Source organism: Patella vulgata, chromosome 9 (assembly GCF_932274485.2).
Source record: "Patella vulgata chromosome 9, xgPatVulg1.2, whole genome shotgun sequence".
Classification (NCBI taxonomy): domain Eukaryota; kingdom Metazoa; phylum Mollusca; class Gastropoda; family Patellidae; genus Patella; species Patella vulgata.
Genome location: NC_065887.2, coordinates 6,568,803 through 6,629,750, shown reverse-complemented (window position 1 = coordinate 6,629,750; position 60,948 = coordinate 6,568,803). Strand labels below are relative to the sequence as shown.

The 60,948-nt window shown below is 38.9% G+C and overlaps 2 protein-coding genes and 5 long non-coding RNA genes across 7 annotated transcripts; 5 read left to right on the top strand and 2 right to left on the bottom strand.

The window, feature by feature from the left end:
• The first annotated feature begins 291 nt into the window (after positions 1 to 291).
• LOC126807963 (tripartite motif-containing protein 3) lies at positions 292 to 3,113 on the top strand. Its single transcript, XM_050532966.2, has one exon. The coding sequence runs from the start codon at positions 619 to 621 to the stop codon at positions 1,876 to 1,878; it is 1,260 nt and encodes a 419-aa protein (XP_050388923.2). The 5' UTR covers positions 292 to 618; the 3' UTR covers positions 1,879 to 3,113.
• Positions 3,114 to 10,281: 7,168 nt separating this feature from the next.
• LOC126807972 (uncharacterized) lies at positions 10,282 to 19,102 on the top strand. Its single transcript, XM_050532977.2, has 6 exons — positions 10,282 to 10,554; positions 11,396 to 11,581; positions 12,551 to 12,621; positions 13,576 to 13,917; positions 16,859 to 16,966; positions 18,655 to 19,102. Exons 1-6 carry the CDS (start codon positions 10,456 to 10,458, stop codon positions 18,791 to 18,793), a joined length of 945 nt encoding a protein of 314 aa, XP_050388934.2. The 5' UTR covers positions 10,282 to 10,455; the 3' UTR covers positions 18,794 to 19,102.
• Positions 19,103 to 20,940: 1,838 nt separating this feature from the next.
• LOC126832055 (uncharacterized) lies at positions 20,941 to 24,492 on the bottom strand. The gene is made up of 3 exons (XR_007684525.2): positions 24,383 to 24,492; positions 22,585 to 22,757; positions 20,941 to 21,668 (listed from the first exon to the last, which is right to left on the bottom strand). It is a non-coding gene; the product is annotated as an uncharacterized LOC126832055 (long non-coding RNA).
• Positions 24,493 to 27,601: 3,109 nt separating this feature from the next.
• On the top strand, positions 27,602 to 30,791 carry LOC126832065 (uncharacterized). Its single transcript, XR_007684537.2, has 4 exons — positions 27,602 to 27,725; positions 28,586 to 28,740; positions 29,945 to 30,031; positions 30,552 to 30,791. It is a non-coding gene; the product is annotated as an uncharacterized LOC126832065 (long non-coding RNA).
• Positions 30,792 to 32,018: 1,227 nt separating this feature from the next.
• On the top strand, positions 32,019 to 35,656 carry LOC126832053 (uncharacterized). Its single transcript, XR_007684521.2, has 3 exons — positions 32,019 to 32,160; positions 34,332 to 34,516; positions 35,247 to 35,656. It is a non-coding gene; the product is annotated as an uncharacterized LOC126832053 (long non-coding RNA).
• A 12,066-nt stretch (positions 35,657 to 47,722) lies between these two features.
• On the top strand, positions 47,723 to 54,613 carry LOC126832070 (uncharacterized). The gene is made up of 3 exons (XR_007684542.2): positions 47,723 to 47,781; positions 52,801 to 52,985; positions 53,764 to 54,613. It is a non-coding gene; the product is annotated as an uncharacterized LOC126832070 (long non-coding RNA).
• A 2,070-nt stretch (positions 54,614 to 56,683) lies between these two features.
• LOC130014315 (uncharacterized) lies at positions 56,684 to 57,540 on the bottom strand. The gene is made up of 3 exons (XR_008789268.1): positions 57,459 to 57,540; positions 56,927 to 57,019; positions 56,684 to 56,783 (listed from the first exon to the last, which is right to left on the bottom strand). It is a non-coding gene; the product is annotated as an uncharacterized LOC130014315 (long non-coding RNA).
• Positions 57,541 to 60,948: the final 3,408 nt, after the last annotated feature.

Genomic DNA, 60,948 nt, shown 5'->3' with positions numbered 1-60,948 from the left:
AGCTGGATCCCCGTTTCATTCAAGATAACATTCAAATTGCGCAGCGACCAGTACGGTAAAAGGACAATGTTGCAGTCCACCGCAGTTGTACAAATGACAGGGGTAGCTAAACACATTACATTTCAAATGCTAATATTAGATCATATGTATACCACTTGTACAAGATCCGCCCCTAAACCCCGAACTTTTAAACAGAAAGGGATATAAAGATAGATATCTAACGGTGTATATAAAAGGATATTTGTTTAGTCGTGTGGTATAACCAGTATAAAGACAGGGGTATTACGATAGATATCTAAAGGTGTATATAAAAGATAAGTATTTAAAAAGAATACATGTGTACTAGTACGTGATATATATCCTGTACACTTCATACTGAATTATGGTGACTGTTTTACTTCTGTTATCTGAACTGTTGTATAAAACAACCATATAATTATACTCTGTGAATATTGCTGTAATTTTAACATAAACTCTGCTGTTGAAACTGGACATACAACACTGAATATAACTAATGTTAACAAAAACTCTGTTTAAACTGGACGTGCTCTGTTGAAACTGGACGTGCTCTGTTGAAACGTGACTGTAATTTTTACTGGGCTATAAATTCATCTAAATATGGCGGAGGCAGGCGATAATACACATAGCTGTAGTATCTGTTTAGATGATTTTACTAAACCTAAAATACTACCATGTGTTCACAAATTTTGTCAACATTGTTTAGACGACCATATCAAAGCACACTCACATCTCAACAAGTTTAATTGTCCCATTTGTAGAACAGAGATTCAAGTACCTGATGGTGGTGCAAGTGGATTTTCAAGATACATCCAACCGAAAAGTAAAACGGAAAAACATTATTGTCTCTGTCGGAGTCACGAGACAAAAGAAATAGAATTTTATTGTCATGAATGTTATGTTGCTGTTTGTGGTAGCTGTGTTATATTGGATCACAAAAATCATACAGTAGCTGATCTTCAAGATGTTGACCAAGAAATCAGAGGAAAGTTAAACATTATAAAGGGGGAGTTAGAAGGTAAAATTGGTGAAGTCGAGAAATACTGTGAATTATTAACCAATCGAATATCTGATATCAAGAACCAAGCTAAAATAGCCTGTGATAATGTTGATACACATGTCGAAAGAGTTTGTGAAGAAGTACAAAAACATGGCGGTGACATAAAATGTGAGGTGAATAAAATTTGTGATGAAGAAAGTAACAAGTTACATAAATTACATGGAGATATGACCAATTTAAAAAGTTACTTACAAACCAGTGTTAAACATATGAATAAAGTGCTGAATAGAAAATCTACTGTTCCAGTTGTAGATGCGTTAACCAATGTACAAACACTGACTGAAGATAGCAGATCAACCAGTTTAGATATACCCCAAGTAAGATATGTCCATTATCCTATGGTAGATATAGATGTTAAAACTTTAGAACTACTCCTAGGTGAAATAGAAATAGTGGAGTCACGTACCTGGACGTCTAGTTTTAGTTTGAATGAGATAGTGAACACAGGCGTGTATTACCCTAGTGATAATGTAATGATACAAGGAATGTCATGGTGTGTAAGTGTTAGCCATCAAACATCTACATCAGGATTGGGGTGTTACTTGTGGTTGAGGGGAGTGGAAGATAGAACAGTTAAAAATGTCACAGCTAGTTATATACTAAAACTATTAAATATAAACGATGTAAGTAAATCTTTAGTGAGGCAAGATACAGATTCATTTACACCTAATGGTGGTGGATATGGTTGGCCTAGCTTTATAGCGTGGAATAAACTACGGGGTAATAAGAGTGGATTTATCAACAATAAAACATTTACCTTACAGGTTACTGTGAAACTAGACAACATAGAAAGATACTGATATTTATATTACAGAACATAGTACGATTGATCGGTGCCATCATAATACATGGATATATCTCTATTGTAGTGATGATGTACTGATACAAGGAATGCCATGGTGCGTAATTGTTAAACATTAAAAGGATAGATCAAGATGCTGCCTGGGTGTGAGGAGAGTGGAAGATAAAACATTTAAATATGTTATAGCTAATCGTATACTAATAATATAAACAATGTAAGTGCAACAAGATACAGGTACATTTACACCTGGTGGGGATATATGGGGTAATGGTAACTTTATAGAGTTGAATAAACTACACGACGAGATTAACGGATTTTCTGATAATAAAACATTTACTATATAAACAGGCTACTGTAGAAATAAACAGTATAGAACAATACTGACATTCATATTATAGAACATTACAGGAAATTTGACGATCTGTGTCATTAACAAACAATGACATATATCTCTACATATTAGTTCGATCAGAAACATTTAAGTTACCTGTATGTGAAATAGGGTCGAGTTTGAAATGATTCGGTGACACGGCAGCAAATAACTATTAACGTGTACTATTAAAATAGCTAATAACCATAAAGTTATCATTTGTGAGATAGAGAAATGGGGTTAAACATCAACTCAGGTGTTTTGGGGACGAACACATTGTTCAACTTGATTTCAATAATTCGCCTGCGCGTAGAGATCTTTAGTAGTGGTAGGAGGACCCGGAGAAAACCCACGAGGTTGGAAAGGCGACTCTACACTTTGAAGAATGTAAACCAAGTCATTTGACTCACTGACAGACGCACATGTTAAATCATTAAACCATCCCGGAATTGGGTTGTAAGGGACTCTTACATCGAATTCAAATGTCAAAGGTCATTTTATGTACACGAGTATGGGAACATGGGGGCCCGGTTGTTCTTCCCATGCCAACGCCTATACGTTGTCCCCCACCAGGTCCTTCGTCCTGCACCACTGACAAGGGGAAACAGGTCGGAAAATGCCGACGTAATTTCTCGGTAAACACAGGGATCGAACACAGAAACTCCAGGTTAGCGAGCCAACGTCTTACTCACTGAGTGATTATTGTATTGATTTGTTAAAACTATAGCGTATTGATTAGTGTATTGATTATATGTTATAACTATTGTTTATTGATTATAGTATATTGATTTGTTACTGATTAGTGTATTGATTTGTTATTGTTATGGTATTTTTTTTATTAATGTATTGATGGACATTACAAATATTACATTAAAAAAAATATACCGGTCAACTGTTCGTTTCTTTCATTACCCGTGAATGACATCCGTCATACACAATAGTTGGTATCATAGCAACATGTTGTCGTGGGTGTCGTGCACAAGAATAAAATCACACCTTCTATATTCTACAACTTGTTGTGGAGCTTGGCGTTTCTTCAGGGCTTCTAGAAACTTATATATGTTGACATGACAACAACTGACTGAAGTCTCAAATCATCTGTGCCACCCTTCTATATTGTTTTTGATTCTTGGAAGCTGGACCACAGTTCGGTCGTATACATATCTCTACGGTTACGACTAGCAGGTCTCCAAATGTCGGTATCCTTTCAGTATTTGATGATGGTATTTACATCATTCTCTTCCATGTCGCCAAGTCTGCAATTTACGGTATATGCAGTGACATTATTTCAACGAGCAAGGGCTGGTATCATTCTGATACAAAGATTGAATTCATTGTCTGCATGGTAACGTTGATGAGATCCCTAAGTCTGCAATATATCTCAGTTTCAGGTAAAGCTTACTTGACAGCACTTATTTTAGCAATCTCAAAGTCATTAATGACAGATAAAGGACGATGATCCACTGAAATACTAGCAACTGGGAATACACCCGGAAATTGGTATCCCCAGTCTTGTTTGTAAGTAGAGCATAGACACGTGTAACTATGTGGTTGTCGATAAGAGCATGTATTGTTTAAATCTGGTAAAATATTTCAGTCACAATTTTAAATGTTCCGTCAGCAAACCGATGACCGGTTGAAGAAAGGGCCCTCAGGTAGCCAGTATAGTATAATTCTAGCTGGATTGTTTGTACCACTGCCAGGAAGAAGGAAAGGTTTCCCCATTACAATTTTCTTTGTATTGGTGTGGTATTTTCATGGCCAATTGAGTTGGTGGTAGAGGTGCCGAGTTCCAGTGGATCGTCTCTTTATGGTATTTTTCACCCCAAGAACCATTTGAACAGCATGCGTTCGTTCACTTTTACGGACTGGATGACCTCATCTTTACTGTGGCTTTGCATTTACCATGACTGCGTTTTTTGCATTCCCCGACAACAGCACCATTAGCAAGGGCTCTTTTACAGACGTAGATAAATCCCTGGTAAGACTGCTTTTGCTGATCCCGCTCTCTGATGTTATGTACTTCGTGGCACTGATATACTTTTGCAAGTTTACTGTTCATTTTATTATAAACATTGTGCTGAATTTCAATTGTGGGTATTTCTGTGATTAACTTTGAAATAAAATTAACAGCTATGTTATAATGCTTTGATAATGATTAATGAATAGATACGTCATAGTGTTCATTCAACAATTAATAAACTATATTAAAAACAAATAAAATCACTGACAATAGGATTAACATTGATGTTTTTATAATGATTACCTATAATAATTCCTTAATACCCGAAGAGTGCATATGACTGTTCGTTACACTTAAAAAAACTGATATGCTTGTGGAGACTGCAAAAGACATAGCTGTAGCAACTCCATAAAATCTGTTTTAGACATCTCTGACCATACATATTTTGTTTCCAGAAGGGGCTATATGACCCCGTAACAACAATGCTGTGGTATAAATGCAATCAGTCAAATGAGATACCTCTGAAATCGGATTAGACACCAGCACATGATGAGTTCCCACGACTGTACAGGTGTAACTGTAAGACCGATTGTTGAACTAAGTCGGTGCACTTGTAAGGAACATCGACTGGACTGCACTGATATGCTTGTGGAGACTTCAAAGGACATGGTTGTAGCAACTCCGAAACCAGTTTTAGACAAATCTGATGATAAAGTTTTGAGCATTTGCTTGTTTCCATCAGGGCTATGTGACCCCGATCCCTCTCCTCCCTGGTGACAACAGTGCTGTGGTACTAATGCAATCAGCCAAATGTTCTCCATGATGAGGTACAGTTATTTTTATTACTTTCTTTGACGAAGCTAAAATGGCTGAGAGAACTAGATTTTTCAGGTTATTGCAAATGTTTTTTGAGTTAGCACTACAAGTGTGTTTTTCGATTATGGCCGAGGCGTCTAATTTGCACACATTATGCAATACAACTGTGCTGTTCTCCTTGTCTTTTTCGGTACCCCTTACCCTTAAATTATCGGAGTAGGTACTGGTTTAGGTAAGTAAAGAGTTTCAGATTTGCTGGGGGGATAAGTTTTTTCAATGGCGGCTGTTAATTTGCATATTGTGCATGTAATAAAGTGATTTTATTCCAAATGTGTTTATTCGCTTCCCTGGTCACGAAAACGTGGGTTTATAGATACAATTTCCACCAAATTTGAACATTTGATAGCCAAGTTATAGTATTAAGTCAATTTTTGAAACATGAAATTATGCTAATTAGCATATTACGCAATTTGCCCGCTTTCCAACAAAAATATTTTTGAACATTTTTGGGATGTTGTTTTGGGGACTATACTAAAATGCATCCCAGTGAAATTAATTCTGTTGCAATTTGTTTACGGTCTAACCCCAGATTGACTGCACCACACAGGAATTGAAAAAGATGGATTTCTCCCACTTAATTCAATATAAACGCTAAAGTCCCTTACGCTAAATGGGTTTTGATAGCAATTTAATTAGAATCCCATCACAGGAAGTGAAAAACATGGAACGGGACTTGTCCCCCCCACCCCTACTCACACACACACACACACACACACGAGTTTTCACACCACTAGCTGACACCGACAGACTCTAGTGTAAGATATGTTTATACATGTGGTCTACGTGTGTTGATGCATGTGTAAAAGTGAAACGGTTTGGTCTCTATAATTGTAGTATTAGAAATAAATGAACCACGTAATAAATTGTAACTAATGAATAAAGGCAAGACGTTCTTATTATATGTTTTATTGAATTGGTATATAAACAGATTAACACCCCGTGTGGGATATTTCTTACAAATATTGTGAAAGGGTTGGCAATAAAATTGAAATTATCTTTGTGTTTTTAAACATTGAGTATTCCTATTCTATAGTTTCAACATGTTGTTGTCACGCGTTATGTCTGCTAAACAACTCAATAGAAACAAGTAATGTAATATGAAATAAAATTTGTCTATAGAGTACATGTAATTCATAATATATCTCACATGAAAGGGTTCATGGTAGTCCTACTTATCTGGTGGTTGTAAGGATCTATGACACTTGCTCGCTAGCACTTAGATCCGTGTTTGATCCCAGTGTTAGCCGTGAAAGGTCCTCTGAATTTTGTGGTTTAGTTTCCCCCTGTGTCAGTTGTGCAGGACGAGTGGGATGGGGTAGTGTCTTGTCGCTCGTATCGTACCAAAAAAGGTATCATATACACATTGGCGTAGTTGCCATTTGAAATCCTAAATAGGAGCAGGCCTTAGACCGCTGTCCGGGCAAAATTTTCTTCATAGCACACTGTATGGCGTATGAGCCATGTCCGCAATTTGAAGGCATGTTCTTATTTAGGTCCTCTTTTAGAAGGTTAATTAATAATGCTGACGCACACACACACACCCACCCACCCACACACACACACACACACACACAGGGGCGACGATATAATACGTCTACGTTATGAATGTGGACGTATAAAAATAAATATATTGAAAATTTCATTCGAATTAGCGACGATATCACTACTTAAGATTTAGGGTTAGTTTGTGGTTCGTTGTTCGTTATTCGCGAATAAGAGAGAGAGAGAAAGGGGAGGGGGGTTTCGACACAAACAAGGTCATTTCGGGACTAACATACAGTTCAATTTTATTTCATTAATTCGCTTGCGCATAGTGGTCTTTAGCTGTGCATTGAAAACCGGGTGACCCGGAGAAAACCTACGAGGATGGACGGTCGACCCGCATAACGAACAACGAGCCAGTTTGTTGTTCGGTAATCGCGAATAACGAACTACGAGCTAGTTTGATGTTCGTTATTCACCAGATATGGAATTAGTAATAAAATAAAGGCACTTTTATAGGGAAACGCTGGGTGTGGGTTTTGGGAAATGACTTCTAACAAGCTGGCGTTGTACAAGTTTTAATCATCCAAATTGGACAATTATCGAAAATTAATTCCACCCTACAATGGAAAAACAAACAAGACATGTAACACACACCATCATACAAACATGCACAAACAACAATTACCATAAAAATGTTAGCTATGTGAACTCCTCATAGTGATATCAGACATCAGAACACGACGCTAAGTTAATCTCGGTGTCCTACGTCATCAGCAGAGTTACAAAATCAGTGACGTAAGGGTAACGTGTGTAGGATATTTTCGAAAGACAAGGGATACCTTGCCTCGTGTACGACCATTGTTACGCGGATTCCAACTGCCGAAGTCTTATTTAATGGAAGTTACCCCTCAATAAAAAAATTTTCTTAATTTTATCCGTTTCCTTTCGAATGGGGATATTAAGATGACTATCGGAGACCCCACGAGAAAACCGATTTTGATCGATTTCAGTTTTTTTAGTCAGTCGACCAATTATCAAATATCACTATGACAGGGTAGCTTAACACCTTCTATTTAAATGGTTTATCATGCCATGACAGGTTAGCTAAACCCATTCTATTTAAATGGTTTATCATGCCATGACAGGCTATCTAAACACATTCTATTAAAATGGTTCATCATGCCATATGAAACGGATTGTTGCTGGAATCCCCTTTCATTCAAGATAACGTTGAAATAGCGCAGCGACCATGGTTACGGGGAAAGGACAATGTGACCGTCCACCACATTTGAACACATGACAGGGTAGGTAATCACATGACATGATGACTAAACGGCATCCTTTCAGTAGTGATGATTGTATTTGTACCATTCTCTTCCATGTCCGTAAGTCTGCAATTTACGGTATATGCAGTGATAATGTCTCAACGAGCAAGGGCTGGTATCGTTCTGATGCCAAGATTGAATTCATTGATGAGATCCTTAAGTCTGCAATTTACGGTATATCTCATATTCATGTAAAGCTCTCTGGGCAGATCGGATTCATATCCAGTAATTATCGCAAGCTAGCGATGACATCGAAAGCTGATTATGGTCTTTATATGTTAATAAATGTCGAATTAATAATTTAGATAACATTTCAGGCCGGCAATAAGCCGATTTAGCTCTTGCATAATGTATGTTTATAGAGAGAGAGAGAGAGAGAGAGAGAGAGATGGGGTTTAACGTCCACTTGACACAAACTTGGTCATTTCGGGACATGTGATTTAATTTTATTTCAATAATTCGCTTGCGCGTAGGGATCTTTACCAGTGGCAGGAAACCGGAGGACCCAGAGAAACCCACGAGGTTGGAGACAGGCGACCCTACTCCTTGTCACGTACAACGGGGAATCGAAACCACGCCAGTTGACTCAATGAAAGACCTTATGAAACAGCGCGCACGTGTCAACCATTCGGTCATCCAACACCCCACCCCCACGTATGTTTAAAGTATAAATATATCTAGATATAAACTATACATTGCGGTTGGTTGTCATAGCAACCCCATTATTTAGTTTCTGATGCATTGTAACAAGTCATTAATTACTATTTAAGACAGTACAGTTGCAATATATAAAATATATCGAAATATACCAATACTAATGTAATAAATAACAACAACACAGCTGCTACAATCATTATTACTATCTTTAAAGGGATGATCAACAAATAAAATATACAAATATGATGTTGAATGGTACATCAAACCTAATCACGGAGTATTTTGTTTGGTGTGCTGGGGTATTTACAATGCCTGGAGCATTCTTCTATTTGCAGTTCTAAAACTACTGTCTAGATAACACTTTAAAGTCCGTGTAATTCTATACCTTAAAGGGACTATCCCGATTTGAACAGAGTCTACAAAATAAAAGTCTGAGTACGTATGAAATTTAAATGCCAAAATATAGAGAAATATTATATATTCCCCTTCTCAAAATTTTAGCTCGTTTGGACGTGAACTTCAAAACTGCTTATCCGGACACGTAACCCTTTTAAGATTTCGGGTCAATTTTTCGACGGGTGACCTGATAATCGATTCCCGTTCCTTTTGAGGTTTATACAGTGAATGACCCATGAGCTATACTTGATAACGAAAGGTAAACTTCACCGACACATTATTTTTATAAAATAAAAGTCTGGTTTTATCCAGACACCACATAATACAGCTTGGGATGCTGGTTTCCATTTCTAGATGAAGATTGACGGGTTTATGTGGTTTGAAAATGTATCACATATATTGAGTTAGTTGCTCGGCCCTAAGGTAGAGGCTTTTATGGGATTTTAACCCAAAATTAAGAAATTTTATTCTCCAAAATATTATCGGGATTGGCCCTTTAAATGAGGCTAGTCTCCAACTCAATATCATCCACAGTCTCCGACATTGCAAACACGACTTACTGGTCAATTTAAATCAACATTGAAGTTCTTATCTTACCGTGAAAAGATGGGCTTCTAATATCCACTATTAAAGACAAAATGAAAATGTTGAAATTGACACACTGATGGCGTGCCAGAATGCTTTCTAGCGTCAATTGTAATGAAATGACTGGATGGACGAGGCTAAACAAATCCCAAAAGGGACGACTACCGGAGTACACTGGAATAACCAGACGTCAAAGACTGTCATTGAATCTGGACTCCTCGCGTATTTCGCTGAACATAACTGATTAGAAATTACAGAAATACCAGAAATGATTGAATGTAAATCAGTTTATATACATTCATATTACATTATTGTATGCTGTTGTCACCCATTTGTGTCCATTTCTAGGTGCCAAAGAATAGCGATTTAGCTCTTTTAAATAGAGAGAGAGAATAATCGGATTTAACGTCCACACGGCAGAAACCAGGTCATTTCGGGACTAACATATGGTTCAATTTTACTTCAATAAATCGCCTGGACGTAGGGGACTTTAGCAGTGGGAGGAAACCGGAGGACCCGGAGTAAACTCACGAGGTTAGACAGGCGACCTTACTCCTCGTCACGTACAACCGGGGAATCGAAACCAGGCCAGTTGACTCAATGACAAAACTTAAGATACAACGCGCACGTGCTAAGCATTCGGCATCCAACCCACAAGTTCCTTTAAACAACTTTAATTTATTTTGATCAGATTTCTGTCATGTTGTTTTATTCAAAGCCGATATAATTTATGTATAGCGCTGTGATGACTTTTCTTATGACCCGCAATACTTCACATTAGATGTAAGATTCATGTTCGAGCCACCTAATTCAACCACACGGTTGCTCTTCCTGTAAAAGTCAAGGCGTGTATAGGCATCAATACAGTTTTAACTAGTTCTTCGTATAAAGTTTTATTCGTTAATTAATTTATTCAAAATGGATGATGTCAATGATCAGATGTATCGAGGTAGCTTGTATCCAGTTATAGTGTCAGCTGAAACCATCACCAATGGTAATCAGAATAGAATAGTTCAGGTAACAACAATATAATTTATGTAACACTACTCGTTTGATTGCCTAAAATATGTCATTTCGGGACTAACATATGGTTCAGTTTTATTTCTATAATTCGTTGGCGTGTATTGGTCTTTAGCAGTGGGGAGAGAGTAGTATTTGACTGCTATATAGTTCTGTGACCCAGATCTGATGGGGGAATTATGTGAAAACAGTTACTTGACATATGTTGTCCAATATGATGTAGGGAGATGACGAGAGAGAGAGAGAGAGAGAGAGAGAGAAAGAGAGAGAGAGAAAGAGGAATGTCCATGCGATACAAACTAGGTCATTTCGGGACTAACATAAGGTTCAATTTTATTTCAAGCGACCCTTCGCCTTGCCACGTGGATCGAAACCACCCCAGTTTAGAAAATGAGGCAGCTTCAATCTCCAATATGTTTTATGAAATGTCTGGTTAGCTATATACTAGACATTTCTTCTTATGTTACAACGCGTACACGTTAACCATTCGGCCATCGACCCCCCGTGAAATGACAAATGAACTGAAATGGGATTTAACGCCCCATTGTTCTGCGCTGTCTGGACTAATGAAAACCAACATACGCCAGACAGTGCGCTATGAGGGACCTTTTACTCGATCAGCGGTACTACAGCCTACTCTTTATTCGAATTACAACACTGTCAAGGGCACTTTTACCACGCCGAAAATCCTGATGAACTTTCACGGCCAAGGGTAGGGATCGAATGCGGGACTTCCACGTTACTTATTGTGCCACCGGTTCCCATGTCACGCGGCAATGTAAATCAGGGTAGGGGCAGTAGACTACGATTACTTTATTTCAGGCCTCATTATTTTCAGGCTCCAGGTCCGACTCTGTTACAAACTCCAGGTCCGACTCTGTTACAAACTCCAGGTCCAACTCTGTTACAAATTCCAAGGACCAGAAAAGACCAGACAGAATTCATTGGTCTAATGGACCGTAGGACGAGACGACAAGATCAACAACAACAGAGATCAAGGAGGTGTTCATCCCCAGGACCCTGGGTAATATTTTCTATCTGTTTCGCCTATATGGCAACATACTCCTGGCTATAGGCGAGGGAAAGTTAAATTTCTAGTGTTCGGTGAATGCAGCTTCAACAGTGTGATTGATTGGAATTTAGGTCGGCAAAAACATATAAATAGGGCTATTTTGGACTACTTTAATTTTAACGAAATCGTCAGCTAGAATAGCAGGAAAACGCGTTTGCGGCCGATTTATTTTCAAAATTTTCTCGGGTAGTCAAAATATATACTCCCATGTTGCGTTTTACTTCTTCGTGGAGTATAAACGAGAATTTTCAGTCATAGTCTTTTTTTGTTTTGCCAATTTGTCGGGAAGTTAGATTTCTGTAACAGTCTGACTAATTGGCTCATTGGAATTCAGGCCAGCCACGTAAAAAATACGGTATTTTAACATTGGACGACTTTACAGTTGCGTTTACGGCCATCAATTTTCAGTCCCCGTATTTACCGACGTAGCGCTTTGTATCTTCGGCGCTCACTCTAAACCAGACTTTCTTTGGCATTTCAATCATACCCCTAGCTACGTGGCTACAAACAATGTGATATTCTGATGTGCTTGTTTTAGCTATGATTGAAAACTTAATTTCTTTATTGATACATGTAACACCTAAAACATAAGTTAATTTTATACTATTAGGATTAGTTAACATACCGGTCTAATTAAAAACACCCGGCCCAATAGTGACATTACTCTCGATTATCTGCAGATATGTCAATAAAGTTTAAATATAATTGGAACGGCCATTCATAATTACGGGGCATAAGTCATACTCACCTATATAAGCGGCCATTATGGACTCCGGAAATTCCGAACCTCCCCAGCCGGACTACAATTAGCACCTCCTGACCAATACCATTTTACACCATACCACAGACTGCCCAAATTATTTAACAAATCATGTTTTCATTTATTGTGGCTGAACAATTTTCATAATTATCTAATTTCAGATATTATTTAAAATGGTCTTCATTGCAACAACAGCTTTCTTAGCAGCTGCTTTGATATGGAGAAACTTCAAGTAAATATACAAATTGCTTCTTCATGGGGATATATCTTCCCCTCTTTCTACACAATAGTCCAATAGTATCAGGTTCTCCGGGTAGCAATACCAATGTGAACTCCCCAAATAAGAAGTGGGATGCACGATACAATGGCGGTCATAGCTGAAAGTTCTAATTGTTCGAGTACAAAAGAAGGTTCAACCCTTTATACGCATCACTCGAAGAGTGGGATTTTTTAACCTTCAATTTTGACCGAGAGAGCGAGAGAGAGAGAGAGAGAGAGAGAGAGAAATGGGTTTAACGCCCATTCGACACACACTAGGTCATTTCGGGAGTAACATATAGTTCAATTTTATTTCAATAATTCGCTTGCGCGTAGGGGTTTTTAACAGTGGGAGGAAACGCGAGAACACATAGGGAAACCCACGAGGTTGGAAGGGGACCCTACTCCTTGTCACGTACAACCGGGGAATCTAAACCACGCCAGTTGACTCAATGAAAAACCTTATGATACAACGTGAAGGTGCTAACCATTCGGACATCCCCCCCCCCCTTGACCGAAATGAAATGAAATGAAATGGGGTTTAACGTCCTACTATTCTGCTCCGACCCTGGGCTAATGAAGACGGGCATACGCCATACAGTGTGCTATGAGGGAAATTTTGCCCGGCGCTATGGCCTACTCTTATATTGAATTCCAACTGCCAAGGGATCTTTTACGTGCACGCCAATGTGTATACGGGACCTCGGTTTTTTGTCCCATCAGAACGACTCTCCTTGACCGAGTGGAGATCACAGACAAAACAAGAGGGTGGTCACTTTTTTTGGCCTTCTCGCATGAAACTATACCGAACCAATAATCACGTGCCCTAACCCTGTTTACAACTGTTCACATGGCCTTGGTAAATCGTCCTGACCTTAAAAATTCATACAGTACACATTTTTGAGCTTTACGACATTTTTCTTTTCAGTTACGATGGCGCCGATACACATGAGCAAGCTAGGGGCTTTCTATGTGTTAGACAGTTTTTCAAATATCTTAGAACTCCAGCGGAACAATTCGCCTTTGCACGTGCAACGTATCAAATCGAAGAGGAGGAATCGGTGAAAACTAACGAAACGGTCAGGGGAAACATAACTTGTCACTTTCATTGCTATGACAACCAGACGGGATTTAATACATCAGCACAGAATTTACCATTAGCTACGTCACCGATTCCGCCATGTCTAAAAGTGTTCCTTCCTACCGCAAAACGAAAATCGATGGAAGCAGCCACCGTCGGTAGTATACATTATCACGGATGCTGCCAATCGTAAGTATTGTGGTATTTATCTTTTGATATTCCACTTCAAACTATATGAGAGAGAGGGGGGGGGGGGGAGAGAAAGAGAGAGAGAGAGGGGGTCATTTCGAGACTAACATATGGTTCAATTTTATTTCAATAATTCGCTTGCGCGTAGGGGTCTTTAGCAGTGGGAGGAAACAGGAGTACCCGGGGAAAACCCACGAGGTTGGACAGGCTACCCTTCCCCTTGTCTAGTATAACTGGGGAATCGAAACCACGCCAGTTGACTCAATGACAGAGCGCACGTGCTAATCATTCAACCATCCAACCCTCCACTCACAAACATTCACGTAGTATTCACGGTTTTATCTCCTATGTTATTTTTTGTGTGTTTTGTATATACCCCGATGTAACGGGAAAGTTTTTAAAGAGTTTTGCCTCGTAAATTTGAGAGCCTTGTGTTGTTTGTGTTTTGTTTAAGAAATAAAGAGATAAACCGTTGTTAATTTTGATAAGTTCTTTGAAAAATATCTTATTTAAGATTGGTAAAATGTGTTCAAATCATTCATTATTATTTATCTCAAGTAAAAAACAAAATGACAAAATCCTATGTTAATATTTTTTCTATAATATGTACCTTTTCTATTTTATAAAATATTTGCTATTTTTTTCTTCAAATTATATTTTGATTGTATAAATTCCATTTTGTGCTGTTATGATATCGTGTGTGATGTTACTTTATTGTGTATATTATATTATCATATGTGAAGCCAGTGTCCCACATGTGAGATTGGTGTTAGTTTGTTATTTATTTTAGTAAATAACTTGTGGGTAACAAAGTACTCTTTTAACTTTTATCAAATTGAACGGTCATTTAGTTGCTTAGAACGTTATGACCTCAGCTGCTTCTTGATAATATATATGATATTGACTTTTCAACTCTGTATAAACTTCTGTTAAGGCACGAACTGGCTATGATCTAATTAAACATGTAATTAATCCCATATGTCATTTACAAACTACATAATTTTATGCTCTGTGTACAAGATCTCCATGATTTCAAAGGAATGTGCATTGACCAGTAGACATGCCGTGACGAGATAAAACGACCATGTGTTCGAAGGTATATAACCAAGCGTTGGCTGACAGTTAGACGGAGGGGAGCGGGGAGGAGAACAGAAGCTTGGACGAGTGTATGAATGGTGGAATAAACATAGTTAGATGTGTTTCTATCGTAGACTAGTTCTTATATAGTTTAAGTTCCCGTAGTGATGTTGTATGTATGTAACTGTAGCTGTTATATGTTCCGTTGTAAATAAATCCTGTATTTACTACAAATGACTAATGAGAGCAGATTCTAAGCAAGTTGACCGGCATTTTAAGCTCTAAACTTTACCAATTTCTATAAATTTGACACGTATATATTCATCTAATAAAATTGAAAAGGCAAAAAATGTCGGTCAACTTGTTTAGTGTCTGCTCTAAAGCGGAGTTAATTGTAGACAGACAGCATAAGTTTCGTGTGAAAAGACATTTATTTAAAGTTAAATCAAGTCTAATTTAAGTGAATAAGACGTTGGCTCGCTAGCCTGGAAGTCGCGAAAGTTCGTCGCGAATTCCTGAGTGCTTGCCCCTTGCAAGTGGTGCAGAAAGAAAGACTTGGCAAATGACAATGTATAGTCGATCGGGTGGTACGAAACACCGAGGTCCCGTGTACACATTGGCGTGCACGTAAATGATCCATTGACAGTTGAAATTCGAAACAAGAGTAGGCCGTAGTGCCGCTGTCCGGGCAAAATTTCCTTCATAACACACTGTATGGCGTATGCCCATCTTCATTAGCCTAGTCGGAGCAGAGGAGTAGGAAATGAAACGGGTTTAACGTCCTAGTGGCGCTACAACCTACTCTTATTTCGAATTCCAACTGTCAAGGGATCTTTTACATGCACTCCAATATGTACACGGGACCTCGGTTTTCATACTATCCGAACGACTAGACAGCTGTCATTGAGAGGCCCTCCGTCCTGCACCACTGACAAGAGGAAACCGAACAGGAAAACCTCGATGAACTTTCTCGGCCAATACCGGGAACGAAGTCACGACCTCCCGCCTAGCAAGCCAACGTCTTACCCACTTAGCCACCATGGCTCCCCAGAATAGTAGGACATTAAGTCCCATTTCATTTATTCTAGAAGGAGTCGGATATATTTTTATTGTCTGGATTATGCTATAAATAAAATGACTATTTGCTCATTTTAATAGCCATTAAACATACATTATGCAAGAGCTAAATCTCCCTACTGCAGGTCTTTCTTAAGGCCTGAAATATATAAACTATTAATTAGACTTTTATTAACAGGACAAAACCATAATCAACTCTCAAAACCATCGGATATCTCCGATATTAAGTAGATTAGAACGATTCAACCATATTTTGATTTAATCTAAGAAAGGTGAAGCGAGGCTAAACTTCGAACAACCAGTGCGGGGGTTGCAATTAATGCACACATCTTGTCAAACCTTCAAAAGCTATAATAATATCTTCGCTCGCATTGGAGCAATTTGATTGAATTTTTCAATAAATTAATTTTGCATTATCTATTGTTGAAGTATTATAGTAAGAATGGCCAGCTCTTTATCTAAATCTTACATAAAGTATCTTTAATGATTTAGATAACATTTAAGACCTAAAGAAAGGCCGTCAACATGCAGATTTAACTCTTGCATAATACAATTATAGCAAGAATGGTAAGGGCCCTGTTTCTCGAAATCTTAACTAAAGATAAAATCCAAATTTTAGTATATACTTCAAGTTTGATTGACTAAGCACTAAAATCAATCTAATATTATCCAATCAAATTACTAAAATTTGGATTTCATCTTGGTTACAATTTCGTGAAACAGACCCCAGCTCTTTATCTAAATCTTACATCATGTATCTTTAAATGTCGAAATCTATTTATTTCAGCCAGACGTATTTTCAGTCCCCTCCGACTGCGGAAGGTACTGACGGGAAAGTGAAAACGCTAGCTACATTTGGTAACAGGAGCCAGTATTTCAAAACCCAAGATTGCAAGTATGTTGGTATAACTGTAGTAATCAACATTGTGGTAGAAATGTAGTTGAAATCCCGGTGTGTAACGAGAGCGATCGTCTGCGTCTTGTGAATTGGACTTCTGTTAGAAAATGTTCCGAGTTGAAATCCCCGACGTAGAAGGGGACGTAACCCTGATTTCAATACAGTCACCCACCTCACTCATTCTAGCTGACAGAACAGAACAGAACTCGTGGTTGAAATCCCCGACGTATATGGGGACGTATCCCTGATGTCAATACAGTCGCCTGTCTCACTTGTTCAAGCAGACAGAACAGGACTCGTGGTTGAAATCCCCGACGTAGAAGGGGACGTAACCCTGATGTCAATACAGTCATTCGAGCAGACCGACCTCGTATCGACTCGTGGTTGAAATCCCTGACGTAGAAGGGGACGTAACCCTGATACCAATACATTCGACAGTGTCGTGTTATTCTAGCAGACAGAACAAGACTCTCGGAACGCAACAAACCTCATTATTTTCTTTCATTGTATTTTGTTGATGAGACAAATTGGTCTATTCCTTTGTATAACTCCTTCAAAATTTGTTTAAGGCCGTTCCCGATTTGTAATTGGTACCGAACAACTAACTTCCGGCGTGGTTCCCCCTTGTCAGTGGCGTAGGACGGAGGGGTTGACAAGGGACAGGGAATAGTCGTTCGCATGGGACGAAAAACAGAAGTCCCGTGTACACATCGTCGTGCACGTAAAAAACAACATTGACAGGCACAATTACCCTCATAGCACACTGTATGACGTATGCCTGTCTTCATTTGCCCAGTAGGAGCAGAACAGTAGGACGTTAAACGCCATTTTATTTCAGAACCCACTTCCACTTGTGCCACACTGGAAATTGGAGGAAGGATAGCCGGAAAGGTCGTTGTCTGGTCAAAAGTCTTGCGATATGGTAAAATCAATGCCGTACGTTATAACTAATAGGGAGCCACGGTGGCTCAGTGAGTAAGACATTGTTCGCTAACCTGGGATAGGGAGCCACGGTGGCTCAGTGAGTAAGACATTGTTCGCTAACCTGGGATAGGGAGCCACGGTGGCTCAGTGAGTAAGACATTGTTCGCTAACCTGGGGGTTCTGCGTTCGATACCTGCGTTGGCCGAGAAAGTTCATCGGGACTTTAGCGCGCGGTTCCACCTTGTCAGTGCGGTAGGACGATGGACCTGACACGGTGCAACGTATAGTCGTTCCGAAAGAAAGAAAGCCGAGCTCCCGTGTACATATTGGGACGGGTGCACGTAAAAGAACATTTGAAGTTGGAATTCGATATAAGAATAAGCTGTAGCGTCGATGTCCGGGCAAAATTGCCATCATATCACACTACATGGCGTATGACAGACTCCATTAGCTAAGTCGAGCCAGAACAGTACGATGTTAAACACCATTTCATTTCGTTATCGAATAGGGGAACCAGAGTGGGGAGCTGCTCGAGAATGTCCGCTTGACACTGGTGCAGGACGCAACAACGTTTCGCCGTTGAAATGGGATAAATACGTAAAAGTAGACAAAACCTTGTCAGACTTGATATTAGACTTTGAACCGTCAGTAGGTTTATCTTCATTACCAGTGTATGTGCCGTTAAATACATTTCATTTCAATACATTTTATTTATAACGAATAATGGATAGTGAAACAGTTTATTAATTCATTTATTTCAGACAGGTTTCCGGGTGTACTGGTTGTACCTGCACGACTATAATGGAAGTATTTACAGCGCTAGTAATAAACAGGTATGGCGGATTACAACTATCGGATATTAAGCTGAGAGGCTGCTGCAAATGTTTCAGGGGAAGATAATCCTAGAATATACTGGAATCAGACTAGTAATCTTTTTCGCGTTGATTTTAAAAGACAGAAGTCTATTATTCCGAAACCGACTATTCATAAATTCATGAACTAAATTTATTGTCAGGAGATCAGAAAAGGATAAATGTAAAAAATGTAGTCTATGCTTCATATTATTCTTTTGTTTAAATTATAGATATAACTGCTATTTGTATTAACAGAGCACTGCACGGTTCAATTTAAATGCAGACGTCACGAAAAGAGAAATGCATATTTTGGTTTTTAATATTAGAATAAAATGTGATGTAAAGGTATAAATAATGTTTTCTGTGTTTTAATTATTCAAATTAAATATACATTATGGGAGATTAGATAAAGGTTTGACTGTTCTCTCTATAATAGTTACAAATTAGATAACGTAATAGAAGATTTTGAAAATTTCAGTCACATTGCTCCACTATGAACCGATATATTAGCTTTTGAATGTTAAGCCTAGCCTCGATCATCATTACTAAAGTTGGTACGATAAAATCCATTTTTGGATTTAATCATCAATGAGCGTTGAGCAACAGATTGGATTCCAATCCAGTGAAAATCCGACACATAAGATGACATCAAGAGTTGATTATGGTTTGGATAAATTAATTAATGTCTAATTAATAGTTTATATAACATTTCCGGCCTAAAGATGTATTAAGCAAGATTTGTTATAAACCTATAACGGTAAATCTCTTTGATCGTTGGGGTATGTTCTATTTCCGGAAAGACACAGTCGGGGGCGGCTTTGGATATATACAGGGGATTTTAGGGTTATTCTTCTGGAAGTTTTTCTTTAAACCTGTAACGGGTTATTCTTCCAAGGTAGGTTTTTTTCCATAAGAAAACATGATATAAGGTTTTTCTTACGTGAATTCTGGGATATTCTCAATGTAATAGTGTGTGCTCTTTCTCTAGGCCTTAAATATTATCTAAATTATTAATTAGACATTAATTAACTTAAAAAGACATTTATCAACTCTCGAGGCCATCGTTAGTCTGCGATATTTAGTGGATTTTAATAAATTTTGTGATGGATAAAACAACCGTAAAATAAGGACGAGTATTATGTGTCGAATGGAACTACAATCGGAAGCACCGGGTAACTCTTCAAACGCAAATAAATATTTCCCATATTGGTGACCAACTTTCGTTTTCTTAAATCTGCCCAATAGGATATTAGTTTTTCGATTACCATTGACGCGATTTGACTTGACTTCTTAAATGAATCGGCATCGATGCAATAACGAAATGAAATGAAATGAGGTTTAACGTCCTACTCCGAACTGGGCTAATGGACACGGGCATACGCCATACAGTATGCTATGAGGGAATTTTTGCCCGGATAGCGGCACTACGGCCTACTCTTATATCGAATTCCAACTGTCAAGCGATCTTTTACGTGCGCTCCAATGTGTACACGGGACCTCGGTTTTTCGTACCATCCGAACGACTAGACAGCTGTCCTTGTCAGGTCCTCCGTCCTGCATCACTGACAAGTGGGTAACGCGCCGGAAAATCTGGATGAACTTTCTCAGCCAATGCAGGGATCGAACACCCGACCTCCAGACCAACGAGCCAGTGTCTTACCCACTTAGCCACCGTCACCCTCGATGCAATCTCAACTTGATCAATATATGGTAGTGATCAGTGTGTTAAACGGGTTGGCTATGTGGTCTATCGTGTGTGCATTAGATCATAATGCCTATCATTGAATCGAGGGACATTGGTTTGATTCCAGGCGTTGAAACGCTTGGGTTCACTTCATAATATGGGCAACCCTACTTTATATCTCTGCACAAGGTTTGCAACTGTTTTCCTTTGACATGTTGCTTTACTACGAATGAAATAAAATCAATGGGGTTTTGCTTCCTACTTTCCTGGGTTAATGAAGACGGGCATACGCCATACAGTGTGCTATGGAGGAAATTTTGCCCCAACAGTGGCACTACGACCTATACTCTTATATCGATATCCAACTGACAAGGAATCTTTTACGTGCACACAAATGTGTACACGGGACCTCGGTTTTTCGTCCCATCCGAACGACTAGACAGCTGTCCCTGTCAGACCCTCCATGTTACATCTTAAAGATCTATATCCAAACAGCAACAGTCTAATAATAATTAGAGAATATTTTTATTTCTAATATTCTTAACCAATCCAATATTATTACCACGTAGAAGGGGACAATAATAACGAAATAAATCGGCCTATAAGTAGGTAAACGGCCGCTTTACCGTTCGGTTAATTGATTACCTCCATTATATGGACATAACGGCCCAATTTCCAGAATAAACGTATCTGATCGATGCGTATGTTTAAGGCTCGGGTTTTTTTATGGAGCTCTTTTGAATTCCCTGGATTTAAAACTACAGTTTGCATGGTAGACATAATCTGTTTTCGATATAGGATTAGGGTCTTGTAAAATGACTCTATACCAAAAGCTCGCGTTGACCCCTCGTAAGTCATAAGTTCACCGAACGGTAAACACCTGTTGCCGTTCGCCTACTTATTATCCTCCTTTCTAAGCTGTAATGAGATTGGATCCGATGCTTATACGCGCAGGCAACTTCAGTATATACCAGTAAAAAACATTAGATATCAAGCATTAGGAATAACAGTTCTCTCAGTCGATTTATATACATCCCCGAACCCACGATTGTGAGCACCAATAGTGTGGACGATTTGAATAGCTACTGCTTCCAAGTGTGCTAACACCAATATAATATGTACGTGCGTTTGTATAGCAAGCCTGGCGTTGCGAACGTGGCTGGACAGAACAATACAGCTTCATATTATTGTAGAAGATTTGGTCGCATCTTGCTCTTGAAACTCCGCGTCCTAATCCCTAATAAAAATAAATAAGCATAATAAGCAGACCTTTAAGGTTGATCATTTCGTGTCAAATCTCCCCAAAATATTGGGGGATATGATATTCCAAATTTTAACGTGGTTGAAATATAAGCATTTTCAGCCCATCCCCCCACCCCCACCCCCAAATAAGGATATAAAGCGGGATGGATGAAGTGCATAATCACGAAAATTGTCTTGTAGATCAGGATAAAGTTGTTCTTTCTCCGGTTGTGATTTGTAAAAGATCACTGAGGTAGTCAGGAGCTAAACCACTTGTAAGTGAGAAGGATTATTTTATATTGAATACGCCTGTTTATGGGCAGCCAGTGTAGGGATTTGAGCACAGGTGTTATATGGTCGTGGAGTTTTGTTCGGGTGATTACACGTGCAGCAGTGTTTTATATCTTTTGTAATGAGCGAAGAGATGAGGCTGGAGGTCCGTAAAGTAAGGAACCACTTAACACCACTAGGCATATCTTCAAATGAAAGAATGGCCCCACATTAATTTAGAGACCAAAATTTCTTAATTATGATAAAATATTGCAGAGTTATGCCCCTTTAAAAATTTGGATTCTGTGCAGCATGTTTCTGGGGTAAAGATATCCCCGAAAATGGTTCAGGAGTACACCGGAAAACTATAAAAACCATGACATGTAAACGTTTCACCCTGACAACCTAATGCATGGTGTCAGTTTCATGTGTTTCTCTTAAAAATTGACGACTTTGTGTCTGTCTAAAGTTGTACCCTCTTCAAAATGTGGGACTTTCCGGTACTCAAATTTTGGTAAAATTTTAGGATGCCATTCAGTTCACCCAACGCTACCAAAAACCATCTAAAAATCTTTTCTTGCAATTTTTATTTGGGGGGCGGGGGGTGCCCCCCCCCCTTTTGTTCATAAATTGTTACTTACACATGAATAGCAGACATCGTGTTTATCACATGCCGGTTTAAAACGTTGTTTGTAAGCCATGTTGAAAGGGTCGCTGCAACCGTTGGAATGCGTGTCACAGGATTGTCCCTGTACACATCCGACCACTAGTAAGGCTACCAGGCAAGATATGCCGATTATTTCTACATTCATTTCTGTAAAAGGAAATAGGTTCACAAAGTAAAATATGTGCTTTAGTAAAGACCCCTTTTTTTACAAATGTATGTTTAAAGACTGTTTATTACAAAGATGTTATTTATATCTTATTAAGGACTATTTATTACAAAGACTGTTATTTGTACCCTATTAAAGACTGTTTAGTACAAAGACTAGTATTTATACCTTATTAAAGACTGTTTATTACAAAGACTAGTATTTATATCTTATTAAAGACTGTTTATTACAAAGACTAGTATTTTTTTTTATCTTATTAAAGACTGTTTATTACAAAGACTGTTATTTGTATCTTATTAAAAACTGTTTATTACAAAGACTGTTATGTATATCTTATTAAAGACTGTTTATTATAAAGACTGTTATTTATACCTTATTAAAGACTGTTTATTATAAAGACTGTTATTTGTATCTTATTAAAGATAGAGTTTTTTCTTACAAAAGACTAGTGTTTATATCTTATTAAAGACAGTTTTTTTACAAAGACTGTTTATTATAAAGACTGATTATTATAAAGACTGTTTATAGACTATTATATTTATACCTTATCAAAGAATGTTTATTACAAAGACTAGTATTTATACCTTATTAAAGATATATTATGTAAGATTTAGACAAAGAGCTGCTCATTCTTACTGTAAAAGCTCAAAAATAGATAATGTAAAATGAAATTTTCATTCAAATTACTTTATCACTGTTTGTAGTTTTGACAATATGTGCGTAGAGTTGTAACCAGAGCACTGGTCTATTCGAGACTTAGCCTCGCTTTCCCATTTTCAAATTAAATTTTTAAATGGCGAACCGTTCGAATCTAATTAACATCTCGAGTATCCGATGCCTTTTAATGTCTAATTAATAGTTTATATAACATTTTTGGCCTAAAGAAAAACAAGCAATAGACTGATTGAGCTCTTGCATAATGTATGTTTAAAGACTGTTTATTACAAAGATGTTATTTACATTTTTATTAAAAACTGTTAATTACAAAGACTATTATTAAAGATGAGAGTGTAGTCGGTTCTCAGTGCTATAAAATCATATATCATCGAAATAATATAGTTTTCCGATCGACATGTGTAAAATATTGACAAGCGTCGTCGTCGTGTTTTAGCCATGTAAACTAATCCGATGATCTAATCCAGGGCTTATGTTCAAGCAAACTTCATCGTGCTTTAGCCATATAAACTAATTTGAAGATCTAATCCAAGGCTTATGTTCAAGCGAACTAATTAATTGTAGCCCTTAAAATTTTATAATTAAATCCAACGAGTCAAGGACCAAACATGTATCACTGGGTTATAAAAGGATAACTTCGCTTCACAGAACAAAACTTGATATACAACTCAGATAGTAAAATACATGACACATATTCACCAAAATATAAGTTACGTACCGGGGCGTACATATCGATTTTGTTTGGGTGTGGGAGGGAGACCGACTGATGCACAGGTCCTTAATACGCGCCCAGCCCCGCGGGTGCGAGAATTTTAGTCATTCAGTCGCCGATGCACAATTCTAAGACCAACGGTACTTATTTTGGACCGACTATAAACAAAAGGGGACATTATCATTACATCAATAAAATTAAATATAATAAGTATATTACCTTATCTCCAAAATCCAAGCAAATATTTTATATCGAAAAGACTCACCGCAAGTGAAATACTTTATACGTTCACCAACATCCGTAATGGATATCTTATATAAGAATGTGGCCTAGTTTTATTATTCTACACCGGTTTATTTAAAACCATAACAACAATGAGATGACGTTATATAAGTCTTATAAGTAATATAACTTTATTCTGACATATATGAACCCTTGGGCTATTTGCAGAATATTTGTTATCCGGTTTACATTTGTCAAGAATACAAGCTTAAAATTGCCACGTGCTAAACGCGTACCGGGTCTACATATATTAAGAGGTTAAATGAGACAAAATAGAATATAATTGATTAATTCAACCATTCGTTCTGAATGAAAGAACGAAGAATGCATACCGAATTTATCACAATTACACCCATCTTAAATTCGGATAATCGAAGAGGGGCCCAACAGTAAGTGAGTAATAAGACGCAGCGTTGCTAGTCTGGACGTAGCAGGTTCGATCCCGTGGCCGAGAAAGGTGATCGGGATTTTCCTGCGTGGTTTCCCCTTGTCAGTGGTGCAGGACGGCAGGCCTGAAAAGGACCGCTGTTTAGTCGTTCGGACGAAACGAAAACCCGAGGTCCCGTGTACACATTGGCGTGCACGTAAAAGATACCTTGGCAGTTGGAATTCGATATAAGAGTAGGTCGTAGCGCCGCTGTCCGGGCAAAATTTCCCTCATAGCAGAACAGTAGGACGTTAAACTCATTTTTATTATTCCATCATCACGCAAATGTTTAAGAAAATAATTGGAGAACGAACTGCGCCCGCACTGGATCGAACCATACATATACATTCATACTACATTATTATATGCGTTGCGACTCATTTGTGTCAATTTCTAGGTGGCAACGAATAGAGAGCTAGATCCCTTAATAGTTGGTGTGTTTGTGTGTGTGTGTGTGGCACAAACCACGTGACATATTGGTCCTTACCTGTATAAATGCTAGATGTGTGGATTTCGTACGTACGCATGTCTTCAAGTTATGTTCATCTGCTCATTCAACAAAGCTTAGTGAAATAGCCATATTAGATTTACTACAATAATTTTAGATCCCAGCTAATGAAGACGGGAATGGGCTATACAATAAGCTATGCAGGGAATTTAGCCCAGAAGTGTTATTACGGCCTACTCTTATATCGATTTCCATCTTCCAAAGGGATTTTTTTACATGCATGCCAATGTGTACACGGGGCCTCGGTTTTTAGTCCCACCCGAACGACTATACGATTTCCTTTGTCAGGCCACCTGTCCGTCATCACTGACAGGGTGGAACCACTCCGTAAAATCCAGATGAACTTTCTCGACCAACGCAGGGATCGAACACGGAATTTCCAGGTTAGCGAGCCAACGTCTTACTCACTGAACCGTCGCGGCTCCCCAGAGTTCTGGGCCCTGTTTCACGAAATCTTAACTAAAGATAAAATCCAATTTTAGTAGATACTTCAATTTTGATTGGCTAAGCACTAAAATCAATCTAATATTATCCAATCAAATTACTAAAATTTGGATTTTATCTTAGTTAAAATTTCGTGAAACAGGCCCCTGTAAACGAAATAAAGAAGTTGCTATGCGAGTAAAGTCTGTATTATTGTAAGATAGTGTGGCACGAACCACGTGATCAGTTTACCCTTATCTGTAAAAATTCTATATGGGTCGTTTTGTATGAGAGCTTATCTCCAAGATATCTACAGTGTATTCGTCATATAGGGCATAAAAACATTTTGACCTAAATACAATGACCGCCATCTTTCCTGTTGTAGTTTTCACAATAGCCCAGTTGATTCAGTCAAGTATATCACAGGTAAGCGAATTCATCAAAACACTGCTAGCTCTGTGAATTTCTTAGTTAAAAGGTGGTATCAGATGTGATAAGGTGGTGACGCAATGGTTAACACGTGCGCGTTTTGGATCATACGGTCTGTCATTGAGTCAGGTGGCGTAGTTTAGATTTCTCACTTGTATAAGACAGAGAGGAGGGTCACCTGTCCAACCTCTTGTTTTTCTCTCTTGAAATACAATTGAACCATATGTTAGACCCGAAATGATCTAGTTTGTGAATTGCGGACGTTAAACCACATTTATCTCTGTCGCGCCATAGATATCAGTCTAGAATAATTCTAATAAAGCAAAGGGTTGGTTTATGCTGTGGTGTGATGAAGAAGTTCACCGCGATTGTACCCCAAAACCTGAAAATACCTCGGACGTCGCCCGTAGCTTCATGCATGACGTATACAGGCACCTTGTCTCGGTCACACAGAATGTCATAGCCTTCAACGTAAGTATAAGGGCCTTTGGCCAGCTGTCCATATTTGTAGAAAGGTGACAAATAACCAAACTCCCGGTCATCCATGGGCAATGAAACGTTTTGGCTAGATACACAACTTGAATACAACTAATTCTATAAGCAACTACTGATTCAATACACTGCCGCAACTGTTAACCTCTTTTAAATATTTCAGTGGTTGCCATTGGGTGTCGGAGTGGCCTACAGAGACTATGGGTTTGGCAGTAAGTTAGAAACGGTTTCTGTTCTATGCTTAGAAAATACAGTATATCTTTTAAGACTGTATACAGATAACCACGGCGCCCGGTTCAGATTAAACTGTACGTACTACATAAGGAATGCGATTAGACAACGAGTCTAATTTTCAAATACGTAGACCTAACTGTATATACATATCCATGAATGCCTGAATGAAATTGGGTTTAACGTACTACTTTTCTGCACCTACCTACACGCTATAAGCTTATTATGTCTTGAGTAGTTGGTTGTTCGATAAAGCTCCTTAAGATTTTACGGCGTGACTCCCCTTTGTCTGTGGTGTAGGGCTGGGTTGGGTGGGGGGGGGGGCTGGCTGGCAAGGACAGTATCTAGTCGTGTCTAGGATGAGACAAAAGACCGAGGTCTCGTGTACACATTGGCGTGTACGTAACAGAACGCATGGGAGTTAGAATAATCGGCCGTGGCGCCACTGTCCGGGCACACTTTCCACCATTATAGCAAACTGCATTGTGTTTGCCCGTCTTCATTGACCCAGTCGGTGCAAAAAAGTAGGGGGGTGAAGTCTATTTCATTTCATTCATATCTTACGTGGTACATTTTTTTTATTCTATAGAAAATGTGTTGATTGCATATGGAGGGTATGGTGTATCAGATACATTATCCAGACACTGGGCGGACCGATTAATAAACCATTCTCCTCTCAAACTGCTTGGTGTGGGTAAAGTTTACGCCGTCAAGGGACCGGATGATTCACTCTATCAAGCGAGGGAAATTGCTAATTCAAAACTTGTCAGGTAACATACAAAACTCTTAAGCACATAAAACAATGACATGAAATATGGTTTAACTTCTGTTCCGACCGAGCTAATGAAGAGAAGTTTTGCTCGAACAGCGGTGCTACGGCCTACTCTTATATCGAATTCCAACCACCCAGGGTTCTTTTTGTGTACTCGGTACATCGGGTCTTCGTCTTACCCGAACGACTAGACACTGTCCTTGTCATGTCCCCGGTCCTGCACCACTGACAAGAGAAAACAACGCCTGAAAATCCCCCCCAGGAAATGTCTTGCCAACACCGGAAGGGTACCCGAGACCTCCAGTTATAGTGAGCTTGCGTCTTGCTCACTGAGCTACCGCGACTCCCGGACATAAAACAAGATATGAATAATATTGCTTACCTACACAACGATTCACTATGATATATTACCGGACAAGTTATATTTATAGCACGGCTTTCATGAGTTAACAGGTTTAACCAGAGGCCGAGGGATTAAACCTGTTGACGAATGAAGCTTGCTATAAATGACTCAACATGCTTAGTGTTACTGCACAGAAAACCCACATCACTTCTCTATATGATTTCTACTAAAACTAGTGTAAACCAGCAAAAGAGTGCAATAACATTGAACATGTCTAGTTATTGCACGGTTAAGCTCCACCCAATCTACTAGAGGGAAAACAATCTGCTTATTCAACGAAAAGAACAAAGGAAGATTTCCCATCCATGTTACAACTATAGTTAAAATACATACAGACAGCTAGCTTACGATTTGATATATATTTAAATTTTAAATAATTAATTTTTAACTAGAAGTATGTTTTATTTGTTATGTATTTATCTACCATAAACACAGACGTACTCTCGTATTTTCAGTCACTTATTGGCCAATCAGAATGCGGGTCTTATAGTAGTGTTGGCTCACTCCAGTGGTGCTTTTGTGGCCAATGAATTCTTTAATGAGTTATACAGATCTGGATCACCGACCAAAACAGATAAAAAGATCGTCTATTACAATTTAGACGGAGCTGGTTTGTGCATTATATTCTCTTTCTTTCTTATCTTATTCTACCCCTTCCCCACGATATCGTTTTAGTCTTATTATTCTACCCTTTTAACGACATGTCATTAATAAGGGGGGAGGGGAGCGGGAGAGAAAGAGAGGGGGGTAGTTCTGATCGACCATTGCGCGTGGGGACCTTTTGCAATGAATGATAACAAGAGGACCCCTTATCATCGAATGATCCAGACTTTTTGATCTGAAACGCATGCGTTACACTACTCTGTTATGTTACCAATTGGCTACAAATCATTTTTTTAAAGCCATGCTAGGTGCTTCAAATTGTAATTTAAAAAGTGTGATATAAAAATCGAGAGCCTTTAATAAACCGAATCTATGATGACAGTAGACACATTATACCAGTCGTTAATATCACGGTGACAATACACGGACAAAGTTAACTTGAACTTTGAAATGGATAAAAATAATTACATTTGAAAAGCAGAACGAAGTGCTTTGAACACTGTAATTAAATACAGCCTCTGTGATGACAATCGCTTTTTACTTCATTCACACCAAACATCATTTATACGTTACAAACCAAACATCATTTATACGTTACAAACCATTATACATTACACACCAAATATCATTTATACGTTACAAACCAAACATCATTTATACGTTACACACCAAACATTATTTATACGTCACACAGCAAACGTCATTTATACGTTACACACCAAACATCATTTATACGTCACATAGCAAACATCATTTATACCTTACACACCAATCATCATTTATACTTTACAGCATAAATACTCGCATTTCAGTTTTCTTGTAGGTGGATTAAACATTCTTCTTCTTCTATTTAGCAAACAATTTGTCTTATTTTTATTATCTTAGTGCAATTTATCTTCCTGTGGAAAGATGGAGAAGGCGCCCATATCTCAAATCCACATACGCTCACACCAGCGATCGAAACCATGACAGCAAACTAGAGGTGACGGCAAACCACTAGGCCACCCCAAACCCACATAGGTTAGGCAGTCAATTTAGATCGTTTATACACTGTTCCCAAACTATACATGACCTTCCCAAACTATGACGTCATGTTGTTCTAACGATGACCCGTCTTCATTAGTCGGTGCAGAAAAGTAGGACGTTAAATAAACCCCATTTCATTTGACTCTTTACAATGATACGCATGTCTCTTTTCTTGTATTTTACAGGTGGATTAAGCAGTACAGCTAAATCTAAACTAAACAAAGAATACTTTGTATATGCTCGTGATGGATCTCTTTTATCAAGGAATGCAGGTGTTTAAATTATATGTTAGAACTATGACATCCATTGACAGACTATCGCCATCAAGATCGGTCGCATCATTTCTATTGCGTCTTTCTGGAATTCATTTCATTGTTAAGCGTTTCTCTGTTCTGAGTGAAACCTGTGTCATTACGACGGGTTTCCCGTTGTCAGTGGTGCAGGATGGAGGTCCCGTGTACACATTAGCGTACACGTAAAAGATCCATTGACAGATGGAATTCGATATAAGAGTAGGCCGTAGTGCCGCTGCCTTCGCAAAATTTCCCTCATTGCAGACTGTAGACGGTATGCCCGTCTTCATTAGCCCAATCGGGGCACAACAGTATAACGTTAAACCTCATTTTACTTCATTCCTGATCATGTAACTTGATTTAATATGTACATTTGTTGTTTGTTGAGTCTATGTAGTTTGTAAACTATCACGTGGCCAGCCTCGGGGATTTGTGAAGGGGGGTCGGGGTCGAATGGTTTAACAATTTATTTTATTTTCAATAATTTTCTGAATTTCAGGAACGATGAAATCACTTGCCACGGGAGACCAACTAGTCGAATTGGATGGTTCACACTCCCAATGTCGTCACTATAACTGTCTACATGACGTCATGATTATTCGTCATCCATGGGATCCAATGAAATTCGATCTTTCAAGAGATTATGGCTTGTTTTCTGTTGGGGATCGAGAAGTACAATATGACTACATCACCAAAACTCAGTCCCGATTATCAGGACTATCCCGCGGATGAATAGACAAGTTGAACTACAATGTATACATAAAACGTTTATTTCGTTGAGTGTAGCCTGTTTCTGTGTGTTCCCTTACGGTAATCTGAAACTGTCTTCGTGGAGGTCGTGACTACTCGGTACATTTTACGTCCATTCGACACAAACTAGGTCATTTCGGGACTAATACATGGTTCAATTTTATTTCAATAATTCGCTTGCGCGTAGGGGTCTTTAGCAGTGGGAGGAAACCGGAGGACCCGGAGAAAACCCACGAGGTTGGACAGGCGACCCTACTCCTTGTCACGTACAACCGGGGAATCGAAACCCCGCCAGTTGACTCAATGACAGGCCGTATGATACAGCACAACGCGCACGTGCTAACCATTTGGCCATCCAATCCCCCTAAAAATACACGGAAATGTTACCCAACTACCCAGGAACTGTTAAGATATATATAAACTTCCCCAATATATAAATTGTTTAACAGCATGCTCTAGTTCTAGAAGGCGACTGATTGGCTCTTTTTTAGAAGGAGACAGCTGATTGGCTCGTCATTTTAGATTTCAGAAACGGAAGATAAAATGTATTATTTTAACCATCACGTAATCAATTTTGGGAACGTATAAAATTGGCCTGGAACTAGAATCTTGTATCACTTGTGGTATAGCTGATTATATATCACGTATTTGATGAATGACTGGGATTCTATACAGAACGCAAGATTGTATTTACTATATTTAATTTTATTGACTGAGTCAAGGCAATGCTTAATGTATTTAATTTTATTGACCGAGGTTTAATGTTTACACAATAAAAGTGTGGCCTTATTATGTTTATATTTATTCTCTGTAACATACATTTTTGTTAGTCTTTCTTTCGGTTTTGGTTGCCGCCCTTTTTGTTAATCTTTCTCTCGGTTTAAGTTTTTGCCCTTTCGCATAGCGGAATGTTTTCAAGTGGGGTGCGTGGTTTAAAAAGGTTCATAGAATGTTCATTATTTGGTGAATACTCCTGATTTTGAGTTGGAAGGATAACAGAGTTAAGAGGTTGGTTGCGTAGAAATATAGTGCGGTGAGTAGCTCGTGCATTAGTATGCTACTTCCAGTTTGTGTAGGTATGTCTTTAAACAAGAGGTTGTCATATGTTGCTTGCTCCATATTAGAAAGCGTTCAACTCGACGAAACTTATTTAAAATATTTGATTTTATTGACTGGGGTTTATAATGTATACGATGCGAGTTATCTCCAATCTATACATTTCCGTTGTGTTATAGGCGGAAGGATAACATAGTTAAGAGGTTGATTGCGTAGAGAAGTCACAGAGACAGCCTTAACGGTATAGTCGATGAGAAATATTTACAAATCGAATATGAATATTACTTCTGGTTGTTATCGCGGTAGGTGCAGTTTAGTTATAACATTTTTTGATATACACAGATATTCTTTTTCTCTCTTGGCTTAAATATAAATTATGGAAGATTAGATAAAGAGCTGACAGTTAAAACTAAATAATGTAAAGGGAATATGCTAAAAACTTTCAGTCAAAATGCTTCACTCTAAGCCAAGAAAACCTCAATGGGCGTTGAACAGCAGATTAAATGCCTAATCTATAGTTTAAATAACATTTCAGGCCTAAACAAAGACCTGAAATAGAGAAATTTGGCTCTTGCATAATGGCTGTTTACGTTCTCGACAGAATGCAAGTTGGCCTTGCATAAATATTTAGTTTACGTAACAAACATTGCAATCTCATTAAAACACAGATCCTGTTTCGTTTCGTTTTTTTTATAGTTCAAAATTTCGTTTTACTTGTCTTTACTATACTAGGATCTGGAAGAGTTGTTATATAATAGGCGTTCTTATTGGTGTGCGGAATTAGCTAATAGACCGGGAGCCCAGGGGGTCAACCTAGCTGAAAAGTGTACCAATTTTCTCCTATATGGTATCAATGTATGTATATCTGGTATCATCAGAATGTAAGTCTGTCGGGTTTCTGGTGGTGGGTGGGGTATTCCACGCCCTAAATGCCATGATCCCCAACTAGGCTAGATTAGCTCAAAAGTGTACCACACGAAAATCTTACTGCAGTGTACCGTACATCTTGAGGTATTACAAAAACACTCTGACAGACATTTCTAGTGGTGGGGTAACCCTGACAGAGCTATGTAATTGCCAGACATTTGTAGTGGTGGGGTATCCCTGACAAGAGTTATCTAATATTTAGACCAAAGCTAGTGTAGATAAGCTGAAATCTGTACCACCTAAAACAGCTTTGGAGTTGTTCAGTACCACCACAGGAGTCATGAATGACCACTGCCATACAGTTTGTGCGGTGGGTTACCCCTACGGACACGCCCCAAAATGCCACGTCCCCAACCAGGCTAGCTTCGCAGGCACTGTTCTCGTGTTCTAAAAAATTAGATTTTTAGCCTGGATGCGTAGGATTCTAATACCTAGCACGTATGGAAGAGGCGATAAACTGCGATGGCAAGAAATTGATTTTTGGGCAAAAAACATTTTATGGGGCTAAAAATGCGTTTTTCAAAAATAAAATTGTTCCTACAACCGCAGTTTATCGCCTCTTCCATATGTGCTAGGTATTAGTATTCTACGCATCCTGGCACAATTTTAAATTTTTTGGACCACAGGAACAGTGCCGACTAATCTATCCTAGTTGGGGGTCGTGTTATTTTGGGCGTGACCCCTGACGTGATCTCCCACGTCAGATCTTCATATAGTGTAGGTAATACATGGTTTGATCGTTATGGCGGTAGATTTAATCAGTTCTATATTAACTATCTGCTCGGTGACTTGGATTCTCGGCAGTAGGTGGTAGTACTTAATTACTGGGGTTTGTGCGCTTTAGACCATAAGGTCTGTCATTTAGTCAAGTAGCGTGGTTTTGATCCCACGCTTGTACGTGACAAGGAGTAGGCTCAGTTTCATTTTGTATATCTTGTAATATTTGAAAGTCTAACCACACGTTTGAATATAACACCATCAGAAAAGGATACTCCAACAAAGCATCATCTATTATTACCGTCTGGAAGATCAAGGCACGATACTTGATATCAAACCAAACTTGTTTATCATAGTATAAAGTGAGACAGCGTTTTAGTTGTTGAGATCTTCCCCCCCCCTCCCCAACAAGCTTTCAGTAAAGAGTCCGCACAATGACGCACAACGAATATCATCTATATAAATCAAATCAAAGTATGTACGTCTGTGTGTATCTTTGCAATTCTCGTCGCTTCGTCGCCGCCCTCCATCTGCACATATGTGGTATCAAATTAACCAGCATGGCCCCCTGAATGTTTTATGAAATCGCATTTGGGCTCCGGGTCAATTGGTCCTTGGCCGCGATCGAATCACGCTTCGCCGACTCACATCATAGTGGAATCAAATTAAACACCCCGTGAATGTTTTTGGCCATAGAATTTGGGCCCCGGACGATTTTGAGCCCCTAGGCGTATTTAGCCCCGGTCGAACTTTCCCCAATGCGAATTTAGGCCCAGGCTAAGCCGGGTATCCTGCTAGTATTTAATAAGAATAACTATTTTTTTTACAGAAATGAGGGTAGAGCTAATCATCATATCCTGCCTGTTAACCTTTCTTGTGGTCGGATTTGTAGAAGGGAGGATTACTTGCGGCAATTTTACTTATGAACACGACGGATGCACCGATCCTTTCAACTTTCCTTACAAACAACGATTTCAACAAGCATGTGATAAACACGATCTCTGCTATACATGTGTAAGTCACAGTCTAATTAAATATAGATCAGACTCTTATTTTAATATTACCCATAATATTCGATATTAAAAACACGAATTAGAATTTAATATTGATCCATTTAAATCAATATTGAATTTATTATCTTCCCGAGACACAATGGGCGCCTGATATCCAACATTTAATACACAAAGTTTAAAACCATTTCCCGGGGTCGGCATCTGTGCGATCTCGGGCGCTATTTGTAATTGAAAGACTTGATGCACAAAAAGCCATGTTGGAAAACATGATTAACCAGGCGCAAATCGCTGTCATTCAATCTGGACTGCTTACGTATTTCATATCTGATTAGCAATTACAATAATTGAATGTGTGTCAGTTTATATAAATTCATATTCGTCAATTTGAAGGCCCCGTGAAATCGAACTATAATCCCTTTGTTTATATACTCATGCCCTTTATATTTCAAACCCTATCTGTATTTGGTAGATTTAGAGCTTATATTGTCATCTCCAAAGTAATATTTATACATTCTATAAAATAACACGCGGTAGCCAGAGATGGGCGGAGAATGGGGAAAATCGACTGTTGCAATAACCTGACCTTCAGAGTACAAGGGATCGTACAAGGCATCTGCTGAAATTAGGTTTCTGGGGTATCCAATCTTACGACGGTGAAAGTATGATTAATGTTGGTGATGTTCTATTCAATTGATCAATGTTTAAACAGTGATTATGATTTATATTTTCAGGGATATACACGTGGATTATCAAGGTTAAGCTGCGATAGAATATTTCTTAACATTATGAAGAATCACTGTTCTTCTTATAGTAGTCGAAGTCTGAACCGCTCGAATTGCATTGCAAACGCGTATGTATACTACGGCATGGCTAGAGGGTTTGGTGCTTTGCGTTTTGTAAGAAGTTCAACGAGTAGGTGCTCATCGCAGCAGGTTTCGGATTGTATGCATGACTAGGGTCTATCCATTTTTATATTCATATTTCTGGCAAAGTCTGTGATTTGTTTGGGTTTTTTTTACTGATGTTATGAATAAAACCTAACTTCAACTGGATATATATGAATATTGACGAAGGGGTATACGTTATTGTCTAATTATTATGTATTACTGTTGGTTTGGAGACATTAAACTGTTACAACTTATCGTTCTAGACATTTTAATTATTTTTGGGCTTATCTTGGTGTTCTTTTTCTAACTCTTGGGGGCGACGCTCTACGAAAAGGGCCAAAGGCGCCGTAAATTCGAATACGATCGACTTGAAACTTGATAATCGTGTTCCTTGGACAATCGCGCATCGGCTTTGCTTTGACACCACCATTCCAAGATTATTGCGATGACGTCATACTCGATACCTGGTATGACGTCGGGATCGAAAACACTTCCTCCAGTTTAGCGAGTCAACGTCTTAACCGCTAAACCACCGTGGCTCCCAGAATTCGTCGAATTCTTACTTTCTTAATTACGATCGCTCTCCTGTGAGACTTCGATCCAAAATAGGCGATGAAACCGAAATCCTGTTAAACAAGAAAGATATTTGCGTTTTATCGGAATATAATTATTCTCCGGGACCAATTTATTTCAAATATATTTCTAGTTAGAAAGAACAATGGCGAGTTCAGACCAGTCATTAATATATTCTTTTTATTTCGTAGCCTATAAATATTTTAAACAAGAAACTCATTCTATATATTTGGATATTAAGCGGAATGATTTCCACACATCTATTGACTTATGTGATGCTTATTTTTCGATGTCTTTATGTCATCGCCTTCCCGCACGGAATGATCTTAGGAGAATACCAGCAAGCAACACGTTAATCCTCTGTGGGCTGGGGGGGGGGGTTATAATTATATCTAACTGTTAAATCCGGCAATCCCTCTCTTGTAAGGGATCATCAAGCGAATCTATTCTGGAAACCAGGTACCTGTAAGGAATGCAATCTCACATGGAAGAGAGAGAGAGAGATGGGGTTTAACGTCCACTCGACACAAACTAGGTCATTTCGTGACTAACATGTGGTTTAATTTTTTATTTCAATAATTCGCTTGCGCGTAGGGGTCTTTAGCAGTGGGAGGATTATGGTTTTGGCAAGTTATTAAATGCCTAATTAATAGTTTATATAACATTTAAAGCCCAAAGAAAACCCCAATGTAGGCTGTTTAGCTCTTCTATAATGTAGGGGGGTTGGATGGCTGAATGGTTAGCGTGCGCGCGCTGTATCATAAAGTCTGTCATTGAGTCGACTGGCGTGGTTTCGAATCCCCGGTTGTACGTGACAAGGAGTAGGGTCGCCTGTCCAACCTCGCGGGTTTTCTCCGGGTCCTCCGGTTTCCTCCCACTGCTAAAGACCCCTATGCGCAAGCGAATTATTGAAATAAAATTAAACCATATGTTAGTCCCGAAATGACCTAGTTGTGTCGAGTGGACGTTAAACCCCATTTCTCTCCCTCTCTTCTATAATGTATCTTAAGGCTAACTACTACACGGAAATGTTAAAACGCCAACCAGGAACTGTTCGATAATAAAACTGCCCAAATATATAAATAACGGCATGGTGTGATCTAGAAGAAGACGGTTGATTGGCTCGTTATTTTAGAAGGAGGCGGCTGATTGGCTCGTTATTTTAGATTCCAGAAACGGACGTAATCAAGATGGGGAACGTATAAAATTGGCCTGGAACTAGAATCTTGCATCACTTGCCGTAAAGCTGATTATATATCAAATATTTGATGAATTACTGGGATTCTCAATAGAAGATAATACTTAATATATTTTATTTTATTGACTGAGTCACGGTAGTACTTAATATATTAAATTATATTGACTGAGTCATGGTAATGGCGAGTCAGCGTGTTACCCACTTGAGAACCGTGGCTCCCCCGGCAAAATGACTAAAATGAAATGAGGTTTAACGTCCTACTGTTCTGACCAGGCTAATGAGGAAACTCTTGCCCGGACAGCTGCGCTACCGTCTACTTTTATTTCGAACTCTAACTGCCAAGGGATCTTTTACGTGCACCCCAATGTGTACATGTGACACTACGGTGTCGTTAAATAGACGAATTATGAATTATTTCCACTGTGTGATACGGCCCGTGATACTAGTCTGACCCAATCGTCTAGGACTTTCTTTGACTTCACGCTGTACACAATATGATCAATTAACTCGGGAACACTTTTTTCGTTAACTATGTCTTTATATCTTATATACAGGAAACTACACACACAGCTATGCCATTAAATATAAGCTAAATACAAGTTCTCTTTCCCCAGCTTGTGTTTACAAGCATAGATTACGATTAACATCATTCTCTCTACCCCAACAATTCGTAGGACAAGTTTACTGACGGAGACTCCACAACATCACATGGCTCTCCTACGACTTAACGGGGTGGTCTAATCCAAGTGGTGTCTAAATGATGTCCGAAGGTTGTCCATTTCCCCGCTTGTCGGCCTAGGAGGCTGTGGGCATGATGTTCCCCTCTCGGACCGCGCTATGATATCTAAAGAAACTTAAACCCCGCGCTTTCTTTATAAAGAGGTTACGTGCACGAGTCATGTATTGGGCCCCGGGAAATTGACCAGGTACCTCCTTTTTGATTGGTCAGCTGCACAGACGCTACCCTGGATTTCAACACAGCGTACTTATATGGGCACCTCGCCACCTAGGAGGTCGGCTAACCACGTGTCTAACGCATGGGATTGCCCGATTTTAAACTACCAGACATATTATTATCCTTGTTAACCTAGTTCTCGTTGTCACTGGTACTAGCTAACGACTTCAGTACATTAACCAGAACATGTTACAGAACGTGGCTAACCTCTACAGTATATAAGCACTATAGTATTATATACACAGGACTTGGGTTTTCATCCCACCCGAACGACCAGACAGCTGTCGCTTCCAGGCGCTCCGCCCTGCACCACTGACAAGGGGAAACAATGCCTGAAAATCACGATGAACACAAGACCTCTACATCAAAGTCTTACTCACATATCAAAGAGACAGTCTTAAAGTTAGAGTCAATGAGTAAATTAAAGGAATACTGTGGCTATATTATCATATTTACAAATCAAAGTTGAATATTAATTTTGGTTGTTATCGCGGTAGATTCAGTTGAGTATAAATAACATTTACTGATATACACAAATATTCGTCTTTTTGACTTGAATACTCGACAGAAGGCAAGTGACGTATTTGTGTACAATAATAGTATAGGGTCATTTCACTTTTGTAAATTTAATATTATACAGTCTAACTACACGTTTGAATATAAGAGCATCAGAAAAGGATACTCCGACAAAACATCGGCTGTTGCTTTCTGGAAGATTACAGCATGATACTCCATGCTGATGTCTGAAAACAATACTAAGTGAGTCCGTGCTTTACTCAGTGAGCAGCCAACCCCTTCCACTAGACTTCACACCTTCCTCCCCACGAACCTTCAACCAAGAGTCTACACCATGACGTTCTGGAAGATTACAGCATGATACTCCATGCTGATGTCTGGAAACAATACTAAGTGAGTCCGTGCTTTACTCAGTGAGCAGCCAACCCCTTCCACTAGACTTCACACCTTCCTCCCCACGAACCTTCAACCAAGAGTCTACACCATGACGTTCTGGAAGATTACAGCATGATACTCCATGCTGATGTCTGGAAACAATACTAAGTGAGTCCGTGCTTTACTCAGTGAGCAGCCAACCCCTTCCACTAGACTTCACACCTTCCTCCCCACGAACCTTCAACCAAGAGTCTACACCATGACGTTCGTCCAAAATAACTCTGTTTTTGGGGATTTTTTTTTACAGAAATGAAAGTAAAGCTAATCATGACATCTTGCCTGTTCAGCTTGCTAATGGTCGGATTTGTAGAAGGGAGGATTACTTGCTGCAATTTTACACAACGGATGCAGCGACCCTTTGAACTTAGCTTTTAAACAACGATTTCGACAAGCATGTGATAGACACGATCTCTGCTATACATGTGTAAGTTACAGTCTAATTAAATATATATATATAGAGAGAGAGAGAGGGAGATGGGGTTTAACGTCCACTCGACACAAACTAGGTCATTTCGGGACTAACATATGGTTTAATTTTATTTAAATAATTCGCTTGCGCATAGGGGTCTTTAGCAGTGGGAGGAAACCGGAGGACCCGGAGAGAACCCACGAGGTTGGACAGGCGACCCTACTCCTTGTCACGTACAACCGGGGATTCGAAACCACGCCAGTCGACTCAATGACAGACTTTATGATACAGCGCGCGCACGCAAACCATTCAGTCACCCAACCCCCCCTAATTAAATATAGATCACTCTTATTTTAATATTACCCATAATATTCTATATTAAAAACACGAATTAGAATTCAATATTGATCCATTTAAATCAATATTGATATTGTTATCTTAGCAAGAAACTATGGGCGTCCGATAGCCAACATTTAATACACAAAGAACAGTTTAAAACCAGTTGATGTGTCCGAGATCTCGAACGCTATTTGTAATTAGATGACTTAATGCACAAAAGTTTCGTCTTGTATACATGCAACCGATGAATTTTTGAATATGATGATTAAAGTAATGCTGTGGACATTCGGGGTTCGAAACTAACTTAAAAGTCGACTGGATGAATATTGACGATGGGATTTAAATTATTGTCTAATTATTATATAAGACTGTTGGTGTTGGGATATAAAACTGTTACAGCTAAACTTTGTAGATATTTTAATTATTTTTAGGCTTATCTTGTTGTTCTTGTTCTACTTCGTGGGAGATAACGCTCTTTGAAAAGGGCCGAAGGCTCCGCTAATGCAAGTACGATCAACTTGAAACTTGGCAATGGTGTTCCTTGGACAATCACGCATCGATAGACGGACTTTCGACTTCGTTTTGATGCCTCCATTCCAAAATTGTTGCCATGACGCCATACTGGATAATTGATTCCCCCATCCCGTTATCTCCATTATACTGAAATTTAATTTCTTTTTGGTGATCAGCTTGTCATTACCCACTTGTTTATTAAAAGTATAAGTTACCTATCGTCGTTGGATTTGAATTACCTTACCCCCTCCCCCCCCCCTCGAGAATAGAATTATCAATATTTCCCGGTTATCCCTTTGCCCGACTCAAATCTTGTATTTGGATATTTGGAGACACAGGTTTATGTCAATTCCAATATCCATATTGGAGCTTATTTACTATTAAGCATTGAACCAATATTTGGTACATTAATTGTCTGATTTAATTCATGTTGATCACGTGTTCAACCACGAAATATTCGAGACACAAAACAGGAAGACCACTTGTACAATATGAGTCTGGATGGGTTGTCAAGATTTTAGAATACCAACTTTATTGGCTAGATTATCCGGTCTTTTATGTAATCTTTACGAAATCTACTGAGGAGTTAAGTGGCTGAATAGTTGGCGCGTCCGGGTTGTATGATAGGTCTGTCATGGAGTCAACTGGCGTGGTTTCCATCCCCCGGTTGTACGTGACAAGGGGTAGGGTCGACTATTCAATCTCGTGGGTTTTCTCCGGGTCACCCGGTTTCCTCCCACTGCTAAAGACTCCTACGCGCAAGTAAATTTTTGAAATAAAACTGAACTATATGTTAGTCCCGAAATGACCTAGTTTGTGTCGAGAGGACTCTCTCTCAGAGAGCGCTGTAAAGGAGTTAAATGGCCTTAACACAAAATGTCGATTCCCATGAAATTAAAATAAATACCATTTCAGGAAAGTAATTATTCCTAATTTGGCGTCAAGATCCACGTTGCTTTATAATAATGCAAATTAAACATGACAAACAAGACTATGTCTTTGGGGAAAAAAATGCTGTTCTTGTATTTTAATGTATTGGAATGGGTTTAATGTCCTACTGCGACTGGGATAATACGTCATGCACAGTGCTACGAGGGAAATTTTGCCCGGAGAGCGGCGCTACGACCTACTCTTATATCCAATTGCAACTGCCAATGGATCATTTAAGTGCACGCCAAAATGTACGCGGGACCTTTGTTTTTTCGTCCTATCCGAACGGCTATACGTTGTCCCTTGCTAGGCCCTCCGTCCTGTACCACTGATACGGGGGAACCACGCGGCAAACTTCCGATGAACTTTCTCGACCTACCAAAATGACGTCACTGTCCTTTGACTTGGCCTAGAAAAGAAATGTAATCGGTCAACCGGCTTCAGTATGTTTAGGGAGCTTTACATAATTCTGGAACAGTTCTAGCGCTTCGAATTGCCAAGGTAATTAAAACATCTCGCGATTTAAAACCACTTTATTTCATTCAATTGCCATATGACTAGGCTAAAAAGACAGGCATACGTCATACAGTGTGCTATAAGGCAAATTTTGCCCGAACAGCTACGGCATACTCTTACACCATATTGCAACTGCCAATGGGTCTTTTACGTGCACGTCAATGTGTACATGGGACCTCGGTTTTTAGTCCCATCCGAACGACTAGAGAGATGTCCTTGTCCTGCATCACTGACAAGGGGGAACCACACCCGACCTCCTGGCTAGCGAGCCAACGTCTTACCCACTTAGCTACCGTGACCCCAATAATTTGTATAACATTTAAAGCCTAAAGAAAGTCTTACAATAGGCAAATTTAGCTCTTGTATAATGTATCTTTAACTACGGAACTGAAATATTAAAACACCAACCAGGAAAACTATTTGATATTTAAACTTCCCAAATATATAAATAACGACATGGTGTGTTCTAGAAGGCGACAGCTGCTTGGCTCGTTATATTAGAAGGGGGCAGCTGATTGGCTCATTTTAGATTCCAGAAACGGAAGATAAAATGTATTATTTTAATCATCACGTAATATATACTTAATATATGTTATTTTATTGACTGAGTCAAGGTAGTTCTTAAATATACATTACGCCAATTGTAGGCATCGGATACACGAGATTTTCACTAGATTAGAATGGTTTGCCATTTAAAAATTTAATTTTGTGGACGTTAAACCCCATTTCATTATAGCGATAACTGGCAGCTCTTTATCTAAATCTTGCGTAATGCAAGCGCCTGATGTAAGAAGACTGATACTATACTATATAAAGGTTACTGTATTCATATAATCCTTGATTCCTTCTCATCCCTCTGGCGCTAGGATAAGGTGGGGGGATATAAACCTATACGTATTTCGGGCATTCTCGGATCTAATATGAATTGTTTAAAGGATTGTCAACAAGTCAATAAAGACACTAAAATCAACATAATTTATTTATTATTTAACACTAAACTAGAGTATTTGAACGCCACATCTTCTCTATTATAATATTTCTGGGAACACTCCTGATTTGACCAATTAGCGGTCTTGGGAATATCTGAAATAGGACATCCAGAATCACAGGATGCAGAAGAAGATGCTGATCTTACGGGATGGGCTTTAAATTTATCCTCGCCTACACCAGATAATTCGAAGTTTCTTTAACCCACCTGGATATAGTGCTAGAAGCAACAGATCTAAAGTTTAAAGAAGAAACAAATAATTGCTGAGCTTTTTTTTTACGCTCTGTGCGTCTAATATAATCTTTGAGAATATAACAAGGAAAGATTTTCTCATTCTTGTAACATGGTAATTTAATCAAGTATCATCTAAAGCATTTAAAGGGCAATATTGGTGTCAGTCATAATGACATATGTGATAGAACTGGTTAAATACATTCCAAATATAATTTTAACCAGTTAACCAGTTCTATCACATATTTTATAATGACTGACACCAATATTGTCCTTTAAGTCGAAAGAGCAAAGAGACTTACACCGCTGTGCTGTAGACCGTCTCAACAAACGGGCTTCCCTGTACGGGTCACGTGTCCATGCTCCTGATGAAGGTCAATCATTATGTTGTGGTTTGAATCGCGCAGAGGGATACCCAGAACTACGGGTAATTTTATTCTCCGCTCCCCCAACAAATCTGTTTACTATGAGGTTAACGGTAATTAAAATCCAACGAAGATAGGTATCTTATACCATACTTTAAATCAACAAGTGGCTAACGGCAAGCCGGTCACCTCAAAAGAATTCAAAATTTCTTTATTATGAAGATAGCGGAATGGAGGACAGGGTACAGAGTATGTCGTCATCGCTACAATCTTGGAATGGTGGCGTCAAAACAAAGCCGAAGTCAGTCGATCGATGCGTGATTGCCAAAGGAAAACTATTGCCAAGTTTCAAGTTCATCTTACTTGAATTAGTGAAGCTTTGGGCCTTTTTCGAAGAGTGTCGCCCATAAATGAACAAGAACAAGGTACAGGAAGACCACTTGTACAATATTAGTTAGGGAGCTAGGTTCAGGTTGTTTCGAAAATCGCGTACAAAATTTCTACTATGCTAGTTGAGTGGACAGCGGTGTCCGATACTCTGAACCGTGATTCTTAAGTTGCGGGTCCTCTTCCCATGGGGGTGAGGGATCAGACAAAACGTCAAATTTTCGACTTTTGCGTACAACAATCTACTTTCGTGCATAAGCCGACCAACTTCAGATGTCGCCAAAAACACTGCTTAAGAAGACCCCCGACCCTTCCTTCCTCCCTTAAGAACACCCCCTTTACCCCCCGGAGAGAGGGGTTAATTCGACTTTTGCGTACAACATTATTTTTTTCGTTAAAATTTTCACTATTTATCCGCTAAAACATAACACTAACTTAAGAACGCGAGATCACCTTTAATTCCAGATAAGAATGAAAAAAAGGGGGACCTATGGGTGAAAAAAACAAAATGACGATTTAATTCGACTTTTGCGTACAAAGAGCAACTTTTGTGCATACGTCGACCAAAATCAGATATCATCAAAAACACTGCATAAGAAGACACGCGACGCTTCCTTCCTCTCTTAAGAATATACCCCTTAACCCCCGGAGAGACGAGTTAATTCAACTTCCGCGTACAACATTAATTTTTTCGTTAAAAGTTTCACTATTGGTCCGCTAGAACTGAACACTAACTTAAGAACGCGCAATCCCCTTCTATCCCGGATAAGAACGACAAAACGGGGGACCCATGGGTGAAATGACCAAAATGACGATTTAATTCGACTTTTGCGTACAACGATCAACTTTCGTGCATACGTCGAACAACCTCAGATGTCATCAAAAACACTGCTTAAGAAGACCCACGACCCTTCTTTCATCCCTTAAGCACACCCATTTATACCCACCACCACCACCACCACCCTTAGAGATGAGTTAATTCAAATTCCGCGTACAGCATTAATTGTTTTCGTTAAAAGTTTCATTATTGGTTCACTTAAACATAACACTAACTTAAGAACGCGAAATCCCCTTCTATCTCGGATAAGGAGTAGAAAACGGGAGGCGGGGCAAGGGTGAAATGGCCAAAACTGACGATTTAAGTCAACTTCAGTCTACAAATATCATCCTCCTGTCTGTGTAAATTTACTTCAGACTACATTTAAAAACTCTGCTTAAGTAGATGCCCGATCCATTTGTCACCCCTTAAGACCCCCCCCCCCCCCTTTACCCTCAGCAGAGATGAGTTAACTCAACTGCCGAGTACAACATTCATTTTTTCGTTAAACTTTGCACTATTAGTCCACGGGTTAGTACGGGTTTTATATAGCTCGGCTCTCGGAGAAGAGAGCGGATTCGGTTGATGACCCTAAAAGCTCCTGACGTCCCTTCTGTTTCACCTAATATTATAAATACAATCCGTAGGGTTCGTCATACACATAATATTCCTAGATCTTCCAGACGAAGTGATATTTTCATATAAAGGGGGTGTTCTTAAGGGAGGGGGAAAGGGTCGTGGGTCTTCTTAAGCAGTGTTTTTGGTGACATCTAAGGTTGGTCGACGTATGCACGAAAGCTGATCGTTGTACGCAAAAGTCGAATTAAATTGTCATTTTGGAAATTTCACCCATGGGTCCCCCGTTTTGTCGTTCTTATCCAGGATAGAAGCGGATTTCGCGTTCTTAAGTTAGTGTTCTGTTCTAGCGGACCAGTAGTGAAACTTTTAACGAAAAAATTAATGTTGTACGCGGAAGTCGAATTAACTCGTCTCTCCGGGGGGTAAGGGGGATATTCTTAAGGGAGGAAGGAAGGGTCGCGTGTTTTCTTAAGCAGTGTTTTTGATGATATCTGATTTTGGTCGACGTATGCACAAAAGTTGCTCGTTGTACGCAAAAGTCGAATTAGATCGTCATTTTGTTTATTTCACTCATAGGTCCCCTTTTTTGTCGTTCTTATCCGGAATGGAAGGGGATTTTGCGTTCTTAAGTTAGTGGTGTGTTTTAGCGGATCAATAGTGAAACTTTTAACGAAAAATTAATGTTGTACGCAAAAGTCGAATTAACCCCTCTTTCAGGGGGGGGGGGGGTAAAGGAAGTGTTCTTAAGGAAGGAAGGAAGGAAAGGTCGAGGGTCTTCTTAAGCAGTGTTTTTGGCGACATCTGATTGTTGTACGCAAAAGTAGAATTAAACTCGAAAATTCGAAGTTTTCTCGGATCCCCCACCCCCATGGGAAGGGGAGCCGCAACATAAGAATCAAGGTTCAGAGTATCGGACATCACTGCCCACTCATTTAACATAGTAGACATTTTGTACGCGATTTTCGATACAACCTGAACCTAGCTTCCTAACTATATAGTCTGGATGGGTTGTCAAGATTTTAGAATACCAACTTCATTGGCTAGATTATAAGGTCTTTTATGTAATCTTTACGAAATCTACTGAGGGGTTAAGTGGCTGAATAGTTGGCGCGTCCGGGTTGTATGATAAGGTCTGTCATGGAGTCAACTGGCGTGGTTTCCATCCCCAGGTTGTACGTGACAAGGGGTAGGGTCGCCTATCCAACCCCGTAGGTTTTCTCCGGATCACCCGGTTTCCTCCCACTGCTAAAGATCCCTACGCGCAAGCGAATTATTGAAATAAAACTGAACCATATGTTAGTCCCGAAATGACCTAGTTTGTGTCGAGAGGACTCTCTCTCAGAGAGCGCTGTAAGGGAGTTAAATGGCCTTAACACAAAATGTCGATTCCCATGAAATTAATTTAAGAAATACCATTTCAGGAAAGTAATTATTCCTAATTTGGCGTCAAGATCCACGTTGCTTTATAATAATGCAAATTGGACATGACAAACAAGACTGTCTTTGGGGGAATGCTGTTCTTGTATTTTAATGTATTGGAATGGGTTTAATGTCCTACTGCGACTGGGATAATATCACGGGCATACGTCATACAGTGCTGCGAGGGAAATTTTGTCCGGACATCGGCGTCACGACCTACTCTTATATCCAATTGAAACTGCCAATGGATCATTTAAGTGCACGCCAAAATGTACGCGGGACCTTTGTTTTTTCGTCCTTTCCGAACGGCTATACGTTGTCCCTGTACCACTGATACGGGGGAACCACGCGGCAAAATCCCGATGAACTTTCTCGGCCTACCAAAATGACGTCACTGTCCTTTGACTTGGCCTAGAAAAGAAATGAAATCTGTCAACCGGCTTCAATATGTTTAGGGAGCTTTAGAAAATTCTGGAACAGTTCTAGCGCTTCGTATTGCAAAGGTAATTAAAACATCTCGCGATTTAAAACCACTTTATTTCATTAAATTGCCATATGACTGGGCTAAAAAGACAGTCATACGTCATACAGTGTGATATAACGAAATATAAGGGACAGCGGCGCTACGGCCTACTCTTATATCAAATTGCAACTGCCATTGGATCTTTTACATGCATGCCAATGTGTACACAGTACCTCGGCTTTTAGTCCCATCCGAACGACTAGAGAGATGTCCTTGTCCTGCATCAATGGCCAGGGGGAACCACACCCGACCTCCTGGCTAGCGAGCCAGGGTCTTACCCACTTAGCTACCGTGGCCGCAATAATTTAAATAACATTTAAAGCGTAAAGAAAGTCTTACAATAGGAAAATTTAGCTCTTGTATAATGTATCTAACTACTGAACTGAAATGTTAAAACACCAACCAGGAAAACTATTTGATGTTTAAACTTCCCAAATATATAAATAGCGGCATGGTGTGTTCTAGAAGACGGTTGATTGGTTCGTTATTTAAGAAGGGGGCAGCTGATTGGCTCGTCATTTTAGATTCCAGAAACGGAAGATAAAATGTATTAATTTCACCATCACGTAATCAAGTTGGGAGAACGTATAAAATTGGCCTGGAACTAGAATCTTGCATCACTTGTGGTAAAGCTGATTATATATCACGTGTTTGATGAATGACTGGGATTCTCAACAGAACGCAAGGTAATACTAAATATACTCAGCCAAATTAAAAACTTGACACTCGGGATTTTTGGGACTAGATTTTTAATATTTGGTTTAAGGCAACTATTTTAGTGTTATGTTGTGCACAGACGACCTTGACATCAACAGAAAGCAAGAATACGTCTCGCCGAAAGTCCTTGAAATTGATAACGTTCGTGATGTCACAGTACCCCCCAAAATGAAATTCACAGACTTGGAGAACAATCGGAATAAAGTGTTTAGTAACGGTTGTGGCCTCCTCTAGCGTCTCGTACTGCCACACAACGTCTTCTCATGGATCTCAGAACATTAGTAAACACTACCCGAGGAAGACGTCGCCACTGCTCAGCAAGAGCATGTTGAAGGTCCTGCAACGTCAGTGGTGGATTCAATTGCTGACGCATACTTGAGCGTAACGTTCACCTCGTCTGCGGTACACTCGGACCCTGCCATCGGCAAATCTCAAAGTGAATCGAGATTCGTCACTAAAGACAACCGAATTCCACTGTCTTTGAGTAAATCTTAAGTGTCTTAAGTGGCCCACACAAGTCGGTTACGGCGATGAAGAGGTGTCAATATTGGTCCATTATAGGGCCTCCGAGCTCGAAGACCAGCAGCCTGCAACCGATTTCGAACAGTTTGTGCAGTTACCCTTCCACCAAACATCTCTCTACTTGTGGAGGTTGCAGTGACAAATCTGTTTCTAAGATGACGTAATCGTATTGCTTGATCGTCCTGGAGTGACTTCACACGTGGCACTCCCGCCCTTGGGCGGTGGGCAATAGTTCCAGTTTGAAGCACTCTCATTCTAAGATTAATTATTGTCTGGCGTGAACAATTAAAGGCTCTTGCAACAGTGACCACAGACTGACCAGCATAGAGCCTACCTATAGCACGTAGACGTTCTACATTTGAAAGGCGCATCATTTTCTAACAAAGATGAAAATAACAATTTTAATTTGTTTTTCCAGTTCAAGTTACGTGTGCGTGTTCAGTTTATGCAAACTTGATCGATTGACCTCACGAGTTTGTGGTGTTTTTTCAGGTTTTTCATCTTTATAGGCTCAAAAGTCACGTGATACAATTTTATGAAATTAAAGGCTTCTTACTACTTATGAAATGAAATGAAATGGGGTTTAACGTCCTACTGTTCTGCTCCTATACTGGGCTAATGAAGACAGGCATACGCCATACAGTGTGCTATGAGGGATATTTTGCCCGGGCAGCGGCACTATCGCCTACTCTTATATCGAATTCCAACTGCCAAGGGATCTTTTACGTGCATTCCAATGTTTACACGGGACCTCGGTTTTTCGTCTCATCCGAAGGACTAGACAGCTGTCCTTGTCAGGCCCTCCGTCCTGCATCACTGACAAGGGGAAACCACGTCGGAAAATCGGGATGAACTTTCTCGGCCAATGCAGGGATCGAACACCCGACCTCCAGGCTAGCGAGCCAGCGCCTTACCCACCTAGCCACCGTGGCTCCCTACTACTTACTATCGTTAGAAACACTTTAAAATTTATTTGACTTACCAGAAAAAATTTTTTGTTGAAATTCATCAGTGTCAAGTTTTTAATTTGGCTGAGTATATATTTAATTTTATTGACTGAGTCAAGGTAGCCTTAAACATACATTATGCCCATTGTAGGCATCGGATACACGAGATTTTCACTAGATTAGAACGGTTTGCCATTTAAAAATTTAATTTAAAAATGGGAGAGCGAGACAAAGTCTTGAATATACCAGTGTCCTGGTTACCAAATGTACACATCATGTCAAAACTACAAACAGTGATACCTCGGCTCAGATTGAAGCAATGTGAATGAAATGTTCAATATTTTCATTTTACATTATCAAATTCCAACAGCCAAGGAATCTTTTACGTGTATCCAAATGTGTACACGGAATCTCGGTTCCTCATCCCATCCGAACGACTAGACAGCTGCCCTTGCAAGACGCTCTGTCGTGCACAACTGCCAAGGTGAAACCACACCGGAAAATCCGGATGAACTTATACGACACTGGTAGAAAGTTTATTTTATATCAGATTTATACATAATTTTATTGCACGCGATGAAAGTGTATCTTACGTATTCATTTGATATAGGGGATCACGTTGGCTAAGTGGTTAAGACGCCGGCTCGCTAGCCTGGAGGGCGGGTGTTCGATTTCTGCATTGACCGAGAAAGTTCACCCATATTTTCCGACGTGGTTCCCCCTTGTCAGTGATGCATGACGGAGGGCCTGCCAAGGACAGCTGTCTAGTCGTTCCGATGGGACAAACAAACGAGTTCCCGTGTACACATCGGGGTACACGTAAAAGATTCTTGACAGTTGGAATTCGATATAAGAATAGGCCGTAGTGCAGGTGTCCGGGCAAAATTTCCCTCATAGCACTGTATGTCGTATGCCCGTCTTCATTAGCCAAGTTCGGAGCAGGACAATAAACCCCATTTCATGTCACATAAAAATGTAGTTTACGTATCCAAGTTATCCATCCCCTAATTCGATACCAGAATGTCAATCTCGTCTTCTAGAGAGAAGTTTACCATTCGTTTATCTCTTGGAAAACTCGCCGGCCACCTTGAATGTCTTGAATGTCACGTGATATATCCTTCCGCCGATCGCTTCACAAAGATCCAAGATGGCGGCTCAAACTCACGTTTCTTCAGAGATTTCGTGTATTTTACGCTCATAACGCTGAATCACTCACATTGTGCGCTAAACGTAGTTTCCGGTAAATCATCAGCTCCGCTGTTTTCGAAATGAACTTTTGATGTTAGGATGTGGAAAATGTTCATTAATATGTAACTCATGCGACGAACTGGTGCCTATAGTCGAGAAATCGACAGCAGTTCATTCAAACAAATCCATCCAATCAGGCGCCACTGAGGGGGTGGGGGCTTAGGAACCGAATTAAGACAGATTAATGCCCGGCGACATTTATCAGAGCCGAGATTGGTTAAACTTTTTTGTCGTTATAGCGGTAGATTTAATCAGTTGTGATAAATCTGTTTTCATATTAACTATATGATTAGTGACTTGGATTGTCGGCAGAAGGAAGTGCTTAATTACTGAACATCATAAGGTCTGTTATTTAGTCAAGTAACGTGTTTTCGATCTCAAGCATGTACCTGACAAGGAGTAGGCTCAGTTTGACTTTGTATATTTTGTTATGAGAGAGAAATGGGGTTTAACGTCCACTCGACACAAACTAGGTCATTTCGGGACTAACATATAGTTTAATTTTAATTCAATAATTCGCTTGCGCGTAGGGGTCTTTAGCAGTGGGAGGAAACCGGAGGACCCGGAGAAAACCCACGAGGTTGGACATGCGACCATACTCCTTGTCACGTACAACCGGGGATATATTTTGTAATATTTTAAAGTCTAAACTACACGTTTGAATATAACATCAACTTGTAGAAACAGACACTCAAACAAAGCATCATTTATTGCCTTCTGGAAGATCAGGGTACTGTACAAGTGCAATTTTTGGTATCTTTTCTGGATTTCTCGTTGTTGAATGAATGAAGACAAGACTGTTGTGGCTGTTAATATTTCTCTATATTCTTTTGGTAAACAGTAATCAACATAAATTACAGCAGACAATTAATATAACAATTATTGGTTCACTGCTTAATAGTAAATAAGCACATAAACTTATGTCTCCAAATATCCAAATACAGGTCAATAAGGTTTGTCTTTAGGAAAGCGACCCAAGCTGATCTCCCAAGACACGTGTTAAGCAAGCTTCCCCCTAATTCTGTCATTTGGGTCTATATATCCCCATGCATCACCTAGGGCATTAATCCTATAAATCTATCGTCTATACTAACAATATACCCTGGTAACTAAAACGCTATAGCCCGTAGACGTTAATTATAATTTATAAGCTCAATTTAAAGTTTAAATTACAGGGCCAAGTATATTGGGTGGACCATCATAAAAACCGTTTTCATCATAGTCGTAACATTCGTTCAAATCCTGTTCATTTTCTTCTTTAAGGTCTTCGATCTGTTTCTGATGTTCAATGAGCTCGCATATTACGTCACTCTTGCTCGACTCTAAAAAGTTTTCTCTCACGCACAATCTCTCAGTTTCAAGCTTAGCGTTTTCATGGGCCTTTTCTAATTGGGCTTTAGATCGTAACAATTCGTTGAGATCAAGGTGCATCTCAAGTTTATGTTTATGCGCGCTTTCAAGTTCCGAAGTCAATTCAGAGATTTTTCTATTTAATTTATTAGCTTCAATGTTACATTTATCATGGCTTAGATTTTGAACAGGCGTGTTTCTAATAGTATGGGTAACGTCTTATCTTTTCATCACACCATTTAAATTTTGAATTTCATGAAACGCCGCTCGTATGCCAATTTGCGAACATGGAAGTTGCCTCATAAAGAATTTCCGCGTTTCATATTCATGTTTTCTTTTAGTGTCGCGATCGGTTTTAGCTGATGTTTTTCTAGCTACAGCAAACTCTAACTTTCTTAATATTAATATGTAGATTTTTTATCATTTATCAGAGTGTGTTTAACTGAGGTATTTATATTGGTTGTATATTTTATCATTGGTATTCTGAAAAATTTGTAAATGATAGAGTGTATGAAGCGAGGCTGCTGTTGGGCGAGGCCTTAACAAATGACATCTAAACTAAAGTGCAATAAACTAAACACATATAATGACAAATTATACAATTCCTGGAGACCGTGTGATGACTAAAACAAACGGACAGGTCTTCTGTCTTAATAATATCAATAAAAATATTTTTATTTCCCTGAGAATTTGGGGAGGGGGGCCTCGGGCCCCAATGGGCACGACGCCACTGCTATAGTACGATATGTAATGCTGATGTCTGGAAACCATATTTTGTTTATAATAGTATAAAGTAGCGAGTCAGTGGTATACTCACTCAGCAGCCGCCCCCCCCCCCCCAAGCCTTCAGCCAAGAGTTTATACCATGACGTTCATCACATAATATTTAATAAAAAAAAAAATAACTCTCTGTTTCAACAGAAATGAAAGTGGAGGTAATCATCATATTTTGCCTGTTCACCATTCTTGTGGTCGGATTTGTAGAAGGGAGGATTACTTGCGGCGCATTTTCTTATGAACACGACGGATGCACCGACCCTTTCAACTTACCTTTCAAACGACGATTTCAACAAGCATGTGATCAACATGATCTCTGCTATACATGTGTAAGTAACAGTCTATTTAAATATAGATCAGACTCTATTTCAGTATTACCCATAATATTCGATAATAAAAACACGAATTAGAATTCAATATTGATCCATTTAAATCAATATTGAATTTATTATCTTCCTGAGACACAATGGGCGCCTGATATCCAACATATAATACACAAAGAACAGTTAAAAACCGGTTCCCTGGGTCGGGTTCTCTACGATCTCGAGCGCTATTTGTAATGATAAGACTTGCTGCACAAAAGTCAATGTGGGAGAAATAAAAATGTCTGACGCACAAACGACAAAAAGAAAATGTAAATAATTTGATTAACCAGGCACAAATGACTGTCTTTCAGTATGGACTGCTCATTATCGAGAAATAGAACTAAATACCCTTTGTTTATCCTTACTGCAGCTGCAGGCCATGGTTATATTCCGAAAAACCATGCCCTTCAGTAGATTTTGATTTTCTATCATCGTCTCCAAAACACGCAGTTGCCATGGAAAATACGCTCACATTTTGCAAGAGATGGCGGCGGAGAACGGGAAATATCGATAGGGCTCTTCTGCAGCCACAAGGCTTTCGGAAAAGGGGGTTAATTTCATTTTCTCAAAGACTGTTATAACAATCTGACGTTAAGCGTACACGGGTTCGCACAAGGCATCTCTTGAAATTAGCTTTCCGGGGTATCCAATGTTACGACGGTGACATTGACAAATATGAATAATTTAGATACGTCATTCAATTGATCAATGTGTGAATATTGACTATGATTTATATTTTCAGGCATATTCACTTGGAATGTCAAGGTCATGGTGCGATGAATTATTTCTCAGAAATATGAAGGATGACTGTCGTAATTTTGCCTTGCGTGTATTTAAATTAACTAGATTTTCTGTTTCACAGTTGAACCTCCCGAATTGCACTGCAAACGCAAATAATTACTACAATGGGGCGAGATTATTTGGTGCTTCGCATTATTCAACAAGTTCAAAGAGTTGGTGCTTAGGCCAGGGGGTTTCGACATGTATCCATAGTATCTATGTGCGTACGATGTATAGGGGATCCTGAAATATATACCCAGACTGGGCCCATAAATAGCAAACTAAATGGCTTCGACAATCGATGGATGGAGAAAAGAACAAAAAACGATGTTGATTGTACGAACTCTCAAGTGCATGTCGCATGCTTCTTTTTGGACTACATTTATATATTATTGCATGTTTGTATTCATACGCCAATAGACATAATTAACCAGTCACCCTTCACAGTTGAAGGGGGTTGTTTCTTAACAATTTGTTTCTAAAAATAGTCGGAAGTATGAACCGTTCGAATTGCATAGCAAGCGCACATGTGTATTGTACTACGGCGTGGCTAGAGGGTTTGGTGCTTTGCGTTTTATAACAAGTTCAAATAATTGGTGCTCATCGCAGCAGGTTTTGGAATGTATGCATGACTAAGGTCTATCCATTTTTTATATTCATATTTCTGGTGGAGTCTGTGATTTGGTCTTTTACTGATGTTATGAATAAAAAGGAAGTTGACCGTCAACTGGATATGAATATGAATATTGCCGCTAGGATATATATTATTATGTATTACTGTTGGTTTTGGGATATAAAACTGTTATAGCTTATCCTTGTATATATCTTAATTATTTTTGGGTTTATCTTGTTGTTCTTGGGGAGGGGGAGGGGGGCGAAAAAGGCCAAACTCGACGTTCATTCAAATAAGATCGACTTGAAAATGGCAATCGTGTTCCTTGGACAATCGCGCATCGATTGACGGACTGACTTTTGACGCTACCATTGTAAGATTGTTGCGATAACGTCATACTCAATATATGGTCGGACCATTCCGCTATCTCCTACTATGGAATTGTCACTTCTTTTTGGTGATGGGCTTACCGTTAGCCACGTGTTTATTAAAAGCTAAATCCTCCCAGTAAATAGCTTTTGGTGGGGGGACGCAGGTGGAGAATAAAATTCTGGGTATCCTTCTATGGAGGTCAATCGTATTCAGAATTAGATGTTATGTACTTATGTCTAATACTGCTTTTGCAATACAAAATACCTCTATTACTTATGTCATGATACCGCTAATTCAAAATACAAATGTTACTTTACATAAAACAATCGACACAATACCTAAAATGATACGTGCAATGTCTTTTCACTTTCGACATTGAACATTGAACAAAGCATAATTGTCTTGGCATCTTCTACATTTCACTATCTACATTACATCTTCGTCTTAGTAACTTCTACATTGCATTAGCGAACGTGTTTTATCTCGACTGCATTATCTTTTTATGACTAGCGTTGCCAAAGGGTTTTTAAATACACAAAATGTCTCTAATATGATTATTGCACTGCAAGCGTCAACTATTTAGATTCAATAATCTGAAAGAATTTTGAAAAAATATTGAAAATTAAAAAAGTTATGGCATTTTGAAGACCGCGAATTGGAGGCACCAAAATACAGCTTTTTTTTAAAAACGTAAAAAACCTGACCGAAGCTAATATCTCAGACACTATAATAGGTAGATCCACGAAACTTGCAGAATTTGAAGTTCAAGATGTACTGGATTGAATCAAATTATCGGGAGACTCTTCGGTTATATAGTGTGTGTGCTACAGACTCTCAAACTTACGACCGAGACAATTTTCGTTCAAGGTCACAGCAAAAAAATGACGTGATAGTTAATAACAAACCATGTAGAAGTCCCAGGGCTTTGAAATATTTACGCAACCCGTTTTTTGATGTGATAGATACACAAATAATGTTTTCACATTGTTATCGTGTTTTTTTATTAGGCATCAGCTACTTGAATTGCATTTTTTGACTATACCATGTCAAGGTCATACAGAAAGTGTAAGGTCACGGGTCAACTGTAGGTCTAGAGAGAGAGAGAGAAATGGGGTTTAACGTCCACTCGACACAAACTAGGTCATTTCGGGACTAACATAGGGTTTAATTTTATTTCAATAATTCGCTTGCGCGTAGGGGTCTTTAGCAGTGGGAGGAAACCGGAGGACCCGGAGAAAACCCACGAGGTTGGACAGGCGACCCTACTCCTTGTCACGTACAACCGGGGATTCGAAACCACGCCAGTCGACTCAATGACAGACTTTCTGATACAGCACGCGCACGCTAACCATTCAGCCATCCAACCCCCCTGTAGGTCTAGAGGCTATTAAAATATTCACAGTCTTTTCCTGGATACATACACATGCAAAACACACAGACAAAAATAGTTGTTTCAGGAATGGAAAATCACAAGTATTATGATCAATAAAAATATCTTTATATCAATTAACAAAATCAATAAAACTTAAAATCAACAAAAATAAATAAATAACAGAATTTTTCTGGGTGAAAACTTATGACCTAAATCTAAAAATAACAGAAAACAAAACTGTGTATCATGATCAACATCAATCATATCAAAACTACCAACTACAAAACCAAAAATATAAAACTTAAAAAAATTAACAATATATGATATAATCACAGGGATTACACATGACAAAATAATTTCTTTTTTGGCATGACTGGACGTCATCAAAGTCATATGCAAATACAAAAAGTTACATGTATAAGTAATCGAATGTTATGACATTATTAAAGAAAGAATCACCCCTTCTCTATAAATAACAAATATCTCTGGTTATAAAATTTAAAAAAAAAAGATGTACAAAAATGAGTAAAAAATTGCATACAGTGATAAAAAATATCAATGCTGTATTCTCAGAACTAAAGCGTGGAGTGAAAAGTGGCATGAATCTTGGAGCTTGCGTCTGTGCCTGGAAAATAAAATTGATTTGGAACAGAGCAATATAATCCCTGGCCTCTTCCGATTATGTTTTTTAAAGTTATAATAAAAGAGTGCTGCATCAAATAAACATAGTATAATAATTGTCCTAAAGTACAGATTGAAATGCCTTACTTGAGATTCACTTTCTCCAATTTCTTTTTCACTCTCCTCAGAATCTGTTATGAATAATGGTTGTGAATACTCTTCTTCCATAGTAAATATAAGCTTTAAAATAAATGAGATACACATTTTCATTTTGCCTATGCCAAGTCAGTCTTATTTCAATATTTGGGGATATATTTTTCTCAAAAGTCCATTTTTTTTTACAAGTAATGTTATTAAATTTGCAAAAACATCTAAATAGTTCACACTTAAGTTTGCAAAAGTTAGGTTAAAAAAAAATAAATCATTCATTGTGGTCTGATCCCATACACGCACCTACCAAGAGTTGTCTTTCCCTGATTCTTCCCCGGTTCTACTTTCCGTCTTATTGCCAATTCCTACGGGGGATTTTGGCAAAACAAAAGCTCAAACTATACAAAATATATACCAGGCTATCCAAAAATGTCGATATCTCGAGCGGAATGCTCTTTTTTTCAAAGTTTCTATTACATTTAAAAATTAAAAACAAGAAAAATAAGCGAAAATTCGATCAAAATCTTACCTGCTATGGCAGTCCGCTAACTTCAGCTCACCAGGTTCCGGAAAAGTGCCGCGTGACCACGTTTTGACTTCCTGAATATTCATGAGACCCCGTAGTAGAAACGGTACATTTTTCGGTCAGGTTTTTTAGCACACCAATAATAGGACAGCCAGCGCCTCTAGCGGCGTTTGGCATCGCTATTATGACATGTGGGCGGAGCCTAAAAGAGGTATGAAATCATCAACAATAACTCATCCCAAGGAAAGACAACTCTGTTCTGCGTATGGGCTCAGACTAGCAATTATTTGCCCATTGACTTCAATGTTAAATGACTGAAACATCACAGGCTGTAGCGTTTTGCTCAACATTCCGTTGGTTCCAATCTTTATAGGCACAATGGGGACAACATTTGGCAATCTCCTCATCATAATTTTGTAGGGGGTTGACCATTTAGATTTTTTGCTACACGGATTTGAAGTTGACAGGGGTGAAAATCTCACTTCCGACACAATGATTGCTCTGCAGAAAGACACTTTACACCCCCTATCCCTCCGCTGTAATATCATCAGTATTACCCAAAACTGCTATGAAATTGCAAATTTGGTCCCTTTTCTCCAATTCTAGACCAAAACGTCAACCCAAAAATGCAGGAAGAGGGGAGAAAAAAATTAAGGGAAAAATTGTCTATTTATAACTTGCACTACATGAAATAAGGGGAAATAATTACTAGTCTTAGTCCTATATACCTCACATGTTTCTGCAGTTTAAACAAATCTGTTGTTATCTAATAAACAAACATATATGCAATTCCCTGGCCAAAGAATATGAAAATCTATGCATTTTCAGATGAGCTGTGCGGCATTCTGCAAACACTATAATACATCAGAAAACTGCGGAATTTCAGACAGAAATTTAAAAGCACATGAATTTTGAATTAAACAGAACATTTTTATTTTTGAACATAAATGCATTCTGTAAAAAGATGAGATAAATTCAATATAAATCAAACACGAAAATACTTTAAAACAGTAATCATGATGCAATATTAGACTTTTTAACACTTTCATCGAAAACCACACAGTTTTTCTCTGTTAACGTAATTTCAAGTGTCAAATTGTGGTCAAATCTAAAATGTTGAAACATGCAGTGCCTATCAATTTTAAAATATCTCCTATATAGCTGTATTTCCATAGGATAAGTAAGTTGAAATAATCTGATTATGTAACACTACAACAGCTTTTTCATCCCCACCCCCCAGTTTGGAATCTGATAATTTAAAAGCACATGAATTTTGAATTCCACAGAACATTTTTATTTTTGAACATAAATGCATTCTTCAAAAAGATGAGATGAATTCAATATAAATCAAACACGAAAATACTTTAAAACAGTAATCATGATGCAATATTAGACTTTTAACACTTTCATCGAAAACCACACAGTTTTTCTCATCTAACATGTTGAAACATGCAGTGCCTATGAATTTCAAAATACCTCCTATATAGCTGTATTTCCACAGGATAAGTAAGTTGAAATAATCTGATTATGTAACACCACAACAGTTTTTTCATCCCCACCCCCCGGTATGGAATCTGATACATTGCTGACCAATCATAGGTCGCCCTGTTCACTCGGGCCTGTCAAATGATTTACAATGGCGATGGTGCCTACAACTTTCCTGACCAAGAGATATGCACAACCGTCGATCAACACACAAGCCATTAATGTTATCTTCCAATATGAGAGGCCATGATAAACCCACGGGCGTCCTTTTCAAGCTCGGAAATTAAGTCATCACTAAAAAGCAAAGTTTACAGAGGTCCTCGGGGTTGGAACCCAAACTGATTACGATTTGCCCTCCACTTCCACCACAGGTGTCATAGAGATCAGGGATGAAATTGATATGCATCATCGTTCTCCTAAAGCCAGTCCAGGAAGACATCAGGTTTTGAGATGTAGACCTGAAATGTTAAATTTGGATGAGAATGAGAATTCTGGGGCGAATACTATCCAGGGAAACGGTCATTGACATCCAGAAAATGGTCAAAATGTGGAATTCTGTCATTCAGTTAAATGTCAAGGGGAGAAGACAGGCCTGTGCAGTACCAAATTTCCAGCCCATTACTATTAGTGAGCAGAAGTGGGGATCAGGTTGGATGTACTTCTTAAAGTCTATGAAATGCACATTTATCTCACCTGTTTTGCTTCTTTTTTTAATACTTGTGTTGAGGTCAATCATTCCACTCTATGAAACATCACCCTGGCACCTGAAATGATAGGAGGCTGGGGATAAATATGCAATAAAAAACAGTGAGAAAATAAGAAAAAAATATGGTTTCAACTGGAAATAGAAATAAACCTCTTTATTTCTAGCGAACAGCCTGTCACTGGCCCTCCAAAAAGAAACCAGTTAACAGTCAGTAAAAAAGTAAACCTTGAGTGTCACATAAGTCTAAGCCAATCTTAAAGGTAGATGCCATGTTTTGAGGTTCGGTCTAAATATTAAGGCCAACTGCATGTTTGGTCAAAAGTCACACAGGTGTGAATTTTGGAGTGTACATGTTAACATTTCATTGTATGATGTCAAAAACATGTTAGGTCTAAATGTTAAGGCCAACTGCAGACTTGGTTCAAGGTCACAACATGTAAATAGGGTTAGGGCACATGATTTTTTGACACAATTGTGGGTTTGGGCTAGGGTCAGGACTAGGTCTTGGCTTAGGCCTAGGCTACATGCTTTTCGACAAGATTGTGGGTTAGGGTAAGGACTGGGTCTTGGGTTAGGGTCAGTCTTGTTTACATCTCGTGACTTTAGACCAAATCTGCAGAAGAGTTGTGATGTTACAGTCATTTAACATTGAAGTCAATGGGCAAATAATTGCTAGTCAGACCATACGGACTAAGACTAGTAATTATTTCCCTTTATTTCATGATGGACGAATGTAGTGCGAGTTATAAATAGACAATTTTTCCCTTAATTTTTTTCTCCCCTCTTCCTGCATTTTTGGGTTGACTTTTTGGTCTAGAATTGGAGAAAAGGGATCAAATTTGCAATTTCATAGCAGTTTTGGGTAATACTGATGATATTACAGCGGAGGGATAGGGGGTGTAAAGTGTCTTTCTGCAGAGCAGTCATTGTGTCGGAAGTGAGATTTTCACCCCAGTCAACTTCAAATCCGTGTAGCAAAAAATCTAAATGGTCAACCCCCTACAAAATTATGATGAGGAGATTGCCAAATGTTGTCCCCATTGTGCCTATAAAGATTGGAACCAACGGAATGTTGAGAAAAAAGCTACAGCCTGTGATGTTACAGCCATTTAACATTGAAGTCAATGGGCAAATAATTGCTAGTCTGAGTCCATACGCAGAACAGAGTTGTCTTTCCTTGGGAGAAGTTATTGTTGATGATTTCATACCTCTTTTAGGCTCCGCCCACATGTCATAAAAAGATAATGCAGTCGAGATAAAACACGTTCGCTAATGCAATGTAGAAGTTACTAAGACGAAGAT

Excerpts from the sequence above, each read along its gene's own strand:
- LOC126807972 (XM_050532977.2), top strand. The coding sequence starts at position 10,456 with ATGGATGATGTCAATGATCAGATGTATCGAGGTAGCTTGTATCCAGTT. Across the intron at positions 10,555-11,395 it reads ATCAGAATAGAATAGTTCAG|GCTCCAGGTCCGACTCTGTT; the intron begins GTAACAACAATA and ends CATTATTTTCAG. Across the intron at positions 11,582-12,550 it reads GTTCATCCCCAGGACCCTGG|ATATTATTTAAAATGGTCTT; the intron begins GTAATATTTTCT and ends ATCTAATTTCAG.
- LOC126807963 (XM_050532966.2), top strand. The coding sequence starts at position 619 with ATGGCGGAGGCAGGCGATAATACACATAGCTGTAGTATCTGTTTAGAT.